Here is a 71,042-nt window from a genome sequence, read left to right on the forward strand (position 1 = left end):
CCGACTGCTGGTACTCCCGCCGGTCGCCCACACGCTCGCTGAGGTCGCGCAGCTCCTCCTTGATCGCCTCGCACGTCGGGTCGTCGCCGGCCGCCCCTGGCGCCGACCTCTCCACCTCCCGCAGCCGCGCGTTCAGGATCCGCGCGGCCCCCGCGTGCTGCCCGCCGTCGGCGGCCACCCGCGCCGCCGCGATGCCTTCGGCCGCTGCGAGGCGGACGCGCTCCCGCTCCGCCTCCATGGACGGAGCAGGCATGTCCGTCAGCTCCAGCGGCCCCTGATCGCCGCGGCGGGGGCGGCGGCGTGCGCCGCCTGCCCCGTCGCGGCGCATTTGTAGGCGCAGCTCACCTTGACGAGGCGGGTGACCTCCTCCGTCGCCCGCGCCCTCGGAACGTACACGAGCACCAGGAAGCGCCGGCGCTCGTCGTCGTAGAGCTCGCCGGCGTCGATGGAGGCGGCGCGGCCGTCAGCGGCGACGTGGCTGCCGTAGCTGCCGGACTTGACCTCCTGGACGCGCACGCCGCGGTGCAGGCACGCGACGGCGATGCGCGCCTCCTGCACGGCGACGGAGAGGAGCCCGCCGACGCAGCGCGCGAACGAGTCCTGGATCGCCGCCTGGTCCTGGACGAACGAGAAGGTGCCGCCCGTCGCCTCGGCGATGGCGTGCATCGCGGCGGCGTCGTGGTCGGTGCCCAAGCCGAACGTGTGGATCGGCACAGGGCGGGAGGCGGCGTGCACGAACGCAGGCGGACGAGGCTCGTGTAGTTCCTGGCGCCGCCGCCGATGCGTTGCGGGAGGACCGAGTCTTGGCCGTCGGACAGGAGGATCACGGCGGCGGCCGACGAGCACCTCGGCGCCCGCGCGGAGGCCCGCAGCGATGTTGGTGCCCCCCTCGGCGGCGCGGGCCTCCACGGCCCGCTTCGCCGCGGCCTTCCCCGCGCCCGACATGCGCGCGAGGCGGGTCAGGCGCCGAGCGACGTCGGAGAAGGTGAGGACGGAGAGGCGGTCGGCGGGGCCGAGCTGGTCGACAACGAAGCACACGGCCTGCTTGAGCAGCGCCAGCTTCGGGCCCTTCATGCTCCCGCTGACGTCGAGCACGAGCACGAGGTCGAGCGGCGCGCGCGGCGCGCCGGCCGGCGCCTTGGCGTCCACGAGCACCGCGAACCTGTCGCGGGACGCGCCCGTCCCGAGCGCCGGGAACTCGCACTGCGCCTTGAGGACCAGACCGCCGTTGGCCGCCGCCCCGCCGGCGATCTGGCGCGGCTCCAACGGTTCGTCGTCGTAGAACGCCCAACCGCAGCCGGCGGCGGGTTGACGACTAAAATTGGCATTAGACAATACACCGGTGTGACCGGTACGCCCTAGCGGTCTGACCGGCGCTGTAGTCGGTCCGGCAGCAGCCGACCGGTCTGACTGGTCCAAGTGTAATCCGAGTACAACTAGGGATTTTAATAGATTTAGATCTTTTTACTTTCTTTTTGCCCTAGTCTTTTCCCATCTACTATCTGTTGTTCCTCCTTCGTCTCTACGTCGATTGAGGGTGTTCTAGGTGGCATGCCGACCCTAGAACAACCCTTCGTGCGCCTGCCCCGACGGGTCCTTCCCGGGCGACGTTCGTTGGTCTCGCCGCCGGCCTGGCCGGCGACAACCGGTCGGACCGGTGTAACCGACCTGTCTGAGCATCGGCGCTGCATCGTGCCGTCGCTCGCTGCGCGTTCAAGCGTTTTCGTGTGTTGGCCCTAGTTCTGCGCCAACATATTTTGGCGACTCCGCTGGGAAAAGAAGAAATTAATCGGTTGCCATGGCCGGTATTCCTAAACCTGGTGAAGTTGATTCTGCCAATATCCGGAGGCCGAATGTTCAACAACTTTCGGTCGAGCATTAGAAGATTCTTGATGGCGTCCAGAAGAAGATCAGAGAAGATAAGGAAAAGGAGATCCAGAAAATTAGAGAAGAGAAGGAGAAAGAGATCCAAAAGCCATGAACCAGTACATCTCGCACTTCTCCATCGACCGGCAAGGGAAGGTCACGACGGATGACGCCATCGACGCTTCATAGTTTGAGGTAAAATTCAATGAGAATGAACAGCCTATCCTTAATTCCGAAATAACTAATGCTATAGATGATGTTGTTTCTTCTCATGTGAATAATAAGTTAGAATTTATTGGCCAAAATATACATGATATGTTTGACGATCGCTTTAGCCGAATTAAAACACATCTTGGTATGAAATCTGTCGGTAATAATGCATCTACATCTAATACCGATAAGACAATGTATAGTTCGGTAATTCCAACTAATAATGCTATTGTGACTAATTCGGCTATTCAGCGAAGCCGAAATAATTATAATTCAGCACCTCATGCAAATGTACCACATGGGGCAGCAAGTTCGTTGCGACATTCTACACCGCCGAACTTTTCTCAACCTAATAATACACCGATCACTAATCGGCTTAATGCCGATGATGTTGGATCAGGGAGTATTAAAGATGAGGTGATTAATATATTTCGGCAAACTTTTGGTATAGACCCTAAAGACAAATGCTGATCTTATCAAAGACCATACCCTGAGAATTACGATTATGTTGTATATCCTCAAGGGTTTAAAATTCCTGAATTTGTTAAATTTACTTGTGATGATAGTAGAACTACATTGGAGTATATTGGTCAATTTATTATACAATGTGGTGAAGCTAGCACTAATGACATTTACAAATTGAGATTATTTCCTTTATCTCTATCGGGTGCTGCATTTACTTGGTTTATTTCATTGCCACCCAATTCAGTTTTTACTTTTGCTGAGCTAGAGCAAAAATTCCATGATTATTTCTTTACTGGTGAAACTGAATTGAGATTGTCACATCTTTCATCGGTTAAACAAAAAATACATGAAGGCGTTTCTGAGTATATTAGAAGATTTAGAGATACTAGAAACCGATGCTATAGTTTGACAATTTCTGATAGAGATTTAGCTGATCTAGTTTTTGCTGGTTTACTTGATTTTCATAAAAGCAAAGCTAGAGGGACAAGAATTTTTAGATGTTAGTCAAGTACTACAAAAAACTCTGGCTAATGAAAGCCGAGCTAAAGAAGCTAGAGATTCTCAAAAGTCCAACGAAAAAACATAATCGTCCTGTTTATGTGTTTGGGTGTGATTCCAATTGTTCGGACGATGAATGTAAAGATGTTTATAGCGCTGAATTTGTTTGGCCCCCCAATGATAAACCTTGCGTGTGCGGTTCTCTTAAACCGATTCACAAAGATCGGCAGGAAAGATTTACTTTTGATGTATCCAAATGCGAGAGAATATTTGATGAATTGTATAAGAATGGATACATTAAGATGTCGCATGTCATACCGCCGCTTGAAGAATTAAAGCGGCGAGCTTATTGCAAATTTCATAATACTTTCTCTCATGCGACTAGTGATTGTAATGTGCTTCAGAGACAGATACAATCGGCTATTAAAGAAGGCCGAATAATTGTTCCACAAATGAAAGTGGATCAGAATCCTTTTCCTGCACATACACATGTGCTTGAGTTGAGTAATCACAAAATGTTAATTCGGCCGAATCAAGCCGAGTCAACAAGAGGGAAAAATGTAATTATCAGTGAAGAGAGATTTGAGCCCTCGAAATCTCACCAAGAAGCTCCAGCGAAGAAGATCCCTGAAGATTTATTGAAGGATTCAACGCTAGGGGGGCAAGAACAGAAAAAGGGCGCCAGGTCTGCTCAGACCGGTCTGACCGATCAGGAAACCGGTCTGACAGGTCACTCTGGGAGTTCTGGAAAAAATTCCAGAAATAATAAGGAAAAAGAAAGGACGAGTTTTAAAGAAGTCTTGGCCAAATATGAGAAGAAAGGAGTCGTCCAGAAGCAGAAGGGACGGCTAGATAAGGTTAAGAATACAAAGCCATCATCGTCTCAAGTGCAATTGAGTTTGAACCAAGATTATTTATTTAATGGGCCGATTGCTCCTTGGTATTGTTGGTATCATTGTTATATGGCTTTGGATTATAGTAGGATGCACATGCAGTCATATTATAATTATTATCCTCCTATATATCCAAGTTTTGCTTCGTAAAGACCGATTAACGATAATCTGATCAAAAGGGACACTGATTGCAGCAAGGAGTGTGAGAAAAACATAAAACAAGATTCAAAATATCTACAGCTGAGGTGGTCTCCCTCAGGTTTGTCTCACACTCAAAAGAGGAGGTTGCAACGGATGTGCAAGAAAGAGTCCATGGAACAGCAAGCGGAGGTTGTACCAGCAAAGTCGGCGACCATGAAGCCGGTATGGAGGCCCAAGTAAGTTGTTTCGTTGTCAGCTTGAAGAAGAAGCAAGATATGGTCGATAAATTATTATCGCCCTTAGCACAAAAAATGGCCGATGTATTCATCGCCCTTAGACAATTTTGGTCCAGAAGAGTGTTCTTTGGCACGCAAGCTTTGCCAAAGAACAGGGGGGCATATGTTGACGACCAAAATTGTCATTAGACAATACAGACCGGTCTGACCGGTACTCCCTAGCGGTCTGACCGGTCAGGCGCTGTAGTCGGTCCGGCAGCAGTCGACCGGTCTGACCGGTAGAGTCGACTGGTCTGACCGGTCCAAGTGTAATCCGAGTATAACTAGGGATTTTAATAGATTTAGATCTTGTAATAAAATTTTTTGCGGAATAAGTCCACTCCACTCTATAAATATAAAGGGTCACGGCCGATTAGCGCATCCAATCGATCAAATCAATACAATTTCTATCTTTTTACTTTTTTTTGCCCTAGCCTTTTTCCATCTACTATCTGCTGTTCCTCCGTCTCTACGTCGATTGAGGTCGTTCTAGGTGACCTGCCGACTCTAGAATAACCATGCGTGCGCCTGCCCCGACGGGTCCTTCCTGGGCGACGTTCGTTGGTCTCGCCGTCGGCCTGCCCGGCGACAACCGGTCTGACCGGTTTAACCGACCGGTCTGACCGGTCTGAACATCAGTGCTGTATCGTGCCGTCGCTCGCTGCACGTTCAAGCGTTTTCGTGTGTTGACCCTGCGCCAACACTTCGTGTCTGTCATCGCGCGGTGTACTGGATGGATTGATATCCGGCGCGTGGGAGGTATATATAGGAATATAATTGATAAAGGAGAATCCTGTGCCATTTATTTTCAGCGTGGTTTCCAGTTTCCATGCATGCGGGGATATCATTATCTTCCCCCGAAAAGTTACTAGGAATAATGATGGCTGCTACGCTGCTGATTTTTAGGCGTGTCGTCGCGGCGGACCATGGAGGAGCCGGCCGCGACTGTGTTTAGTTCGGGAGAAGTTCGCAAAAAAATTATTATAGTATATTTCGATTTTATTTGGTAACTATTATCTAATTATGGAGTAATTAGTGTCAAAAGATTCGTCTCGTCATTTACAATTAAACTTGCAATTAGTTATATTTTTTAACTATATTTAATACTCCATATATGTATCGTAAGATTCGATGCGATGTGCCTCAGTCAAAAATTTTGGGAAATTTCCACGGATTAAACACAGCCCGGATGGAGGGAGGAGCGCGAGCTAGCCTAGGTCCGGCCGCCGAGCGGACGGCGCGGGACGCCGCCGTCGGCCGTCGCGGCAAGCGGGGCGGGGCATGCGGGCTCCAGGTGAGCAAGGCCGCCGGAGCGTCCGCCGGGCAATCGGGCATGCGGCCGCTGCCTCTCCATCCACCCAATCCATGCTGATGCTGTAGAAGGAGTAGGACAGCAATGGCGGCACATGCCTTTGAACTAAACCTTGACCCTCCCCATTTGGACTTGAACAATCCCATATATAGATCATGAAGACACATTAGGCCATTAGCAATTGGGAGTTGGGACGGTCCTGCATGCGTATGAACTAGAGCTCGACATGGTGTGGAAGATGGAGGTGGAGGAGGTAATGGTCAATTGCATGAACTAGACGCCGGTACCTATTTGTGACCGCTCCCTGATTTGACTTGTTTTAAATTTTGCCGTCATGCCTGAGGAAGAACTAGGTAGGAGATGGAGCAGCTTCAGGAGGAGGTGATGATGAGAATACTGCCGGCCACAGCAGGGTAAGCGGATTAATTTCTTGACCTGCCTGCACTTCTCTTTGTTTGCAGTTTGCAGAGAGAGCATCTCTCTTCGTTTTCTAGACGATGCAGCTGTGCAAGATGTGGTTGGACCGTAGGACCGTAGGAGGTAGTGCTACTGCAGATCAGGGTATGTAATCTTATTGACGGTTTTGATACACTATTTTCAGATCAAATTTTCTTTTTTTCTTTAAATGCAAAAAAAATTGAGATTGAATATCCTGCTCTTTGTGTAGTCTGTTTTTCTGCTGCTGGTTTTCAGACCAGTCAATTGATGGGTCCTGTGTGTTCAGTTTTCATTTTAGCTCATTTTCCAAATGTCGTACTCCAGGCAGAAGTTGTAGCTCGTATTCGTTTTCAGTTTAGCGATAGGTTCAGTTTCAGGGATAGGTTCAGCTTCATTCTTTTGCATGTTCAGTGGTAGGTTCAGTTTCAGAAGTTGTAGCACGGATTTCAGTTGCAGACAGCTCAAGAAATTCAGAAGTTGCAGACTTTCCGATGTCGTTCAGATTTCAGAACTCTTTTGCATGTTTTAGTTGACCTAAACAATTCTGCATGTTACTTGATGCAAAAATTCAGTACTTGACCTGACGCTTCAAAAGGCAGTACTTGATGCCTAAATATCCAGAAATTAAATTCATACCTAAAGATTTAGTAAGCTCAGAAAGTTGCTTGATGCATAAAAATCATTAAGTTTAGAAAGTTACTTGATGACTAAACTTTGGGGGCGTGCTACAGTAGAATCAGAAGTTGTTGGACTAGCTGCAGTGAAATCAACCTTTTGCATGTTTTAAATTTAACTTATCTTTTCCAAGTTGGAACGAAAGGAAGAGGCTCTATTTAGGTAATTTGAATCTCCATTTACTTGGAATTGTTGGCAAACACAAATCCACCTCAAAGGGATTTGGAATGTTTAAGCAGGTTGTAGTCTTGCACAGAAATTTGGAACAAAAGGAAGAGGCTCTATTCAGGTAACATGGATTGTTTAAGCAGGTTGCAGTCTTGCACAGAAACTTGGTGTGCCTCCCAATGTTGTGTAGAGTGTGTGGCGACACACAAGATTATGGTTGGATAGAAGGTGAAAAAAATTAAGCTGATTAAAACTGTGGTCGCGAAAGAATAGAAATAGACATGGAAGCTATCAAAGGCATGCGCACAAACATCCAGGGTCCTGCCAATGCGCTCGGTGTGAAGACTGAAGAAGAGGACACTTCATAGTTCCTAACCGGATTAAGGAAGGTTATTTTTCTTATATAAAAGAAAGTTATTTTGGTCGGCACACCAATGACATAAAGTTTACCTAAAACAAAAAATTAAACATGTGACTTGAAGTTAAACATGTTACTAGAGTTCAGTTTCCCAAACATGTAACTTGAAAGTTCTTTTTTTTCAAGGGCCTTGTTTGGTTAGAATCCCGCCCCCGTCGCCCCTCCCTGGCGACTCGGGGGCGAACCGCGCCGCTGCCCCACGTCCCTGCCTTGCTGCCGCTGCCTCCAGGGGCCACCACCGGCGGCGGCGGCCGAGACGAAGCCGGCTCTGCCTGCCTCCTCCTTCCCTCCCACTGTCTCTCCTTCCCCAGCCTCCAAACCGTGGTCGTTGTCCGCCCTGCCCCTCGCCGCCGCCGGACGCCAGGGGTCGGATCCGCCCCCCCCTTCGCCGAATCTATGCCCACAAGGCTGGATCTGCTCGTGGCCCCCTCTCTCGGCGGGTAGTGTGGGGTCCCGGCGTGCTCCTATGGGCCGCCGCAGCCTCGGGGCTCGGCCGCGTGCTGCCCTGCGCGCTTGTGGGTCCCGGTTGTCGTCGCCCCTCATCAGAGTTCGCCCAGGGGTGGCCGCTCGTGGCCGGTGCCGCGGTGGTCTCGCCCTTTACGTCGGCGCCGGCGGTGGGCTCGCCGGCTTGCCGTGAGCGAGCTATGGCCACGTCGCGCGTGCCTTTGGCCACCGGCTCCGTCGGTCCTTCGCGGTGTGGCGCTGTGGCCTCCGGGCCTGGGGCATGCTGCCCGCCGCTGGTGGCCCAGGGCTCGCTGTCCGTGGTCGCCGTGGGTCGTGGGCGCCTGTCCCGTTTGGGGTGCCGTCCGTTGGCGCTGCCTACTCGTGGCGTGCGGCCATCACCTCGTTCCCAAGATCTTTGGGTGAAAGCTCTGTCCAGTACTGTGCTGGGCCAACAACGACGGCGCTTGCGGGCGTCGTTCCCCTCTCTGGAAGTGTTGTTGTGTTGTCTTGGGAGTCGTCGTTTCCGTCCTCTTGGCGTTGCTTGTGGTGGGTCGTTGTCGCTGGTGGTGGGTGCTCTGGGGTGGTGCTGAGGCGAAAGCATTTGCCTGTCTGCAGGCTGATGATGGCGACGCCTGCGGGCGCCGTTTTCCTCCTTGGAAGCATCATTCGTTCGTTCCTTCCCCCTTCGTGCCCCCGTGGCTGGTCGCCTGGTCGGTGGTTCATCCTGTGTACCTGCCTTGCTTTATTTTACACACTGTCGTCTTGGAGGCCTAGGCCGTGGCGGTTTGCTTGCAGATGGTGGTTTGTTGGCCCAGGCGGATGCTTTTGCAGCCGTGAATGTGTTGTTTGGTGGATACTTTGCCAGCTGTGGTTACTTTGAGTTTGGCGGATGCTTTGCCGCTATTCCTCTACTCTGGCGGATGCTTTGCCGCCATTGTCGTGCTATTCGGACGATGCTTCGCCAGCATCTTGTGCTTCGTGCTTGCTCTCCCTTGGCATCTTTGGCGACAGTATTTTGTGTAGGTCCTACTCTTCGGGTGGCCTTTGTCTGGGTGGCTTGTTTGGAGTGTCCTCTCCCTCCGTGCTTCTTCTGCTGTCCGCCTGTTGTGTTAGTGGCTACGGTTGTTTCGTGTGTTCGTTTATACGCTTTCTTCAGTGTTTCTTTATCTTTAGTCCTTTGTGCTCTTGTGTTAGTCTGTTTGGCCGCAATAAATTTGTATCTGTAACTGTTTTCTTCTTAATGAAAAACGTGCTCAGGCATGGTCGCAAAAAAAAAATCTTTTTCGAGAACGCTGAAGCCAAGAGTTCAGACTTCAGACTCACAGAGGGCGCTCTAATTTGGTTGCTGGACCAAATATGTTCAATTTCATACATATTTCTAGCCTAGACAAGCTTAGTACGTAGCAACTGGCAGAGCTCTTTAGCCTTGGTTTTGGTTACTGACACATGGAAATTTACTTTTACGTTTTTAGCACTGCTGCTAAACTAAATGGCTGTTTCAACAGCAATCTCATACTCAGTTCCCATCAAGGGATCAATACCTCTTCCAAGCAACTCAGCTTGAGCTCCTCGGTTTCCAACAAATGCATCCTGATGGATACGCAGTTTGTATCACAAACAAGGAGAATGCCATTCTAATAAGATTATCAGATATGACTTAATGGCATAAATGAGAGAGAGAGAGAGAGAGAGAGAGAGAGAGAGAGAGAGAGAGAGAGAGAGAGAGAGATGAAACTCGAAATTTTCATGGAGAAAGTACCTTATTTGACACCTAGTAAAATCTTAATTCCTTCATTGCCCAGAAAAGATTCCCCTCCCTTATATGACACTGGCCCTAACTTTCATTCCTTATTTAATATTTCCGTCCCTCATTTAAGTTAGAAGAACAATAGCTGATTTATTTTTTCCTTTTTCACTGATAAAAATAACCACCTAATCACCTCCAAAGCTCTTGAAACTTTTTCTTAAAACACACATGTACCTTTATGGTTTCCAAACTAAAATTCACCAAATTAGGCTACTTTTGAAAATTATCTGAATTCAAAACTTAAATAATTTCAAATACTTACGAGAAAATAGCTAAAATTCTTACATATGTAATTTGTAAAATTATTTTTCCATAATTAAGTTGTACTGAGAATTGTGAAGAATACTAACTTATGACGAATTTTTTTTGAAGAACTTCGCAATTCTCAATCTAAACTATAATTAAAATGATATAGCTATTTTTTCATAATTTTTGGGATTTTTTTGTGCTATAAAAATTAGATAGTTTTATAAGTAGCCTAATTTCATGAATTTTATTTTTAAAGTTGTACATGTATGTGTTTTTTAAGAAAAATAAGTTCATATCTAATTGATCTATCACTAGAAAATTTTTCATTAATTTAAAGTGATTTGAAGGGTGCTTTGGTCAAGAAAAAAGTATAGATCGGTTACTATCCCCCCACATTACTAACGAATTGAGGTAGATGTATTTGGTCAGTAAAGAGGAATGAAAATTAGTGTCATATAGTGGAGGAAAAATTTTCAGGGCCAAGGAAGGAATTGAGATTTTCCCGGTGTAAAATAGGGAATTTTATTAATTAGTATGTCTGGTTGTGGATAGTGAACATTTTTATAGATATGCCACCTTAATGTCAATGAGTTTGAGACTGGCCTATCACAATCGCAGACAATATAATTGTTGGAGCATTTGCATTTGTGCCCATACTTTTAGCGGCTAATGGTGAATTTTCCCTTATTTGATAAAATTATGACACATTTGTATTTGGTTCTCTCCTCTTTACCATCCCTACCTTCTTCGTTCTTCCCCTTTTTCTGTACTAAATGCTCAGTACTCAGCTGGTGTTGGAAATAGCATAATTGGGCAGCAAATCGAGCGGGCGCCAAAATTTTAGCATGGGAAGGAACTTGTTACCACATCATGTGGCTAGAGTAGGGATGTGTGAGCTCGTGTTGAATAAAGCTTGAGCGTGTTTCGGTAGCTTGTTAGCATGTCTATGTTTTTTGTTCGAGTTGTGTGCTGAGGTAAGACCCATTGGTCAGCCGCGTCAGGCCACGCCTGACTTGACGTGGATGGGGTATGACACCTTCAAGTAGTGGATCATTCAGCATAGATCCAGGAGGTTCAAGCTCCGTGTCTTTAAATTCTGTAATGTTTGATAGAAGACGCTTCCCACTACTACAAAACATAAATATTGTAATTGAAACACATTCATCAATATGTTATAAAGAAGTTTAATAGGAACACAAAACTAAGTGTTACTAAGTTGTGTTAATATGAGCACAAAACTAAGTGTTACTGAGTGTTACTAGCTTTATAACATATTAATAGGAACACAAAACTAAGTGTTACTAAGTTATGTTATAAAGAAGTTTAATAGGAACACAAAACATATAGAAGTTTTATCTAACTTTCTGAAGTTGTGTTATAGACGAAGATCACAATAACACAAAATTAATGTTGCAGCTAAAGTGTTATAAAATATAAAGTGTTACAAAATAGTATATTATGCTGTAACCCAAAACTAAAAGGCGTAAAATGTGTACATATCCAATAGTAACACAAAATAATGATATAGGTAAAGTGTTACAAGAAAATATGCATATCTTGCATGTCGCTTTCTAGTTAATGTCACAGGAGTAAACACATATGGAAATATTTTTAAAATAATAAGACTAGCTACTGCTGGAACCTTGATCAGTGTCACCAACTCTTATGGATGATTTGGTTCTTGTGGGCCCATCTATATATCTGTGCCAACTGCTCAATCACACCAAAAAAAAATTGGCCAAAAAAAATTACACATGCCATTTCTAGGATTAAACCAGCAACCTCTCCCTCACATCATGCATCTTTGCCATCCTACCTACACTTTTGAGCATGAGTTGAAGTTGGTTGTTCATAGAGCAAAACCAACATTAGCTGCCAAATTGACTATTTTTTTGAGTAGTCTCATTTGAGTCTGTCTGATCTCTCTTTGGGCCACAGGCCTTTGTAACCTGTCACTACTGGAAAAAAGACTATAGGCACCGGTTAGTATGGGCCTTAGGTACCGGTTTTTGAACCGGTACCCGGTAACGGAGACCAATAGTCGTGTTCATCAGCACAGGGTAAAAGAACCGGTGCCTAAGGCTATATTTTTTGGCAAAAATAGTTGGCCGGGAATCTAACTCAAGATCACTTGCCTCGCTTGTGCCTTTCTGACCATCTCGCCTACACATCACATCTGATGGGAAGATAGATATTTTTCTTTTGAAGTAACCCATGAACGAGCCTAAGGTATCGGTTGGTAACACCAACCGGTACCTAAGGCTCTTAAGGTACCGGTTGGTGTTACCAACCGGTACCTAAGGCTCATCCATAGGCACCGGTTGGTGGTAACACCCGGTACTAATGTAAAAGTTACCACCCGATACCTATGGAGAGCCTTGGGTACCGGTTGGTGTTACCAACCGGTACCTAAGGCTCATCCATAAGTCTCATCCACCCCAAAAGTACCGGTACCAAGATGAACCGGTACCAATACTAGCATTGGTACCGGTTCATGTTCATTCTGGTACTTTTGGGGTGGACCTTTGACGTATTTTCTACTAGTGTGTACATACTTTTTATTCATAGAGTGGGAGAGAGGATCACCCTACCTAACACCTCTTTTGTAGAAATGCTTTACCAGAGAGTCCATTTAGCAATACAATAGAAGTGCAAAAATCTTAGTAATGACTTGAAACACTTTTACACCATCATCAAAGGCTAGTGATTTTATTTCATTTAACTCCTCTAATCCTATGCATCACAATTAATGCTTCGACAAACCCAAAACAATAAGATGACACCATGCATTGGAAGAGGTGTTTCATTCATTAATAACACAAAGCATTCTACTCCCTCCGTCACGCAAAGAGTGTAGTTTTAGAAAATTTCAGACGCATTACTTATCCAGAGAAATGACTTTGTTACCCCTAATTACTTCGTTCTATCAATTGTGATTGAAAACCATGTTTATTTGGTTTTCTGGATCATCAATGAATGCATATGAATTGGAACTAGAAAAGTAATATCTACTAAATATTTGATTGGCCCTATGTGTTTTTCTATGCAATACTATCTTGGTACTTGGTATTATTTTAATTAGATGGATCTTATTACAAGCTAAAACTACACTCTCTGTGGGACAAAATTTAAATGCTAAAACTACGCTCTTTATGGGATGGAGGAAGTAGATGATAAAGACTTTTAAGTTACCATGTACGGTTTATGATACTAAATCTCTGTGAGCTTTTATTGCTTACAAGTCTTAATGAATCTTAAATGATCACTCATGGATAAGGGTGGCGCAGCCCCGCATTACTAGTGGAAGTGAAGCTTGTCCAACTTAGAATGTGTCACCTTCATTCACTAATCACTAGTCTGGGTGAGAGAGGAACACATAAGTGTGTTTATTTGCATCGCCTCACTTGTCTTGAGCACGAGAAACATGATGTCCAATGGCTTGCACACCGTTATGTTAAGATTGTCTTAGTGTGCACAGGTAATCCGAAATATATTGCACCGAAGTAATGACTAATTTCTCTGTAAGGGCGTTCGCAATGGTAATAGCTAGTACTAGCTACGTAGTCTGCTGATGTGGAGGTGAGAGATAAAAGAAAAAAAAACTATTTTATACTATTGGACCCACACGTTCCTCTCACATGTTTTTGGGTTACGTGAAATAGATCAGCTATTTGCTCGTCGCTAGTGACTACTCTCTCTCCTACTTTTTCATTGCCACATCAGATCTAGCTAACTAAATAGCTAACTATTGTGGACGCCCTAAGGTCTTGGGTTGCGAATGTCATGAAGGCATGAGTTCATTTGTCAGTTTGCGTTAATTCTTATCTATGGATCAAAACCTTACCTGGTTGACAAAACATCCTCTGCTACTGAGACTTGAAGAATTTAATCCAAGAGTGCTAATTTATCCCACAGTTTCAACTTTATGCTTTGCCAAATGTCACCAACAAAACAAGTATGTTGCTCGGTAACAGTTACCGGAAAATTTACTAGTATTTTGTAGCACAAATGAGTCAGCAAAAAACACATGCATGTCGATAGAGTAGAAACCTATGGGATTAAAATACTTGTCATGGAGGACGGTGCATGTGGTGTTCATGTGGAGGGGGAGGAAACAATAAGAATCAATGGAAGCTAGAAACCTGCCCTAGCTTCTTATGGGGGTGGGGACAATGACAATGAGAACACTCCTAGGGAATAATTGGGGTGGTTGCTCATGGTCTCAGGACAAATTCATAATGAGCAGAGAATAAACCAGGCATTGCTAATCATTCAGCACGGTCTTTCAGGAACAAAGGAGCCTTAACCTTTTTGACCTCTGCTTCTATTCTCTTGCAATGTTTGCACCCCCAGCTCCTCAGTCCTCACCAGTCAAATTACTACCAACACTGCATAGCATCATCATATTTGAAAGAGAAGCAGTGTGCATTACAGGTATTTTTCAGTTCTCCCTTCTTGTAACTTATCAAGCTTACATTAAACTTTGGTTTCGAAGATACTTGTTCTTGTTTAACATAGCAACTGACAGCCAAAATCTAGCAAACAGACGAAAGATAGAAATATAATAAGAACAGATACGGACATATAGATTGGGTGATCATTTTCTTCATTGTCAATCATAACCCAACACCCAAACCATAAAGTTAAAATTAAAAGTATTACACCTAGCAGTATAAAGTATAATAGAGATTATCATTGGACAACCAATCAGTGCCTAATCCTTCCAATCGGTCCAGTTAGTCTGACCAACCCTAGCCGCCGTGCAGCTGAGAATACAAAAACTGCCCAAACTGACGTGGAAGAATGCATGCGCATCAACTGCAACTGCTAGCTAGAAATGAGAAATCCAAGCAGGCAGCAACAACTTTTGAGGCGGCCAATAATAAACAGGCCCAGCATCCATCCATCCATACATCTGCCAAGCAGCAAACTTTAAGGCTTGTCAATTGCCATGTCTTGCAATGGAGGAACTGCAGCTGCCCCCAACATTCATGTGCCGCGGCACTTGGCACGGATGGTAGGGCCCAGTGTCAACTTAATCTGGGGATCAATGCTAATGCATGGAGCACTAGCAAACAATCTTGGGGCTGGTCCCTCTCTGATCGTGAACTGTTAACAAGGTTATCAGGCTACTAGAAGCTGGAGGCAGTTGGGAGCATCACGCCATAATCTTGGGTTTATGCCTGGCTAAAAGCGTCGGAAGTCGTGCCGCGGTTAGTCCGGGGAAGGATTATTCAACTGATCTTGCTTGGTCGTGAGCTAGACGACATTTAGGAGGGATCCAATCCAAACCAGGTGGCTGATTTGATTGATCTAGAACAGAATTATATAGAGAGTGACCATGTTCAGTGTTGCTCACAAGTCATTCTCATGGGTGTTCAGTTGAGACACTGCCAGACCTACTAAGCTCATCAGGATGTAAAAGTATTTTTTGCTTGTGATGACTGATGAGTTGGACAGTGGCAGGAATTGGTCTACCTAGCTGGAGTTGTCTTCATCAGACAGATAAAAAGGATTTGAGGCAGCCGAAAGGAGAAAAGTGCAGGAAAATTAAAAGGAACGTTTGTCTGGTGGGTCCTCGACGATAAACAAACTTCAGTATAACAAGATTCTTGCTGAAGCTTTGCGAGGCATGGCGAGGGCAATAACAGTAAAAGGTACAGGCACCATGATGAGCACGGCCGACTTAGTGCTAAACCCACTTGGATTTCCTCCTCCCCGAGCTTTTCAAATTTTGAATTAAAAAACAGGTTGCCCTGTTTCTTTTCTCCCTTGTTTTTTTTAAAAAAAAGAAGTCTCTCCTTTAGACTGATGGAGCTGCAACGATGCCCTAGAGCTTGTCTGAACGCAGGAAATTTCAGAGGAAACTGTTCAATTCTCATGTCCTTCAATGGGACAAGATGAAATTGTTTCACAAGCACACAGTATATGTGAATGAGACGCCGGCCGGGTTCAATCAGTGGGTGCAGTTGGGGGCCAAGACAAGCTAGGTTAGGTGAGGTGCGACTTGGTAGTGTGTGTGTGGCTCCATGCATAGACCTCTGGTTAGAGAGTCAACTAACGCTCCATGACCATGAGCCTAATTCCAAGCCATAATCGACGACACAGTCCTATATAGAATCGCAAGTCACAGGGCAATGCGAGCCCAGCCGCTCCTGTATATAAAGCAGCCTCAGGTTGCTGTGTCAGAGAGAGAGAGAGAGAGAGAGAGAGAGAGAGAGAGAGAGAGAGAGAGAGTCTCCCATCTGCATTGGTCTGAAACTCTGAATAATCATATGGAGATCGAGTCGGCCAAGTGCGAGTGCTGCGGCCTCCGGGAGGACTGCACCGGGGAGTACATCGCCGGCGTGAAGGCGGACTTCGGCGGGCGGTGGCTCTGCGGGCTGTGCTCGGAGGCGGTGCGGGAGGAGGTGGCCGCCAAGAAGCGGGGCGACCTGGAGGGCGCCGTCAGGGACCACATGTCCTTCTGCGCCAAGTTCGGCAAGAAGGGCCCGGCCTTCCGCGTCGCCGACGGCATGCGCCAGATGCTGCGCAGGCGCTCCAGCGACATCTCGGCCGCCTCCTCCGCCGCCTCATGATCGCTCTACCCCTGCGATGCGTACCCCCTGATCGAGGGGCGGAGGAAGAAGAAGGGTTGGCTGTGAAGAAGAAGAAGAAGAAAGCAGCTGCCACTGATATGATCAAGCTAGCTAGCGGTGGCGCGGCGAAGCAAGCTTCTGCTGCTGCGCCGGTGATCCTTGACAATGGCAGGTTCTAGGATCGGTTGGTAGTTTATTAATGAATCTTGTCACTGCACTAGCAAGTTGCAAGTCAGTGTCCGTCATTGGCTTGGTTGTCCTCTAGCTCCATTAGCTAGAGGGGTGCCAAGCGAAGCCTTCTTAGGCCTAGAAGAAGGCGGCGCTTATTCTTGAACGTTCGAGTTTTGGTACGAGGACTCAAGGAGAGGTTGTACAGCTCGAACCGCAATCACAGTGTACCATTAATCGCTTCATATCATGAATTGAATTTATTTTTTTCTGCGTATATCGTTCTTTACATTCTCTGCACCCAGATCATTGATCATCGTGGAGCATTTCTTTTCTCATATATAACTTTGGGTTTAAACCCCTTTTGGTGAAAGAAACAAGATCAACAAAGGATGTTTGATCTGGGGCTTAAATTGGTAGATTCTTATGACATTGTGCTTCATTTCTAAATTTTGATACGCATGCGCACAAAAATGGGATGAACACACCACATAAAAAGAGAAGTGCTGCAGCAATTTGGATCACAAACTTGAGTCAATTACAGCTTTCAAGCTGTAGTCTTGCGAGAGGTGCTCTCTCACCCAAATAGAGATCTGTCTCCGGAAGCGATCTAGATAGAACAACCGGCCGGATATCAAAATGACACTCGTCCTAAAGGTAAGTAAACACAAAACAATTACTGCATTATTTCAGTAGATGTAATTCTTGACAGCCAAATACCTGTCCTTTTATAAAGAAAGAAAGAAAAAAGGTCATGTACTTCAGATGTGGATCAACTGTTGTAGATTCTTAGCCTGGAGTAGTACCTCCTGTCCAGCATCTTCACTGTCGTCTGTACTGAGCATAATTGTGTTTCCGCTGAACATGCAAGGCCCCAACGGCAATCATGAAATGAAGATGCTCGCTCCAAATTAAATCAGCAAAAAACAATAAAATGTGCCAAGGGAGAGATGCTGACTAGGACACGATCAGGTGTGCAATAATCTGGCACCGTACTGCGAATTAAGGCATAGCTTATGAGAAAGATGCATTTTTTTTTATAAGGGAAATTTTATTGATTTCAAGCACAATACATCAAGGTGATACATCGTCTTGAAAATTTCCCGACCTCTGCCTAAACGACACACAGCCTAAAAAGAGTTTGATAAAGATCCTTCCACACTAATGACTGTCAATCCGAAGACTAGACCGCCACCCATGTGCCCGGGCAAAACAAACCTTGGCCACCTGTGCCAAGAAATGAGAGGCCGCTACAAGCTTGTCCTGCAAAGTATACTTCTGAAGGATAGCCCATGTACGGAGCCAGTGCGTAGTTGAGTAGATAACCTGCAAAAAGGAAGATTTTTTGTTATCGAACACCACCGCATTTCTGCATAGCCAAACAGACCAACACAAGGCTGTCGCGCCCAGAAGTACTAGTGGCTTATATTCTTTAGAAATTCCATTGAGCCAACTCCCACACATACTAGGCATATTATGAGGTTTTGGTATGCCCCAGGCCGCATAGACCGAAGCCCATACCATTCTCGTGAATCGGCAATCAAAAAACAGATGTTGTATCATTTCATTCTCATGACAGAAACAGCACTGTTGGTTCCCCTGCCAATTCCGTTTTGCAAGATTATCCTTTGTAAGAATGACGCCTCGTCTAAGATACCAGAGGAATATCTTTATCTTGAGTGGGGCTTTTAATTTCCATATTCTCTTATTTAGATTAGGAGTGTTCTGATTGATTAAACCCAGATAATGTGACTTTACCGAAAAAACACCTGTCTGGTCTAGGTTCCATTTAAATTCATCCTTTTCTTGGCTGAGAACTATAGTTGATAGACGTGAGACAAGATTATTCCACATCACTAACTTATTGCCAATTAGATCTCTATGCCAGGAGAGGTTCGGGATCTATGTACTTAGTACATCAGCCACCGTATCCTGTTTCTTCCTTACTATATTATAAAGTTGTGGGTATTGATCGCGTAAAGGACTATTTTCTAACCAAGTGTCTTCCCAGAATCTTACTTGAGACCCATCCTTTATCACGAATGTTCCGAATCTTAAAAAATCTCGTGTTACCTTCATCAGGCTTGCCCAAAAATGTGAATCTCCGCTCTTCCATTGGGCCTGTACCAACGGTTTAGACCCTAGGTATTTATTGCGTAAGATCTGCTGCCATGTACCATCTGTTGTTAACAGGCGGTACAGCCACTTACTGAGCAAAGCTATATTTTTTAATTCCAAATTATGAATCCCTAGTCCCCCTTGATCCTTGGGTTGACACAAGATGTCCCACTTTGCTAGCCGATACTTTTTTTTATGCTCGTCACTTTGCCAAAAAAAATCTAGATCGAAAATAGTCCAACTTCTTACGAACCCCTTTTGGGATTTCAAAGAAGGACATCATGTACATAGGCAAGCTGCTAAGAATAGAATTAATGAGTGTTAAACGACCTCCAGTTGAAAGGTGTTTACCTTTCCAACTACTGAGACGTTTTTCAAACCGTTCTTGGATCTTCAGCCAATCGCTATTAGACAATTTTCTATAATGAATCGGAATGCCTAAGTATCGGATTGGGAAAGATCCTGGATTGCAACCAAACAGCTCCATGTACTGACTTTCGCAATTCTTCGCTTCTCCAAAGCAGAAGATTTCACTCTTATGGAAATTAATTTTGAGGCCCGATAGCTGCTCAAAAGCACAAAGAATAGTCCTCATGTTATGAGCTTGCTCCAGGTTATGGTCCATAAAGAGAATTGTATCATCAGCATATTGTAGTATTGATAGCCCGTCATCTATCAAATGGGGCACCACACCACTCAGCAAACCCTCTGCTTTTGCTCTCTTAATGAAAAGTGTGAGCATGTCGGCTACTAAATTAAAAAGGATGGGTGAGAGTGGGTCTCCTTGCCTAAGTCCTTTCTTTGTTTGAAAATATGGACCCACCTCATCGTTGACATTTATTGCAACACTTCCACCTGAGATGAAAGACTTAATCCAATCAATCCACTTGTTTGAAAAGCCTTTCAGCCGAAGCGTCTGAATCAGGAAGTTCCACCTCACTTTATCATAGGCTTTTTCAAAATCTATTTTGAAAATTACCCCACTCTGGTTCTTGCGATGTAATTCGTGAACCGTTTCATGCAAGATCACAACACCTTCTAAAATATTTCGGCCACGCATAAATGCAAGGGCTAATTATGTTATCTGCAACCGAATTGACACGGATTGTCGCCACTTTCGTGAAGATTTTAAAACTCACGTTCAGGAGGCATATCGGCCTGTATTGCTGGATTTTACTGGCTTCTTGTGTTTTTGGCAATAACGTTATGACACCAAAATTTAGACTGAAAAGGGGAAGATCACCATTATGCAGGTCATGAAACATTTGCATGAGGTCCCCTTTGATGACATCCCAAAACTGCTGATAGAATTCAGCTGGGAAACCGTCTGGTCCTGGCGCTTTGTTATGATCCATATCAAAGATTGCATCCCGAATCTCCTTTTCAGTGAAAGGAGCTACGAGGAATGCATTTTCTAGTGAACTGACTTGAGGGATATCATCCGTCCTATCGCCTAAAGTAAAATTATTCTCTTCAGGAGGACCGAATAATTCTTTGTAAAATTGGGTGATATAACCTTTTAGGTTATATTGACCCTCAATTTTTCCACCCTCGTGTTCTAGGGAGAAGATACGTTTCTTACGATGTTTGCCATTAGCAACCATCTGAAAGTATCGAGTGTTATTATCCCCCAAAAGAACGTCAGTCACTTTGGCCCGTTGATAATACTTGAGTTCCTCCTCACGCAGGAGTTTTATCAAGTCATCCCGGGCGGATTCCAGTTGATTCCTCTCAACGTTCGTGAGTGTTCTAAATTCAGCTTGGGTGTCTAGGTCCGTTACTATCGATTGGAGGTTTTCCTTTTGTGCTTTATACACCCCATGGTGGTGACGAGCCCACCCCCGCAAGTGCTTTCTGAGTGCCCCCAGTTTTCTATTCCAGCGTTGCACTGAATTTTGTCCACCAACCGGTTGATTCCAAATTTTTGTGACTCGCTCTTGAAAATCCTCATGAGATAGCCAACTGAGTTCCATTTTGAACTGCTTTGCATGTCCCGTAAAGGATGGGTCACCCGTTTCCAAAAGTAATGGGGTATGATCTGAGATGCCTCTATCTAGTGCTCGCACTGTTACCATCGGGTATTTGAACTCCCATTTAGTTGTCATTAGAGCTCTATCGAGCTTCTCATAGGTCGGATCCGGAAGAGAGTTTGCAAAGGTGTATTGTCTCCCTGTCAAATCTATCTCCCGAAGATCAAAGCTATCAATGACAGCATTGAACAGGAACGGCCAGCGAGGGTTAAAATTATTTTTATTCTTTTCCTTACTATGCCTCATGATGTTAAAATCTCCCCCGATTAAGGTGGGCAACGGATTCTGTTGACATGTACGTACGAGTTCCGACAGAAAAGCTGATTTGAATTCATCCTGTGCCGGACCATATACTGCCATCAAAATCCATTTGAAGTCATCGTTTCTGTTTCGGAGATGGAACTTAATAAAAAATTCCCCTTCCACAATAATAGATAGATCAAGGACTGTTGAGTTAATTCCTAGTAGAATACCGCCCGACCGTCCCCTGGGTGGGAGGCAATGCCAGATAAAATCCGCGTCACCAGAAAGACGGTTAAGATTTGATCTAGACATGTCCTGTTTCCCGGTCTCCATGACGGCAACAAAGTCTAGTTTGTGATCTCTAATTGCATCTGAGATGTATCTATATTTAGCCAAGTCTGAAAGACCTCTGCTATTCCAGTAGAATCCTTTCATGGGGAAACACTTTTGTTTAGTTTTTGAGTCTTTTTCCGCGCCTTGGCTTTTTTAGCTGTTGATTTCGACTTACGCTCGGTCACCTTAAGGTCACAAATTCTCATGCCTAGGTCCAGGCCATCCAAATCCACATCAGTTATGTCCTTGATTAAGTGGGAAAGGAGCCTGTTTTCATTTTCAGGATCCTCCTCATCACTTAAATCAAAAGGATTTAAATTGGTATCCGCTCTTTTATTTTTTGGCTGAACCTTAACTTTGTCCACTTCAATTCGTTTTAGTGCATTAGAAGAAACAATAATCTCTTTGGAGCTGCTACCCATAGATATCCCAATAGACTTTAATTTTGCAACACTATTGTCCATAGGTAACTTTAAAGATATGTTACCTGGTGGGTATGTCCCTGCCGGGTTATCCAGGTTCCTAATAGCAGCACGCCTCTTGGCTTTGTCCAGAACTAGCTCATCTGCTGCAGGATTACCATCCACAGAAAAAGAAAAGTTAGCGCGAGCACTTCTGCGTTTACCATCAAGGAAAACTGATCCAACCCCTGAAATATCATCACATTCCGTACCTGCGATACTGTTGGTAGGTGTCTTGAAAGCTGCCGGTGTGAACACCTCTGGCTGCCCTGACGCCAACACAACTTGTTGCTTACTCGGTGTTGTCACCCCCCGCCTTAGCAGATACCACCGTATCTGTACCAGATAGATCGAGTGATGATCTGAAATTATCGCAACAATTATCTGACAAAGGTGAAGGAGTACCTGTATTTGACTCCGGAATTATCGGCGATGCCATCACAGATGGCCCACTAGATGGCGAATTAGCATAATCTGCTACACAAAAGGGTGAGACTGTATGCAATTCCTCAGAAGCTGACCCAAAGAAGCGCGAACACTGACCATTATTTCTTGGTGGAGTAACATTAGCCTGACTACTATAAGTAACAGACTCAGAGCCTGTTTGTACTTGCAGTGCAGGTTTAAGCTCCTGAGGATTTTTATCCATCACCATGCTGGAATCGCCCATTGGCCCTGCCATCTGGGCGCCCATGCCAGTCGAAAGCGCATCTACACCCAAAGGTGCGTCGATCACCTCTCCCTGCTGCTTAACTGCATCAGATAGAAGGCATTGTGAAAAATCAGATTTAACACAGCCATATTCTGATGTAAAAAAAGGATGATATTTACCAAAAGTATTCCCAGGAATCGGCCTGAAACCACCTCTTGGTACAGTAACCGCAATCTTGGTCGATTTTGTAGTTCCTTCAGACAAAACCGGCCTCCTCGGTGGACATGAGCGACGGTTTCCCATAGGAGTGACCGCAATCCGACACTGCATTGGGGCAGGTCCAGATCCAACATTTTTTGTCTGAGGTAAGCTGCTCTCAGGTTGACTCGTCCTCTTCAATTTTTTTGAAGAATCATCCCTATCCTTATCCTCAGCACTACCATTACCATCCCGGAAATTATCAAAATCCATGGGATCATCATCTTCTGGCGGAAGCGTTGCTGGCAAGAAAAGTTCATCTTCCTGTGCAAAGGTCACATGATAACCTTGAGTACCAAAAACCAGGTCTGTAGTATGTGGCAGCTGACGCTTATCCATCATCCCAACCTTGATTCTGATCACGCCCTTCATCCTATAAGTTAGCATATCAACTTCCAGAGTTGCACCAATCACTGTCCCAACAGCCCAGAAAACCAAGTAATGCCTGTAAGCATGTGGCACCCCCGTAACATGGACCCAGACTTCCTCTAACTCATACGTAGGTGCAATATCTTGATCATTTTGCCAGACTGACACCGTGAGTGTGACGCCATGATTTTTCAACTGAAAGCCAATGTCAACCATTCTCTGCAGCGAATCGTCACTAGGAAAAGCCACCAAAAAAGAATTTTCATCATGAACTAAAGCTTCCCACTTCTAGTCTGTTCTGATGATACGAGCAAGTTCAGACTGAACTACTTCCGCTGTGATGCGTCCCCCAGAGACGGTGACTAGTCCCGTGGGCGACGGATCTGGTGTCTCAAGCTTGTAGTCGACGTCTGTAATTCTGATAAAAGCAAACTCCTTCTTGCCTGACCCAAAGAAAGATGCATTTGGTTTAGGCATCTTCAGAATCGGGCACTTGGCCGACAAATGGGAATTTTTCTTGTTGCAGATAACGCAGTCGAGATTTGCCTTGCAATTTTCGTTAACATGTCCGCCGCACTTGCAACGAAAACAGAAGGGTTTCCTCTTCTTATGTGCAAGAGAAAGATGCATGCTTAATCATTTCCTCCCTACGGATCAACTGGATAATTGTTCTCCCGCTTGTTCTGTGTAAGATTCTCCATCATATGCCAAGCAGAAGCATGGAGCCAAGAGGCTGAGTCATGTCCACGTTTGAACATAATTTTAAGCGGAGCCTTAAAATATGCGCGATAAGTTCATACGCTTTTTGTCACAACCGGTGGTTCAAAATGTTTCTTTGAATTTGTATCGTAATTTGGACTCTAGGGTCTGTTATCCACATATACGAGATCAAAGCTTCTAGAATTCAATTCCCCACTCACAAATAAAAGAAATTACCTTAATTTAAGTGCAAGTCTTGCAATGAATCCCCCCCCCCCCTGAATTTCTATATTCATAAGTTAGTTGCAATTGTAATAAACCCGTTACAAAGCACATAATCCATGTAGATCCTTATGCTAATGTTTAATCAACACCTTACCCTTTTCCTTTTGAGTGGATTCCGTTTAGGCACCTCAGAATGCTTCGTTGGTTGCAATGATGAAGGCTCATCCTGGTACTGACATGGCATAAAAAATTCCAGATCCATGGAACAGTATTCAGTACTCAGTACCATGACAAGGCACTGATTGCATATTTGTTTTGACTTGCATTTCTTTCCCGGCCGTATGAGTAAACTGTAAAATCCTTCGTCATCTCTGGAAAAGCCTGCACTGTAAAGTTTCGTCATCTCCTCTAGAAAAGCCTGCACTGTAAAGTTTGACACTTGTGGACCCAGGCCGTTCCCACCTCATAAATCTCGTAATCGCAAAAAAAAAATGTCACATCGAATGTTTCGACACATGCATGGAGTACTAAATGAAGTCTATTTATAAATTTTTTGCATGGATGGGCTGTAAATTGCGATGCGAATCTAATGAGCTACATAATCCATGATTTGCAATAGTGATGCTACAGTGACCATCCGCTAATTATTGATTAATCATGGATTAATTAGCATCATTAGATTCGTCTCGCGATTTACAACCCATCTATGCAAAAAGTTTTGTAAATAGACTTCATTTAGTACTTCAAATTAGCACGATTCCATCACAATTTTTTTTGCAAAACATCTAAACACGGCCCTAATTTAGTTGGTGAAAAGTTGTTAGTTTTGGTACTGTAGCAAATTTTGTTGTTAGTTGACAAATAATATTCAATTATAGACTAATTAGGTTTAAAAAATTTATCTCGTGCTAATCAATTAGACTGTGTAATTAGTTATTTTTTCAACTACATTTAATGCTCTATGCATGTGTCCGAACATTCGATGTAACGAATACTATAGAAAATTTTTTTAGCTGTATTTAATGCTCCATAGATATATATCTGAACTAACGTACCGTAGAAATTGTTTTACCACAATCACGTCTGTCTGACCCAGGCTGTGAACTCAGACCTACTACAACTTGCACCTTCACATCCATGCCGCGCACGTTCATGAACGCATTCTGTTAAGATTAACCCTGTTTCGTGTAACTGCACGATTGCTCAGAGTTTTTACAGAAATTATTATCAATGCGTTTCCATTGGGAAGCGAGCAAACCACTCCCTTGCACTGCAGGTGAGGCAAGGAATAAACAGCACCCGTAGCTAGCTTTTCTGCCGTGGCAGTGGCGGATGCCAAGGCATCAGAAAATCTTTTTTTTTTTTTTGAAAAGCTTGGCATCAGAAAATCTCAAGTGACAACATACCAGGAGATGGCACCAGAACCAAATGCATCAACACAGTAGTTGCTACAACCGAGAGCTTCGCATCAAACACCACATGGGCAACATACATTTAATTGTTAGACTAACTCCAACAGCTTATGTAAATAAATAGTTCAATTTAGCTAATATGAGACTTTGTAAATATGTGAAAAGCTCTATAAAACATAGGGGAATCCAACAGCCTCTCTATCACTATATGCAAAACTGTCCACGTCATCGGTTTCTCCCTATTCATGTGAGTCTACGGCTTTGCAAAAATACCCCCGGTATTCCTTCTTCTAAGGAGAGGTCCCTGGCGACCTATACGTCGCCGGTGGCGGCGGAGAGTGGCGCTAAAGAGACGAGCAAGTTGCCGAGACTCCGTTTCGTGTCTTTTGCGGCTGGCCGTGGCGTGGAGCTTGGGTCAGTGTGAGAGAGCAGTGGTGCGGCGGCCATGGCTGGCTTACTGGAAGCTCCGCAGAGGAAAATCCGGCTCGGCTCCCTTTGCGGCGACGTGCGGTGGGCGCATGCAGGCACGAACGCGCTCGTCCGTGTACACACGGCGGCGCGGCTTCGCAGGGCGCGCAGAGCGGCGATGCTGCAGCGAGCACGCGGGAAGAGGAGAGGGAGGGCGCGGAAAGAGGAGGGGAGGGCGCGGGAGGATGGCGCGCGCACGCGGGAGCCGAGATGCCGAATGGAGCTCGATCGGGATAAATGCCGAAGGAGCACCCAGGTTTTCCGAACAGGATTGCGAAGCGAGCTCGTTGCCGAATCTGTTGGAAACTAATTTTCAGAAGTTGTTCGCTTCTTTTACCTATGCCGAGCTCGATACCAAACCTGTTGGAGATGCTCTTAGACGTCAAGTAAAATTGCAGTCGAGGCATGCACCAATGCTCAGTTTACTAGACGTGGAACTGAAAACAACACCTCACGGGTGTTTTTGAACCGCAGTAACAAACACCTTCTGATAAATTTAATAACAAAATATACTTGATATAATTTGCCTCAGAGCAACAGAATTTCTAGTTCCAACCAGGGTTAACCATTTCGTTTTCCGGTCAAATCCCGGTGTTTAGCGGAAACGGAATTCCGTTCCGAAATTTCGGTAAATTTCGGCGAATTTCGTTGAATTTCGATCGAAATTTGTTAAATTTTGAATTTGAAAACGAAATATACCAAAAAATACCGAAATTTCGGATCCCGGTAACTAGCGGAAACGAAAAATTTTCCGAAATTTCGGCGAAATTTCGCCGAAATTGTTAACCCTGGTTCCAACATGATGAACTAGTCATCAGCAAAGAACCGCTATCACATAAACTAACACAAAACACAAGTATATGTTGACAACACCATAACATGAGACAATCAACCAAACTCGGCATTTCAGACAACTGATAGTCTAGATCCAGCAACTACTAGTTCTAACATGATGAACTAGTTCTTGGCACAGAACCATTATCACATAAACTAACACAAAACATAAGTATCTGCAGATAACACCAAAACATGAGACAACCAACCAAACTTGGCATTTCAGATAACTAATAGTCTAGATCCAGCAAATACTGCTTCTTCACTGCTAGTGCTAAACCTACAAGGCTCTCCAGAGCATGCATGCGACACTAGCAGGAACTAGGGCATTATGTAACAGCGGAACAGGGTAGAACATTGCACACAACCAAACCTGCATCAGGACACCAGTTAAACATCAGTATCAAACAGTGGTACCAGTATCCTCTATTTCTCCTAGAGAAATGCAAAACATAAGTGTGCAATTACCTCATCAGGTGTTGTATGCAGTGCAGGGCTTCAGAGTCTAACTTTCCCTCAGGATCATTCGAGGCTTCAAGAAAATCAGAACTCCTAAAGTGGTCCATGAACTTATAGTGGGAATGAATGAGCATGCGGCTAACTGAAGGATTGATGTTGGATGCAATGCAGGGACGACTAGGTGAGCCTACGATGTATGAAGATGCATGGTATGCCAGATACGCAACAGGAATGCATAGGGAAGTTAGTATTGGAATAGGAGGAAGGGAGAACAAGGGCTTCATGCATCTTCCACCCAGCTTCTTCCTTATAAAAAAAACAGAAGAGCTGGTGAGGAGATAGTGTTCTTTGCAGAGCACCAGGAAGCCAGGATAGTTAAGAGTGGAATGAGTTGGCTAAAGGATAGAAGGAAACAAGCATGCAAGGACATGCAGGATGCACTAAATGCAGGTATACCCTACAAATATTTGACATCTGATTAGGATGTATGCCATTCTCCCATGCACGAACTAACTGCAGCAGAAGACACTGCTACTTTGGCAGACTGCCACTGTCAGTTCAGAACATATACTGTGGATGCAAACAATGCAGAGGGCTCAAATTCTATAACTAAGAAATGAAGGAAGCATTTAAGTGAATACTATCAACTGCCGTCCACCCCATCCTTATTAATCTAGAATCCACCTCCATAACACCCAATACGGCAGTGTCACTTTCAGCTATCCTAGGAAGTCGGAACTACACCACCATGATACTGACCATATCTTACAACCACCAGGTATCTCTATACACTACTATGCAGGTAGAAAAGATGTCAGTGGAAGATAACCTATGTACACAGGAACCACCCTTCCATCCTCCCAGTATTCAATGATCTGTGATATCCAACTGGAGAATCCTCCTCAGATTCTCTGTTGCTATAGCAGTAGCAGTTTCATTGTCATTGAAGAAATCATACCCTGATCCCCCAACCGGGGATGAAGGAGCTGATTTAGCATGCAGTCTGACCTCCACATCATCAGAGCGCTCAACAGGTGGTAGCTCAAGAGAGATGCTGCGCTTCTGGCGGAGGGAGAACTTGGGGATGGGCAGTGAACTGGGAGGTGGAGAGTTGGAGAACGCCGGGCCCGCCCACAGCTCAGATCGGGACGGAGATGTGGAGGGGCTTAAGGAAATGGGTCGAGTGCGCTTGCCACCATGACGAGGCAGCTGCTGCTGCTTAGGTGCCTTGGGCTCTGGGGATGAGTAGGTGCGGGCAGGTGAGGGTGGTGGGGAAGGGAGGACACTCATGCAGCCACCAGAGTAGAACGACCGGCAGTTCATTCCACGGAAGCTACGAGATGGTGGTGGTGAAGTGAAGTGTGGTCCTGATGGCTTGCTACGGGGACCAGGGTGGCGGTGATGGTTGTGCTGCTCTGGTATAACCACAAGAGCCTCCATGTCAGGCTATGCTTGCGACGATGATGCTTCGGTGAAGTGGTGACTCTCCAATACACCTGAGGCAGCTTGCAGCAGCCGATCACCCAGAGTCCTAATGAAAAAAAAAGCACGAGGGGATCAGAAGTTGCACTTTTAATCATATGGTCAGTATATACTACCACAGCTCAACAGTACAGAGTTGTACTTTTACCATCAGAAAAAAAGTTGTACTTTTAATCATATTGTCATTATATACTACCACAGCTAAACAAGAACACCATTGATCAACAGCATAAGGTAGCGCGCATGTGAGGTCGGTGAAACCCTGTTGTGATTCAGAGTTCTAAAATATGGGAACTAAAAGGCATATAAACACAAACAAGTATAAAAAATGAATACCCTGGCTATAACTATCGGCAAGACAAGAGCCCAGCAAGAACAGATGGTGAAGTGACACTATTTCTGACATTACACTGCGCGCTTATGAGAAATCTCACTGTAGTTCGGAGTAAGTAAAGAACAGCGCGCAGTGTATATGAAAGTTACGGTTTTGATGACCGAGTAAACAAACCGAGAAGGTAATCAAAAAAGGGGAAGAGAAGAAAAAAGTTTCGGGGTGTATACCTTCCAGATCTATAGCCGAGGAGCCGAACGGAGCCAGCACAGAGGGCGTCGTCTCCTCCACGCTAATCCCGTCCGTGGCAATGTAGATCCGGCAGCGAACACACTGCACGCGCGCACATCACAACCAGTTCAGGAAACGAAAACCCCCCAAACACCACCACCGGAGCCGAGACGCCCATCAGCTACGCGGACCCCCGAAGCCCAACCAACCTGCTTCTGAGAGCGGACCACCACCAGATCTGCGCCGGCAAATCTCTCCACTTCCGGCGCCGTAAATCCCGGGGAAAACCACCGTCCCGAGCGCGAGGAGGCGGCGCGTCGATCCACGGGACCCGAAGCCGGATCAGGGGGCAGCCGACGGGGAGGAAATTCGCGGAAAGGCGGGGGCTTTGGAGTTGGGCGACCAGCGAGAGCCCGGAGGGGGGAGCGGAGTGGGGGGTGGGCAGGTAGTAGGAGAAGGACGGCACGAAGCGGCGACGGACGGCGACGGACCCGAGACGGGGTTTCGCAACGGCAGTTGAGAGAAATCCGTTTTGCGTCCGGGCGGTGCCGGTTGGGGTAACCCCGTACCCGGCGGCGGGGCGATTCCACTTGTGAACTGCCCACAAAGAAAAAAGGGTTAATTGCAATGATGCCGTTACAATTCTACAACTTCTCTGATGTACCGTTATAATTCTGCAACTTCTCTGATGTACCATTACAATTCAGCTATTTGCAACCGTGCCATTACAATTCGCTCTCTACCTGCCTCATGCCATTTTCTGCGGCCGCGGCGACGTCGGGCCCACCTGCAAGCCGGCGTACCCATACGATTCTTCCGTATGGACGCCTTTGCCCCTCCCCAACTCGAATAGAGCCCGAGCCGAGCCGAGGGTGTCTCGCCCGTCCCCACACCCAGCTCGCATCCCCTTTTCTTCCCCGCCGTCGCCATCGCCGTCGCCGTCGAGCTCCCCACGTGCTCCTCCTGCGCCGGTTTGAAGCCATCGATGAGGGGCAACGGGATCTCCATTAGGGCGTCGTCAGGGTCGACCTCGGCCGGTGTCGTCAGTAAGGGGAATCATGTTCGCCTGGAAAATTGTCCTTTCTGCCGTTGCCGCCTGATCTGTATCCGGAGCAAGCAATCGGACACCTACAACGAGCTGTTCTACAAGTGCCCGAACAACGTGAAGGTTAGTTTGCTTCGATTTTGTTGCGTCTGTGCCGATTTTGGTGAATCGTGACAATGCTAGGGTTTGGGTACTGTGGCAGGGGGATCCCACAAACCTGTGGATTCATACGGTCGGAGCTTCAGTACGAGATCTACTTGCGCAAGCTGGATGCACAAAGGGCACGGTGGAAGCGTGATTGTGGTGAAGTTGAGGCTGCTGCGGCTGCTGCTGAAGAGAGCAAAGATGGTGAAGAGATAGATGGCCAATCTGGCGAGGTGAATGCCCAGATTGAACAGATGAAGCTTCAAATTGACAGTGCTCTGGGAGAGATTGCGAAGCTGCAGATGCAGATGGGTGAACTGAAGACAAGCATCATGGGAGCTTTAGTGGTACCTGTTGTATGTGTTTGTGTTGGCATTGTGCTTGTGCTGACAATGTTGTGGAAGTGATTCCACTGTCATTGTTAGCTAGAAGTGATGGTAGTGTAGTTAGTCAGCCTTAGATGGTAGTGCAGTTAGTCAGGTTTTAGTGTAGTTGTGTCTCGGTGAAGCACCTCATTTTGCAGGTTTGAGTGTGTGCCCTCCTTTTGCTCACTTTGCTGGGACATTTGTGACATGCCATAACAATTTGTGAAGCTGAATGTCATAACTTATTGTGGTGCTGAAATGAAATGGATGACTTATCTACCTATCTGAATTCTGTCATGGCACATTTGAATTCTGTCATAACTTATTTTGGTGCTCAAATAAAATGGATGGATGGAAACATGGTGAAATATTCTGCCATAACAGGCTGATCTACATAACAGGTTCAATAGCCATATCAGGCTGACCATACAAGACAGGTTCTACAGCCATATCAGACTGACCATACAAGACAGGTTCAACAGCCATATCAGGCTGACCATACAAGATAGGTTTCACAACTGAAGCTACATAGCAGATTCACAGCTGGAGCATTACAAAAGCTAGACAGTTTACAAAAGCCAGATGCACAGCTGAAACATTCAAGATCCTCCAGCTGACATGTTCAACCAAGCTTTCAGGCTCCTAACAACACTTGGGACTGGAGTAGCTTCAGCTTGCTTCTGTTTTTTCTTGGCTGGGGTCTTCTTCTTCTTGGGGGTCTTCTTCTTCTTTGGTGTCTTCTTCCTTTTTGGAGACTTCTTCTTCTTGGGTGGCTGCTGTGATGGTCCAGCAGTGTCTTCAGTAAGTTGCCTTTTTCTACATTCCAAAGAATTGCAACGTGAGTGATAGGCCCAGAAACAAAATAAAACTGAAAAGGACAGATTACTACCTCTTCTTTGGAGTTGCTGTTTCTCCATCTTCTCCAACCACAGGCATCTGGCAAGTCTTGGTGAAGTGCCCAAAGTCTTTGCACCTGCTGCATCTGACCTTCTTTTTTGTTGCCTTCTTCTCTAGACAACCCCTAATCCTCTGTTTTCTTGGCCTTTCTGCTGATCTTCCCAATAGAGGAGGGTACACCTTAAAGCCAAGATCCACAGTTGGCCATTGAGATGTGTCAGGCATTGCTTCCACTCTTCCTTCATATGCAGCCCTGAACTTAGCAACTGAATAATACTGATGCACATAGTCCCCAATATTCATCCCTCTGTTGGACAAAATCCATGCCAAGGCATGTCTACATGGTTTGCCAGTTAGTTGCCACTCTCTACATGAACACTTGTGGTTTGCCAAGTCCACAGAGTGTCTACACCTATATATGGTCTACACCCTGCTAAGAACCCATCTACACATGGCTTCAATGCTACAAAAATCCTCTTGAAGCGCATCTTCTTATTTTTCCTCTCTAAATCAATCTCAATCAGACTACCAGGTGAACTGACCTCCATCTATGCTTTCCAATTGAACAATAACTGAAAACTCTCTTCATATTTACCATGAACTTGCTCTAGTGCAAGTTTCAAACCAGACCAAGCCTTTGAATACTTCAACTTGATGCCATAATCCCCCTCTACTTTTTCTTTGGCATCCTTTGCACCCTTCCCAGGATTCTTCTTCACCCAGTCAGACAGTCTGTCAGCAACCCACCCTTGTGTAGTCATTTTGCTTTCCCTCAGTTTGGTAGTAGGGCAATTGTGCTCAGCAGGAAGGACTTTTATCTGCACAACATTAGTTAATGGGTTAGTCAATTATCAGCAAACACTACAACCAAGAGCAACAGTCTTAACAAAGCATATTTACCTCAGTTGTCTTGGTACCATTAACTCTAGAAGCATGTATTCTTCATGGACATCTTGTATGGGCACACTTGGCAATGAACCTGGTCTTATCTGTCTTCATGTTAGTGAACTCAAAGCCCCTCTTCACTGCATAATGCCTGACTGCTTTTCTGAATGTCACAATATCAGGAAATAATGAACCCTTCTCAATATTTGGGTGGTCAGGATCATGTATCACATTGAACTCCTGGGGATCTGCATCATTTACCTCTACCTCAACTGGTCCTCCACCTCCTTCACCTCTTTTCCCTCCTTCACCTCCTTCAGCTCCTTCCTCTCCTTCAGCACCAGGGATATTTTCATGAGATTCAGTTTGTTGTGCATGAGATTCAGGCTCTGATGCTGCTGCAGTTGATGGTGGCACAGGCATATAGATGTGCTCATCATCCGCACCAACATATTCCTCCTCATTATCAAATAAGTCAGTGAAGAGAACATCTGCCTCCTTAGCTGCAGGCTCTTCTGAATCTGCCACTTTGGATGCAGACACTCCAGTTGGGTTAGCAGGCACCTCATCAGTAGGTGGCACCACACACAAAGGCTCTAACTCATCAGTTAGCACAACCTCTGAAATTTTGGTATTATCTAGGATAGCTACAACCACATGGCAACACATCTCTGACTCATACATCTCAAACATTTGATGCAATTGAAATTCTTCAGTTAACCTAATGTCCTCACCCAACCTCTTGTGATAGAACCAGACTATGGCAGACTGGGTTGGTGCCCATTTCACTTCATTTTGTAGACTTGTCATCAACAATTCAAGCGAAAACGAGCCCATCTCCACATCCCACTTAATCACCCGACCCTTAGAGTAAACTTTCCTACCCATCGGATCCACTGTGAGGAGCCCTTCCACCAGAATCTCTAACGAGAACAAATCAACCCTATACAGACGAAGCAAATCAACATGACCTACGATTCCACACGTCCTCAAGTCAGATGCGGGGAGATTTTGGTGTACCTGGACTCCACACCGTCGACCTCCATCTCCGCCGCCCCCGTTGGGGGGGGGGGGGGTCCATGGAAGGGGAACTCACCATCCGCTTCAGGCCCCCTTCATTGGCACTCCCTTCGTGACTTCCTCTCCCGCCGTCACCTGCAGGTCGCCGCCGCCGGCCAGTCGCCTCCTCAGCTTCTAGGGTTAGGGTTCGTCGGGAGGGGGAACGTGAGGTGAGCGAGTGAGAGCCAGGGAGTGAGAGTGACGGAGTCAACGGGCTCTATCCGAGTCGGGGAGGGGCAAAGGCGTCCATACGGAAGAATCGTATGGGTACGCCGGCCTGCAGGTGGGCCCGACGTCGCCGCGGCTGCAGAAAATGGCATGAGGCAGGTAGAGAGCGAATTGTAATGGCACGGTTGCAAATAGCTGAATTGTAATGGTACATCAGAGAAGTCGCAGAATTGTAATGGCATCATTCCAATTAACCCAAGAAAAAAAGACAGGAATGAAGGGATAATCTTTGAACCGAATAAAACACAAGGAATGTGCCACCTAGTATATGGGACTGCATTCTTTTCTTGTTCAAGTCATGCTTGCACCAGCCGACCCTAAAAAAAAAGACCCTAAAAAATGCTTGCACCAGGAGCAGAATCTCCCACACAGTATATCTATTTTGTGCTATAAATTTTTAGTGCCGCACGTATTGAAAAAATTATTGATCATCAAATTCATTAATCATTATTGGACCACTCATTCACTCACTCTGATGACAAGTTCGAGAGAGAGAAATCACTTTGCATAGCGAATGATGGAATCATGTAGTAACTTTCTCATTTTCCATCGAATCGCAATTTGCAAAACATTATAAAATATTTCTTACCACATGCTCACATCATAATAATCATCGAAAACAGAACAATAACTGTAGTTATAAAAGAAAGAAATTCATAGTGACGCATAAGCAAAACTTCTACACTAATATTGCAGGCAAGATTATCGTCAACCCTACCGTGCAAGTGAATTCACACTATAATACACAAGAATGAAGTGCAATTAGCGTCCGTGAAAGAAATATTCAAATATTTGTTCACAACACTGTATCTCATCCGCATCATCATAGCCACCTTGTTACTTACATGGATTTGTGCCTTTATCTACAAGATCGTCCAAATTATATCTATTTATTCTCTACGAGACAAACAGAAGGCATTTCTATAGCCTACACGTATCTTACCATCGTACTACTTACAAGTTTTAAGATAATGTTCAAAGGTTCTAATAATAAATAACTCGTACTCGTATAAAAATATGATATACAAGCTAATCGTAGTAGTAGTATTATTTCTCCAAATGGTAGTCGTACTCTTACTCCTATACACCGTGGAGATGGAGGGCTTGGAGCAGCCGGCCGCTCCCCAAACATTCATGGGACGACACGTGCCTCGGAGAGATGGCTCGACGCGGGCCGTCCGATCCGTTGCGGGAGGTCGATCCACACCACTCCTTATTTTTTAGGAAATAGACCCTTCAATTTTTTATGCAAACCCGCCGTACACATTTTTTTCAAACAATCCCCACCGCGCCACCCTCCCAACATCCCCATTCCTCGCCACACCTCCGCCCACCCCACCCCACCCCCACGCCCCCTCCCCTAACCGTAACCCTAGCGTGCCTGAAAGGACCTCGGATGTCGCCTAGAGGGGGGAGTGAATAGGCGTTTCAACAAATTCTATAAATTTCAACACTTAAAACAAACTGTCAGCCACTGACCGGCCAGATCGGTCCCCCAGACCGGTCTGTTCAAATCAACTAGCCGTTATACCCAGACCGGTCAGACCGGTCCCGGTCTGGGCCAGAGAAGCCCAAACCCTGGTTTAAGTGCTCCACTCGGTCCACCAAGTCAACACTTGATAATTCAAGTAGCAGAAAGTTAGTTTTCAGGGGTTTTCTCTCAGGATTCTAACTTGGGGTGACCTATGAGCACTTTTGACCATGTCAATTATTCAATATTGCATCCCTCTTGATAGTACGGCGTACATATACTCAAGATTAAATATAAAACACATTTCAACCACTTGACCCTTGAATTTCTTCAGCTTTGCCATACTTTGATTTTCTTCAACTTTGGAATTCCAACATTGCACATCATTCTTTTGAGCAAATCCATACTTGAGCTAGTGACTTTGAGTTCCAAATTATCTTGCAAAACTATCCTTGAATACTCAAGTCACTCCAATAAGATATTTGATGCATTGCATTGCTTCTCTCAATCAAGACTTGGATATGATACTTCGAACACCCCACAGATACTAGCACTTCACCTTAGCACATGCACACATGGTAAGCCGTCGCTTCACCAAAGCTCGCTTAGTCCCTCGCACTAGTCATCTCGGTTGGTTTCTTCATCACTTACCCTGGCCATGTTGAGCTAAACTTTGCACGTCAATAATGAATTCCATATTTCATTCTTGTATCTTCATTTTTTTGTCTTGTTTTATAAACATGAACCTTTGACCCTTTAAACAAGACATACTTCACTTTGACAAGCCATATTTAGAAATCATCAAATAAATCATGAGCACTCGCTTCTATCTTTTCTTCATAATGTGCTTGTCTTGCTTTGTAACCATGATTTGATAACAATATTTCAAGCATTGCAAGCTTCAAAATATAAGACCAATATGTAGCACATAAGTACATGTCTTCTCTCCTTGTTTAACTCCATGAAGCCTTGCAATGATACTTTCAACAATTTTATATCTCAAATATTCTTCAAATATGTCAAGCCTTGAATAGAAACCATATATTGTTATTGCATGAATACTTGTTTCTCATTTCTCATCACAACATGTTTGACTTTGTTCAATAAGCTCTCTTTTATTTGATTCCTTGATTCATGAGTCAATACATAAATTGATACACAAATAAATCCCTGCTCATGATATCTCAAATAAAGCGTTAGTCCTTTAATCGTGTTGTCATTCAATTCACCAAAACCCATTAGGGGCTTAGATGCACTTTCAATCTCCCTTTTTTTGGTGATTGATGATAACCCTGATTAAAGCTTACAAATGAATCGAATAAAAGTTTTAAATTCTCAAATATAATCATGAGCTCCCCCTAAATATGTGCCTTGAGTTGAATTCATGAAACAAGGCCTCAAATGCCATTTGCACATATTTAAAACAAATAGGAGCTCCCCCTATATCTCAGAATTCATGGGGTGCAAAAAGTGTATGTGTGCCTGCAAAAATACTACACGTGATGCATATGACAAGATAGATCAAATCAAACAAAACAGAAGAATATGGCTTTGTCTGGGGCCGACCGGTCAGACCGGTCCAAGAGACCGGTCAGACCGGTCTGTCCCAGACAGTCGGCCAAAAACACATTTCTTCACCCAAATATATGCATCACACTAACACAAGTCACTTAGATAACATAAATAAGGTTCATTACACACTGTAGCACACATTACAAGTTCTCAAGGCCACAAGCGATAGATAAAGAATTTATTACAGGTTTCAGAGTTACAGAAAATGGGAACCGGACAGACCGGTCCACCAGACCGGTCAGATCGGTCAGACTAAAACTGAAGCTCCAACTCTGAAATCTGCTCCCCTTCTCTCACTTTGAAGCTTTAATCCATATTCTCTCCCCCTTTGTCATCTATCACCATAAAGGGCCTGGGAGAAGAGCTTCAACTCATCTTCTACTGTCCATTGCTGCCACCACTTCCATTGCCACCCGACGGAGATTGTCTATTCCAATCATGAGTGTCTAACCAAAGATTTGAAACCAGATAAGCATTTTCAGGCAGAGCAGTGGCTTCAAGAGAATTCGGACTTATGTCTAGCGAAGAATTAGAGAAAGATGATATAGAGCTAGACATACCAAAATGTGGTGCAAAGAGTGCATCAGATAGACGTGCAGCGGCTAACTCTCCTGCAGAAAGACCATGAGTCGCAGCCTGAGTACCGTGCAACGGTGCCATCATTGAGGAAGAGGCTGATCCAAAGCTACTACTGCCAAATAATGGTGGAGGAGGTGGAGCATAGAATGGTGCAGCTGCTGATGATGCTCCTGGTCCGTAAGAATCTGGCGGTGGAGGCGGAGGAGCATATGAAGAGCCACCAACATCCGGATAGAAGATATGGCCAAATTGCTCAAAGTACCCAGAATCAGCATATCCCTGCATCCTCTCTTCCACAGATGGAATTACAGTTTCTGGTGGTGAGGGAGAGATAGGTGAGCGAGGTGGCTGAATGTTCGTTGCACTATGCATCCTTTTGATTGAGTCTCTCTTTCTTGCTAGCCCTCCATTACCTCTGCTGCTCAACCTCAATGCCCCTTTGACTCTTGCATATCCCCACAAACAAATTTATGAGTTTCTTGATGGGAGAGGATGAGCGGCGCCTGTGACTGTGCTGCCTCAGGGGTGACCGGTCAGACCGGTCCTGGGAACCGGTCAGACCAGCCCTAGTCTGGGCAGTAGGGAAATGCTACTAGTGATGATCTTCTTCTCTAATCTCATTCTCCTCTTGTCCTGGGGCTTCTGGAGATGGTAATCTAGGTGTCCTATTCACAGGTAGCCGCAGAGATTTATGCTTTACATTATTTGGAAATTTTATCCCTGTCACTTTCCAGATCATAAACATAATGTAAGGACTATAGCTGCATATTTTTTGAGAATTTTCGGATACATTCTTGATCTCTTGCCAGATAAAATCCCCCACACTGAACTGAGGTGCCGCTGGTCTCATTGCAGCCGTCAAGTTTCTCTGGAAAAGTGTAACATCAGAGGTGTTTCCATCTCTGGGGGTCAAGGTCTTTCTGAACAGTCTATTCAGCACTCCATAATATGTATATAGGCCTGAAACCTTTCCCCAACTGCCTCTTATGTTCCTAGGATACATAAAATGCATATCCTTTATCTCCAGGACACCCTCATCATGCAGCTTGGGAAGATCAATATCAGTAGCACCAAGGCGAAGTAGAGACACAAATTTTGGGAAGATGATGTGATATTTTTGTTCCTCTGTCATCCAGAACATTACCCTCTCGCTCTCATGGTACCCAAAGAAAACCTTAGCATATAGAACTGAGCAATGATCTCTTTGTTCCAACCATGCTTGAAATCCATAAGGTGTCTAATTCTCTTCTCCTCGCATTCAGCTAGGACTTCATTGAATATGACATTGTTCTTCCTTCTGATGTACTCCTAATCAACAAACTGAGCCTCATGTGTGATTTTAGACTTCTTCATAATGATAGTGGTGTAGAAATCCTGCTAGACTTGACTCTAGAATCTGAGATCCCTGGCAGTCCTCTCCTCAGCATATGGATTCTCTCCCCTAAGCCTCTTCACTGTCTCCGTCATCCCATCACCAAAATAATTTGTCGGTGTTGTGCCATAAGCATATCGGGGCCTGAAAACCACGGGCACAGCCGCTTTGGCTGATTTCTCCTCATTTCCATCATCCTCTTCCTCATCACCTTCATCTTCTTCTTCTTCCTCTTCACTTTCTTCCTGAGCTAGGCCCTTCCCATGCCTCCGCTCAATCCTATATGCCTCATCCTCAACATCATCATCACTACTAGTGCTGTCGTTGCCCACTTCCACAAGGTCATCCGCTGCTGTCCTCTTCTGCCCTTTGGGCCTCAAAATTCTACCACCAGTCACATTTGGATTACTAAATCCACCATCATCAGCATCGGCCATGTGAACATCCGCAGGATCCTGCCGATGCTTGGTTCTCCTCTCATGACCCTCTGTCATCTTGCTGCTTGTCCTGGGTCCAAGAAAAGGTACAATATGTGTATAAGAATACAGGAAATGATTGGCTTTGGATAGAGATTGTTGGGAACAAAATTAAGATAATTGGGTTTATTCTGGGCATACCGGTCAGACCGGTCTGGGAAACCGGTCAGACCGATCACCCCCAGAACAAAGCCAATGGCCTCAATCCAATCTCACAGTAAGATTTTGATCAAGAAAAATTTGCATGAGGTCTAGAACAATCCTAGGATAAGATTTGTTGAGCATTTTGCACAGAACTACGACCTAGGGTTCCACTAGACAGACCGGTCAGACTGGTCGGGCATACCGGTCAGACCGGTCATGCCAGTCCAACCCTAGGTTGTGAGATCTTCCAAAATATCCAACAAAAGTGAATGGCCATCTCGGAACAGGTTCTAGGATGTTGCAGGAGGTGTTCTACCAGAGGGATTTTGAATCTATGGCCTAGATAAGTAGATCGAGACAAAACGAGCCATCAGGTACCTTTTGAATGGGATTTCGAAGGGGAAATCGAAGGACCGGCTTGGGAAAGCAGTTAGGCCGGTGGAGTGATCCAAATCCCCAAAGGAATCGCCTTCTCCTTGGTTGAATCCTCAAGTCATCAATGGGGGCGCCTTGTGCGCGAGGGAGAGAGAGCTGGTGAAAGGGTGTCGGTGGAGGGGTGAATGGGATAAGATTTTTATTGTGTGGCCCATGAGGGAGGGTAAATGGTAACTGCCAGTGTTGACTGGTCAGACCGGTCGGGCAGACCGGTCAGACCGGTCGGCCCTGGCAGTGGAGAAGTGAAGTCTAGAAGCTGTTTTCTCTTAGAGGAAATTTGAGATGAGTCCTAGGCTATGAAACTTGATAGATATTGAAGATAAATCCATTGTTCCAAGTTTTTCTTGATACTTCCAAGAGAATGAGAGAGATAGATTTTAAAATTTTATGAACTTGAGAAAATTGCTCCACTTGTGACTAGCCAACAAGCAATCAAGTATAACAATCGTCACAAGTGGCTCAATTGGGTCACAAAGATCAAAATCCAAATTCTATCTTACACACTCACACTTCCTATCATGCTAGTGGAAATTTTAAAAGAAACTATCCTATGCCACACAAGGCATAAAAATGCACACACTAGCAAGATAGAATGGCCTAGATGTACAAAGGTAAAACATATATTCAAGAAAACATACATTTGTCATTTAGCCAAGAGTCATGTGCAACTTTAAATATTAAATCCAACTTTCCCTATCTTATGATTTTCGATATGATCACCACACAAGAAAGCAAACATGGTTAGTTGCACAAGCCCCTAGTTTCACTTTAGTGATTCTTTTGATGTAGGAAGAATTAGGATCATTAAAGACAAAACCTCACAATATATGCAAAATTCCTCAATTCTTAGTGCACAGGCATGGTTATATGGAAGGCAAGCTCACATGCACCAATTTGGTCAATTAAGTCCAACTCAAGGAATTTAAACTATATTATGGAGAGTAACTATGCAAGAGTTAGTAACAAGCCAAACAACAAACTAGGAGTGTTACCACTTTCTTTTTTGATCATATCATAGCATACTCCAAGTTGAGAGTTTTCTAACTCTTTAGATTGAGACTACAAATTTACTAGAAGAAAGTGTTAGTCCCTAGATGACACAAATTTAAGAATAAGCTCCCCCTCAATTAGTGCTTAAGATTGAATATCTTTAAAAACAAGGCACCTTATCCAATTAAGGACATGAGAAGGCTTATTCACTAATTTGGTCAAGGCACACAGAAATAATATTCAATAATAGAAATTGTGCTTGAGATGCCTACTGTCGCTTTGAATGTTCCCAAAAATATGACAAGGGTGAGAATACACTTCAATATATTCTTGATAAGCAATTTCCTCACCATCACAGCACCATTGAACTGCTCTGGGCCAGACCGATCTGTCAGACCGGTCAGACCGGTCTATCCAGAGACAGTTTTTCTAAGTCCCCAATGCCGAATCATCCGACATGAGACCAGATTATCCGACTTGTTCCAGAGACAAACCGGTAGATGAACCGGATTATCTGACCTAGGATCAGATCATCTGACCCTGTACAGTATCATCTTCAAAAATGTGTTGTTTCCAATATTTTGTCTTGGTGAATCTCATGATATGATCTTTATTTCCTGTATACCCAAGACAAATTCTCTACTAGAGAGACATTAAAAGCATCATATGGCAAATAGGGATTTAACAATAATGGAAATGAACCTAAGTCACTTTCAAATATCTCACAACTACTAAAATTTGGAACACACTTGTTTACTAAGAATTGATAGTGACAAAGGTGTGACAGTTAGCACATGGTACCGAGATGTCATTGGACAAGGAATATTATCAATTTTGCTTTACACTTGGTTGTGTCTTGAGTCTTGTCATTTCTTTCCTCAACCAAGTCTCCAATGCATCTCCATTTCCCTACAAGCTCAGCAAGTACCTTTTGGTACCCAAACTTTGTTGGGTCCGTCCAAGTTAGTTAAGAGATGCTTAGGAACCCAAATAGCCCTTATGCTAGTTCGAGGGGATTTAATCACTCTAATAGCACAAGTACCTGCTTGGTCATTCCTAAGCTTAGTGAAATTATAATGGACAAGACTTGAGGTTTGTGGGTTACCTTTTGGACAATCCTTACCTAGATGCCCCTTTTCTCTACATGTGTAGCAAGTGCGATGTTTTGCTTTTCTTGACTCAACATCATCTTTAGAAATTTGCACTTGCTTCCATTTTGGTATCACAATTGTATCCTTGACTTGCTTGCTGTTGAAGGAGTGAGGTTGGGCTGCCAGGACACCAACCGGTCTGACCGATCTAGGGTGACCGGTCTGGACAGACCTGACCTCACCTTCTAGAATGGGACATGCTGCAATGAGATGACCTTTTTCTTTGCATTTAAAGCATGCCCTTGTTCTTGCACGTTGCTTTTCTTTTCTTGAAGGCTTTGTCTTGTTCTTGGATTGCATGGGACATGTGGACCTCTTTTGTTCCATGTTTGACTTCTTGATTTGTACAAGTCTTTTCCTTTTAGATTGACCTTGTTGAGGAGCAGAGTTAGTGAGGTTTGAACCTGTAACACCCTAAATTAAATTTCAGTATTTATTAATAAATTAATTGACTTTATTTAATTTTCTAAGGTTTATTGTGTTTAGTTGGCATTTAATTTAATTTTGTTTCACAAGTAATTAAAATTTATCATAAGTTTAAATTTTTTTTTTGTTGCATTCATGCTGGTGCATAATTTTATTTGAGTGTGGTTTGAATTCAAATTCAAATTTGAATTCAAACTTTGTTTGAATTAGATTAAGAAATGAGAAGAATAGGAAATAGAAAAAGGAAAACCCAACCCAAAACAACCCGGCCCACTTCCCTCTCCCTTCCCGGGCGGTCCAGCCCACGCGCCTCAGCCCTTCTCCACGCAGGCCCGCAGGCCAGACCCCAGCCCAGCCCGCTCCCCGGCCTGGCTCACCGCGAGCGGCCCAACCGCTCCCCACCCTCTCACCCGCCTGCACCCGGGCCCCGCTCGTCAGTCGCCCGCAGTTCAGCCCGTGCGCGTCGCCCTCCCCCCTCACTGCCCGGCCGGACCCACGGGTCAGGATCATCTCCTTCCCCGGGTCGGGCTCCCCTGTTCCGCGCTCGCCGCGTTTCCTCACTGCCCGTGGCCCCGCTCCGCCGTGCACGCGTCCTAGACCCACTGGTCGGCCATCCAGAGCCCTCCTCCTTCTAGAAGCCCCTCCCTAGGACCGGATCGCGCCCAGCGGTTAGGGCGATCCGCTATCCCCGCGCAGCGCCAATCCCGGCCGCGTATCTCGCTCGCTTTCCGGTTGTGGCACGCACGCCCAAATCCCCGGGCAGGTCCTTTAAACGCACCCCACGGCCCCCCTGCCCTCCACCTTCCTTCCCACACCGTCCCGAGCCCAAGAACCACCAGCGCCGCCGCATCTCTCCGCCAGGACCGTCGCCGCCGGTAAGTGCCTTTGCCGTCGATTACCCTCACCCCGGTGCTGATTCCGCCCCCTGACCCCTTGCGCTACTTCGCAGCACCACCCAGCGTCAATTCGTGGGGATCAGGAGTCCGAAGGAGTGCCCCACCACCCGGACCGAGGAGCTCCGCCTGCGATCGCCGCCGAACTTCGACGCTAACGACCCTGCGCCGCTTCCAACCCGATCCCGACCCGCTGTAAGCACCCCAGTGCATCTCTCGCTATTTTGCGCTAAGTATCCCAGCACGTAGGCCGTTCACGGCATTGGAACACCGCACGGCCGGCGCTCCGCCGCCGCGCAGCCGCGATCCGCCGTGGCGGGCACCCCGCCGCGCAGCGCAGCCCCGCGCAGGCCTTGCCTACACTTGCTCTTGCACTGCGCACGCGGCCACAGCCTTTTGCCCCCGTCCTCGAGCCCAGAGCACCGCACGAACGCGCACGCCGGCGAGTCATGCCGTGCAGACCCGCCGCCGCCCTTGCGCTCGCCACCTAACGCCTCGGAGAGCCCCTCTGTAACCCTAGGTGGGCTACGCATGTTGCGCCGAACCCGCCTGACCCAAGCACGGGTCGATTTGACCCCCGGAGCATTGTTTTCAACGAACTCCGGTGAGATTTGACTTAGCGCCGCCGCGGGAACTCGCCCTCCGGCGACCAGCGCCGCTGATCTCCCGCCCAGACGCATCGTCACCATTCAATCCAGATCGAACGGCCTAAAACAGGTCTACCCCAAGTCAACTTAACCAGATAACGGTCAGCCCTGGCATTTTTGCTTAAGAGCCCCTGCTCTTTACTCGAATCAACCCGCAGTCCACCTTTAGTTAAAAGAAATTACAGTTTGGTCCAAATATTAGCACGCAGCCCCCTGAGCTTCCTAGAATTTGAACCCGCAGTCCAGACCTGTCCTTTTTGCGAGTTAGACCCTGAAGCTTTGGTTTAATTACGTTTTAGTCCTCGGTTTTAGCAGAAAAGCCCCTGGAACCCTGTTTTTATTACAAATAAGCCCCTAGGACTTGTTTTTGGCCTAGTTTACGCGTTTTAGCTCCGTTTTTAGCGTTCTTTATATCCACGCGATCGTTGTAACGCGTAGAATAGTTCTAGAGTAGTTTTGTGCGCTGTTTTCATGTATTGTTGTTCTGTTTCTTAGTTTTTGTTAATGTTTGCCTGTATGCTTATTTGTGCATTGTTTTGGCCATGTGTTCGTGAGTAGACGCTGATCCATCTGAGGAGCCTCAGTACCAGTACCCGGAGCAGCCGTCTTCGGATCAGTTTGAGCAGCAGCAGGAGCAGTACGAGGAAGGCAAGTATAACATGAACAACCTATCACTTTAATTACAATTTCATACTGCATTTTAATACTGTACGCCTTTAAGGATTTCCTAGCCAGTTTATATCCTTTAAATATACCTTTGGGTTGCATTTTGGTTAGTTGTGCTAGGTTGCTGCGCTATAACACACTTTGGTCCTTTTTAATTAAATTGATTAATGGTTTACTTGAACTTAATTCTGAGAGTGGCACTCTGTGTGGCTTGAGTGGCTCACTTCTCGTTAAAAGATGTTTTTTTTAGAAACATGGTTTAGGGGGCCAGCACGGTGCTTACTGCCTGGTTGGCCACTCTCCATAAGGACCGGTTCATAGAGCGACAACCTGGGACAACAGCGCTACCACAAGGCTAGAATGGGATAGACTTGGCGTAATAACTAGATCTTTTTGGTTTGGAGTAACTTACCTGCGGGGCAAGAGTAGTAAGCTTCAATGGTCCCTGCTCCTCCGGCTTGGTCTGTGCTTGGATTGCGCTCCTGTGCTTGTACCCCCGGAGGTGGGCCCCATCGTCGCCGACCTAACTCTCGCGGTTACGCCTTACCAACGAGATTCTTTTTAAAGGCCTCGTAGTGAGTCGCTGGCCATCTCACCTAAGGAAGTGTGATGAACAACTGGCGTAGCTCACGACTTGTGGGTAAAGATGTGCAACCTCTGCAGAGTGTAAAAACTGGTATACTAGCCGTGCTCACGGTTATGAGCGGCCCAGATCCTCCTTTTGATTAGTGAAGTTATCTCCTTCCGACGAGGGAGGTGCTTCTCGGGGTTTACCTTGGTGGCTTGGTTTGGGTTTGGTTTCTCATTAGTGATATGATTAAACTTGATTAATTACTATGTAACTGGGTTAATGGTAATTCATCAACTCGTAGTAAATAGTTTTAATAAAATTTTGCCAGCACTTAAAAGCTAATGCAGTTGAGTCAGCCAGCCTAGAGCCTCATAGTTTGTGTTATACTTGTTGAGTACAAGTTGTGTACTCACTCTTGCCTCTTCTCTACTTTTTCCTCTTGGCTACGCTACTGCTGCTCAGTTCCTGCCGACACGAGGGAGTTCGTCCAGCGCTACCAGGACTACGAGGACTTCTAGGTGCTTCGTCTCCCAGTCGACGTCCCTGTGGCGCCCTGCTTCAGCTTCGGAGAGCTTTATCGTATTTTGTATTTCGCTTCCGCTGTATCAGACATTTTCGTCATTATTGTAATAAATAACATTCGTATTCGCTTTATTATATCTTTTTACGTGATATGTGCTATGATATACTGTTCATTCTGTTGTATATACGTGTGACTTGATCCTGGCACGTATATGATTGCTCGGTTTATGTTCTTATATAAACCGGGTGTTACAGAGTGGTATCAGAGCCATATCGACTGTAGGACGAAGCCTAGATAGAACTGGTCGAGTTTTAGGACTTTTTCTCTCCAATCCTTGCCTGCTGAAATTATTTTACTATTATACCCCTTGACTTCTTTGACTTTTTACCCGTCTTGCCTTGATTTCTCCCTCTGAAGAATAGTTTCGTAGATTTTGGCCTGAATCAGTCATCTGACCACCATGAGTTAGCTAGGTGACCTATTTAATAATAATACGATAGCACGTTCTGCGACGCGTTGTGTTAGTCGAGTCTTTTGCTAAACTCGGCTAAGTTGTGAAAATTGTCTGCTTGTTATTATGCTTCATGGTTGATTTGGATTTTTGACTGATTGCATAGCTTAGTAGCTTAAATTTGTTTAAAGAAAATCACTCGGATGTTAAAGTTAACTAATTAATAAAATGAGTTAGATCGTTGGGGGTAAAACAGTCAACTCTATCCTGTCTACTTTATCATGGCTGAGTCTTTTTCCGCAAAGAGTTATCATATCCATCTGAACTTATTCCTACAATATCCTTACTCGTGAAATCTTTTGTTCCAATCAGATGGTGAACACCAGGAGCACCGGTTCAGGTTCTGGCCAGCAGCAGGGTCAGAACAACCAGGGTACTGGGATCCCGATGCCTCCACCTTTGACTCCGGAGCAGTACTTCCAGCTCCAGATGCAGATGATGGCTACCCTGAACAACACCGTTCAGGCTCTCCAGCACGCTCACACTCAGCCTCCGCCTCCTCCACCGCCGCAGCCTCGCGACAGGCGTGCTGAGTTCCTGAGGGGTCACCCGCCGACGTTCTCTCACACGTCCGACCCTCTTCAGGCTGACGACTGGCTCCGTGCAGTGGAGCGTCAGCTGGACATCGCCCAGTGCGATGATCGTGAGCGCGTCTTGTACGCAGCAGGACAGCTGCGAGGGGCAGCTTTGGACTGGTGGGAGTCCCACCCAGTTCACGACCGCGAGGCTCTCACCTGGCTCCAGTTCAGGGAGCGCTTTCGCAGCCACAACGTCCCCGCGGGCGTTATGAAGATGAAGCAGAAGGAGTTCCTTGCACTGAAGCAGGTAATCTTAAGTATAATCATTCAGCGTTTTCTTTTGAGCTAATGCCCCCTTGTTCTAATCCTTATGAATCTTGAGTTAATCTTCCGATATCTATCTGTCTTTGTGAATTCAGGGGACTATGTCGGTCACGGAGTATCGTGATCGCTTTCTTCAGCTGGCACGCTACGCCCCTGCCGAGGTTGCGGATGACCGCAAGAAGCAGGAGCACTTCATGGAGGGTCTTGAGGACTACCTCCAGTACGCGCTGCTCAACCTCCGCTTCGACGACTTCAACCATCTGGTTGACAGTGCGCTCAACACTGAGCGTAAGCACTTGGAGATGGAGGACAAGAAGAGGAAGGTTGTCCCCGTTGCTTCCGGCAGCAACACTCGTCCTCGACTCCAGCAGCCCCAGCCGTACCAGCAGCAGTACCGGCCTCCTCAGCAGTACCAGCAGAGGCCACCGCAGCAGTACCCGCCTCGACAGCAGCAGGCAGGTCAGGGCCCGAGGTTACCGGCACCTCCGGCTCGTGCTCCACCAGCTCCGCCAGCACCGCAGGCTCCACGTCCGGCAGCTCCTACCGGACAGCAGGCTCAGGGACCTCTTCGCACCTGCTTTCACTGCGGCCAGCCGGGGCACTACGCCAACGCTTGCCCCCGGAAGGCGCAGGCGGGACAGCAGGGACGCCCAGCTCAGCCCAGGGCGCCAGCACAGGGCAGGGTGAACCACGTGACGGCCGAGTCAGCGGCCGAGGCTCCCAACGTGGTTATTGGTACGTTCATGGTTAATTCATATCCAGCTACAGTGCTTTTTGATACTGGTGCTACGCATTCCTTCATTACTCAGTCTTTTGTCGAGCATCATGGTATTCATACTAGCACATTAAAGAGGTGCCTGTTAGTATCTTCACCGGGAGGACAGTTGAGGTCTCATACTTACTGCCCGAGAGTCAGTGTTTCTCTGAGGGGAGTAGAGTTCTGTACTGATCTGATGGTGCTAGACACCAAGGGCATTGATGTCATTCTGGGAATGGAGACTCTGGCCAAATGGGGAGTTCGGATAGATTGTGCTCAGAGGACAGTCTTGCTATCAGCTTCCAGTGGCCAAGAGGTTGTTATCAGTGCAGTAGAGCCTTCTGGATTTCTTCATCAGATGGAGGCTAGACCCACGGACGGTATTCGCGTGGTGTCTGAATTCCCGGATGTCTTTCCGGATGATCTGCCAGGTATGCCGCCTGAACGCGCCATTGAGTTTTGTATTGATCTCTTGCCTGGCACAGCTCCTATTGCAAAGCGGCCCTACCGTATGGCGCCTATAGAGCATGAAGAGGTCAAGAAAACTATTGATGAGTTGCTAGCCAAGGGCTATATCCGTCGCAGCTTCTCTCCTTGGGCTTTTCCATTGTTGCTGGTAGATAAGAAGGATGGCTCGAAGAGGATGTGTGTGGATTATCGTGAGCTGAATGCAGTCACTATCAAGAACAAGCATCCACTGCCCCGTATTGAGGATCTCTTCGATTTGCTTCGAGGTGCTCGGATATTCTCGAAGATTGATCTTCGTTCGGGTTACTTTCAGCTGAGGATCCGTCCTGGGGATATTCCGAAGACGGCATTCACCTGCAAGTACGGGCTATATGAGTATACAGTCATGTCCTTCGGCTTGACTAATGCCCCGGCTTTCTTCATGCATCTGATGAACATGGTCTTCATGGATTATCTGGATGTCTTCGTGGTGATTTTCATTGATGATATTCTGATCTTCTCCAAGACAGAAGAAGAGCATGAGGAGCATTTGAGACTCGTATTGCAGAGGTTGAGAGAGCATCAGCTGTATGCCAAGTTCAGCAAGTGCGAGTTCTGGATTGACGAGGTTCCATTCCTCGGTCATGTCATCTCTCAGGGAGGCATTGCTGTTGATCCGAGTAAGGTGAAGGATGTGCTCGAGTGGGAGACACCACAGACAGTGAAGGAAGTCAGATCTTTCTTGGGCTTAGCTGGATATTATCGGAGGTTCATTGAGAATTTCTCCAAGATCGCGAAGCCTTTGACTTCTTTGCTGGAGAAGAATGTGGCTTTCGTATGGACTGATGAGCGTCAGATGGCCTTTGATGAGCTGAAGAAGAGGTTGACTACGGCGCCAGTCTTGACTCTGCCAGACCAGACGAAGAGGTTCACGGTATATTGTGATGCTTCGAAGGATGGTCTTGGGTGTGTTCTGATGCAGGAGGGCAGAGTGATAGCTTATGCTTCACGGCAGTTACGTCGGCATGAGCTGAACTATCCTACTCATGATCTTGAGTTAGCCGCAGTTGTGCATGCTCTGAAGATTTGGAGGCATTACTTGTATGGGCAGCGGTGTGATATCTACACTGATCACAAGAGCCTCAAGTACATTTTCACGCAGAATGAGCTGAATATGCGGCAGAGAAGATGGCTAGAGTTGGTCAAGGACTATGATCTGGAGATTCACTATCATCCGGGCAAGGCCAATGTTGTAGCAGATGCTTTGAGCAGAAGGAGTTATGTCAACATGGCCGTTGCTTTCCAGATGCCTCCAGAGTTATGCGAGGAGTTTGAGCAGTTGAGTCTGGGTTTCTTGCATCATACCTCCAGTGCAGCATTTGAGGCAGTACCGACTCTAGAGTCAGAGATCAGGCAGCATCAGAAAGATGATGAGAAGCTGCAGGAGATTCGTGAGTTGCTTAAGAAGGGCAAGGCTCCTCATTTCAGAGAGGATGACCAGGGTACCTTGTGGTACAAGAACCGGATCTGCGTGCCTGATGTGCATGATCTTCGGAAGTTGATTCTGAGTGAGGCCCATGATACAGCTTACTCTATTCATCCGGGCAGCACGAAGATGTATTATGATCTGAAGGAACGTTTCTGGTGGTATGGGATGAAGCGTTCAGTGGCAGAGTACGTGGCTATTTGTGACACCTGTCAGCGTGTCAAGGCTGAGCATCAGAGGCCAGCAGGTCTGTTGCAGCCTTTGAAGATTCCAGAGTGGAAATGGGAGGAGATCACGATGGATTTCATTGTTGGATTGCCTCGTACTCAGAAAGGGTACAACTCCATTTGGGTAGTAGTGGATCGATTGACGAAGGTTGCTCACTTCATTCCAGTGAACACTACTTACTCCGGTGCTAGACTTGCAGAGTTGTACATCTCTCGGATTGTCTGCTTGCATGGTGTGCCGAAGAAGATTATATCTGACAGAGGGTCTCAGTTCACTTCTCGGTTCTGGGAGCAGCTCCATGATTCTCTGGATACGAAGCTGCGTTTCAGTACGGCTTATCACCCTCAGACAGATGGGCAGACAGAGAGAACCAACCAAGTGTTGGAGGATATGCTGAGAGCTTGTGCTATCCAGTATGGTACTAGTTGGGATAAGTGCCTGTCATTTGCTGAATTCTCATATAACAACAGCTATCAGGCCAGTCTGAAGAAGTCACCCTTCGAGGCATTGTATGGCAGAAAATGCAGGACTCCTCTCTATTGGGATCAGATTGGTGAAAAGCAGCTCTTCGGCCCTGAGATCATAGATGATGCCGAGCAGATGGTTCAGGCTGTGCGAGAAAATCTGAGGATTGCACAGAGCAGGCAGAAGAGCTATGCTGATGGCAAACGGAGAGACCTGACTTTCAGTGTTGGTGACTATGTATACCTGAAGGTGTCTCCGATGAGAGGAATCCGTAGATTCAATGTCAAAGGGAAGTTAGCACCTCGGTATGTGGGGCCATTCAAGGTGCTAGAGCGGAAAGGCGAAGTTGCTTATCGCCTGGAGTTACCTCTCAGCCTCTCAGGAGTTCATGATGTCTTCCATATATCTCAGCTGAAGAGGTGTTTGCGAGTACCCGAGGAGCAGGCACCACTGGATGGAGTCGATGTGCAGGAAGATCTGACTTATACTGAGCATCCAGTGAAGATTCTGGAGACATCAGAAAGGGTTACTCGGAACAAGCGCATCAGGATGTGCCGAGTTCAGTGGAGTCATCACAGTGAAGCTGAGGCTACATGGGAGCGAGAAGATGAGTTGAAGAAGACATATCCAGATCTCTTTGCTAGCCAGCCCAGCTAAATCTCGGGGACGAGATTTCTTTAAGGGGGTAGGGTATGTAACACCCTAAATTAAATTTCAGTATTTATTAATAAATTAATTGACTTTATTTAATTTTCTAAGGTTTATTGTGTTTAGTTGGCATTTAATTTAATTTTGTTTCACAAGTAATTAAAATTTATCATAAGTTTAAATTTTTTTTTTGTTGCATTCATGCTGGTGCATAATTTTATTTGAGTGTGGTTTGAATTCAAATTCAAATTTGAATTCAAACTTTGTTTGAATTAGATTAAGAAATGAGAAGAATAGGAAATAGAAAAAGGAAAACCCAACCCAAAACAACCCGGCCCACTTCCCTCTCCCTTCCCGGGCGGTCCAGCCCACGCGCCTCAGCCCTTCTCCACGCAGGCCCGCAGGCCAGACCCCAGCCCAGCCCGCTCCCCGGCCTGGCTCACCGCGAGCGGCCCAACCGCTCCCCACCCTCTCACCCGCCTGCACCCGGGCCCCGCTCGTCAGTCGCCCGCAGTTCAGCCCGTGCGCGTCGCCCTCCCCCCTCACTGCCCGGCCGGACCCACGGGTCAGGATCATCTCCTTCCCCGGGTCGGGCTCCCCTGTTCCGCGCTCGCCGCGTTTCCTCACTGCCCGTGGCCCCGCTCCGCCGTGCACGCGTCCTAGACCCACTGGTCGGCCATCCAGAGCCCTCCTCCTTCTAGAAGCCCCTCCCTAGGACCGGATCGCGCCCAGCGGTTAGGGCGATCCGCTATCCCCGCGCAGCGCCAATCCCGGCCGCGTATCTCGCTCGCTTTCCGGTTGTGGCACGCACGCCCAAATCCCCGGGCAGGTCCTTTAAACGCACCCCACGGCCCCCCTGCCCTCCACCTTCCTTCCCACACCGTCCCGAGCCCAAGAACCACCAGCGCCGCCGCATCTCTCCGCCAGGACCGTCGCCGCCGGTAAGTGCCTTTGCCGTCGATTACCCTCACCCCGGTGCTGATTCCGCCCCCTGACCCCTTGCGCTACTTCGCAGCACCACCCAGCGTCAATTCGTGGGGATCAGGAGTCCGAAGGAGTGCCCCACCACCCGGACCGAGGAGCTCCGCCTGCGATCGCCGCCGAACTTCGACGCTAACGACCCTGCGCCGCTTCCAACCCGATCCCGACCCGCTGTAAGCACCCCAGTGCATCTCTCGCTATTTTGCGCTAAGTATCCCAGCACGTAGGCCGTTCACGGCATTGGAACACCGCACGGCCGGCGCTCCGCCGCCGCGCAGCCGCGATCCGCCGTGGCGGGCACCCCGCCGCGCAGCGCAGCCCCGCGCAGGCCTTGCCTACACTTGCTCTTGCACTGCGCACGCGGCCACAGCCTTTTGCCCCCGTCCTCGAGCCCAGAGCACCGCACGAACGCGCACGCCGGCGAGTCATGCCGTGCAGACCCGCCGCCGCCCTTGCGCTCGCCACCTAACGCCTCGGAGAGCCCCTCTGTAACCCTAGGTGGGCTACGCATGTTGCGCCGAACCCGCCTGACCCAAGCACGGGTCGATTTGACCCCCGGAGCATTGTTTTCAACGAACTCCGGTGAGATTTGACTTAGCGCCGCCGCGGGAACTCGCCCTCCGGCGACCAGCGCCGCTGATCTCCCGCCCAGACGCATCGTCACCATTCAATCCAGATCGAACGGCCTAAAACAGGTCTACCCCAAGTCAACTTAACCAGATAACGGTCAGCCCTGGCATTTTTGCTTAAGAGCCCCTGCTCTTTACTCGAATCAACCCGCAGTCCACCTTTAGTTAAAAGAAATTACAGTTTGGTCCAAATATTAGCACGCAGCCCCCTGAGCTTCCTAGAATTTGAACCCGCAGTCCAGACCTGTCCTTTTTGCGAGTTAGACCCTGAAGCTTTGGTTTAATTACGTTTTAGTCCTCGGTTTTAGCAGAAAAGCCCCTGGAACCCTGTTTTTATTACAAATAAGCCCCTAGGACTTGTTTTTGGCCTAGTTTACGCGTTTTAGCTCCGTTTTTAGCGTTCTTTATATCCACGCGATCGTTGTAACGCGTAGAATAGTTCTAGAGTAGTTTTGTGCGCTGTTTTCATGTATTGTTGTTCTGTTTCTTAGTTTTTGTTAATGTTTGCCTGTATGCTTATTTGTGCATTGTTTTGGCCATGTGTTCGTGAGTAGACGCTGATCCATCTGAGGAGCCTCAGTACCAGTACCCGGAGCAGCCGTCTTCGGATCAGTTTGAGCAGCAGCAGGAGCAGTACGAGGAAGGCAAGTATAACATGAACAACCTATCACTTTAATTACAATTTCATACTGCATTTTAATACTGTACGCCTTTAAGGATTTCCTAGCCAGTTTATATCCTTTAAATATACCTTTGGGTTGCATTTTGGTTAGTTGTGCTAGGTTGCTGCGCTATAACACACTTTGGTCCTTTTTAATTAAATTGATTAATGGTTTACTTGAACTTAATTCTGAGAGTGGCACTCTGTGTGGCTTGAGTGGCTCACTTCTCGTTAAAAGATGTTTTTTTTAGAAACATGGTTTAGGGGGCCAGCACGGTGCTTACTGCCTGGTTGGCCACTCTCCATAAGGACCGGTTCATAGAGCGACAACCTGGGACAACAGCGCTACCACAAGGCTAGAATGGGATAGACTTGGCGTAATAACTAGATCTTTTTGGTTTGGAGTAACTTACCTGCGGGGCAAGAGTAGTAAGCTTCAATGGTCCCTGCTCCTCCGGCTTGGTCTGTGCTTGGATTGCGCTCCTGTGCTTGTACCCCCGGAGGTGGGCCCCATCGTCGCCGACCTAACTCTCGCGGTTACGCCTTACCAACGAGATTCTTTTTAAAGGCCTCGTAGTGAGTCGCTGGCCATCTCACCTAAGGAAGTGTGATGAACAACTGGCGTAGCTCACGACTTGTGGGTAAAGATGTGCAACCTCTGCAGAGTGTAAAAACTGGTATACTAGCCGTGCTCACGGTTATGAGCGGCCCAGATCCTCCTTTTGATTAGTGAAGTTATCTCCTTCCGACGAGGGAGGTGCTTCTCGGGGTTTACCTTGGTGGCTTGGTTTGGGTTTGGTTTCTCATTAGTGATATGATTAAACTTGATTAATTACTATGTAACTGGGTTAATGGTAATTCATCAACTCGTAGTAAATAGTTTTAATAAAATTTTGCCAGCACTTAAAAGCTAATGCAGTTGAGTCAGCCAGCCTAGAGCCTCATAGTTTGTGTTATACTTGTTGAGTACAAGTTGTGTACTCACTCTTGCCTCTTCTCTACTTTTTCCTCTTGGCTACGCTACTGCTGCTCAGTTCCTGCCGACACGAGGGAGTTCGTCCAGCGCTACCAGGACTACGAGGACTTCTAGGTGCTTCGTCTCCCAGTCGACGTCCCTGTGGCGCCCTGCTTCAGCTTCGGAGAGCTTTATCGTATTTTGTATTTCGCTTCCGCTGTATCAGACATTTTCGTCATTATTGTAATAAATAACATTCGTATTCGCTTTATTATATCTTTTTACGTGATATGTGCTATGATATACTGTTCATTCTGTTGTATATACGTGTGACTTGATCCTGGCACGTATATGATTGCTCGGTTTATGTTCTTATATAAACCGGGTGTTACAGAACCCTTCTCAAGCTTCTTCACCATGTTATCATGGTTATCTTGAGAAGGTTGCACTTGACCCTTTCTCTTCAACTTGATCATTTCAATCTTTAGCTCTTCGACCTCTCGCTTGAGTTGATCATTTTCTTCTGCGATAAGGTCATCACATGATTCTAAAACAACATGCTCAACACAAGAATTTGTTGCTTGGGAGCAACATGGTTTATCAAAAGATAACATAATTTGAACATGTGAGCATGTGCATGTGTGTGATAGAGGTTGATAGGATTTTACCAATGTTAAAACAACCTCATAAGCAACTTCTAGCATAGCATGTGAATCAGCAAGCTTCTCATAAGAATATTCAAGTTCCTTATGAGTTCCTTGCAAAGTCACACACTTGCTAGTGAGTCTCTCAACTTGAGCCTTGAGCATTTGATTTTCTTTCTCCAATGATGCTACATGAATAACTGAGTTAGTGGTATTGGCATACTCATTGGACAATTCATGATACTTTTGTGCCAAAGAAGCTTGTTCTTGTTTGATCTTTTCAAGCTCTTGATTTAGAGCCTTGATAGCTTCAATTTGAACCTCATCTTCTTTGGTCTTTTCATTGGTTCTAGCCATCAAGCACTTGTGATCAACATCACTAGTAGATGTTGACTCTGCGGAAGCTCGTGCTTGTCTTGATCGCCTTCGTGAGCACTTCTTGCTCTTTTTCTTCTGGTTCCTGGTTAGACCGGTCTGACCGGTTAGGATGATCGGTCTGATCGGTTCCAACTGGGAACCAGCAGACTTGTCTTCTTTTGCTCCTTGATCTTCGGGAGAAGTCATAAGAGGATGAGTGTGTGTTGTTGTTGTAGAACACTCCTCCAATGACTCCTCATCTTCTTCTTGATTCTCATCGTCTCTATCTTCTTAACATATTGACTCAATAAATTTCCAAAGACAATGAGCATCAATTCGTGTCTCTTTCAATTTGTCCTCATTGTTTATGAGATCTGAGAGCTCTCTGTCAATGTTCTTAAACATGAGGTGAATGACACGAAGATTGCAAGTAGAGTTTTTCAACTCCTCAATTGACAATTTGAACAAATTGTCATAGTCATCGGGAAGAATACTCGACTCAACAATCCGCTCAAAGGAAAGACCCATGGTCCTTAAAACATTAAGTATATGAGCTGACCAAGAAGAGTAGTTTGAGCCATCTATAGATAGTGGCTTAAATAGCACCTCACAAGTAGTCGACATCATGATTCTCCAAGCGATGAAGCTTCAATCCGGAGACCAAAGCTCTAATACCAATTGAAAGGACCTCGGATGTCGCCTAGAGGGGGGGAGTGAATAGGCGTTTCAACAAATTCTGCAAATTTCAACACTTAAAACAAACTGTCAGCCACTGACCGGTCAGACCGGTCCCCCAGACCGGTCAGACCGATCAGTTCAAATCAACTAGCCGTTATACCCAGACCGGTCAGATCGGTCCCCGGACCGGTCTGATCGGTCTGGGCCAGAGAAGCCCAAACCCTGGTTTAAGTGCTCCACTCGGTCCACCAAGTCAACACTTGATAATTCAAGTAGCAGAAAGTTAGTTTTCAGGGGTTTTCTCTCAGGATTCTAACTTGGGGTGACCTATGAGCACTTTTGACCATGTCAATTATTCAATATTGCATCCCTCTTGATAGTACGTTGTACCTATACTCAAGATTAAATATAAAACACATTTCAACCACTTGAGCCTTGAATTGCTTTAGCTTTGCCATACTTTGATTTTCTTCAACTTTGGGATTCCAACATTGCACATCATTCTTTTGAGCAAATCCATACTTGAGCTAGTGACTTTGAGTTCCAAATTATCTTGTAAAACTGTCCTTGAATACTCAAGTCACTCCAATAAGATATTTGATGCATTGCATTGCTTCTCTCAATCAAGACTTGGATATGATACTTCGAACACCCCACGGATACTAGCACTTCACCTTAGCACATGCACACATGGTAAGTCGTCGCTTCACCAAAGCTCGCTTAGTCCCTTGCACTAGTCATCTCGGTTGGTTTCTTCATCACTTACCCTTGCCATGTTGAGCTAAACTTTGCCCGTCAACAATGAATTCCATATTTCATTATTGTATCTTCATTTCTTTATCTTGTTTTATAAACATGAACCTTTGACCCTTTAGACAAGACATACTTCACTTTGACAAGCCATATTTAGAAATCATCAAATAAATCATGAACACTCGATTCTATCTTTTCTTCATAATGTACTTGTCTTGCTTTGTAACCATGATTTGATAACAATATTCCAAGCATTGCAAGCTTCAAAATATAAGACTAATATGTAGCATATAAGTATATGTCTTCTCTCCTTGTTTAACTCCATGAAGCCTTGCAATGATACTTTCAGAAATTTTATATCTCAAATATTCTTCAAATATGTCAAGCCTTGAATAGGAACCATATATTGTCATTGCATGAATACTTGTTTCTCATTTCTCCTCACAACATGCTTGACTTTGTTTAATAAGCTCTCTTTTATTGAGTCTTGAGTCAATATGGAGATATGCGTATTTTCAGATCGATCTATGACCTAGTTTCGTAAACTAGCTGCGAAGGTTGTGCAACGACATACTCCTACCGGTCGGTTTTCCGCCATCGGAGTTAAGTGATGCACATAAACCCAGTCGCTGCGGTTAGATATCAATGTGATTGGTCGAATCGAAACTTAGGGCATAAGCCAGATGCATGAGATGCATAGGGCAGTAAATTGGATCTACTACGAATTCCGTTTTGTTGCAAAAGCGTGTTTTACAGTAAAACAATCATAACTTTTGCATACGAACTTGGATTTAGGCGATCTTTATATCGATTTGTATCTACAGAAAAAGTTAGACTTGGTTCAGAACAGAAGGTCTGTTTCCACAAAATTTAGATTTGCGAAGTTCGGCCCAGAAGATAGAGTTTTCAGTGTTTTAAGTTCAGACGTCGGAATCGCATAACTCTGTTTTGCAGGTTTTGTGATCCGTATGGCCTCTCTGTGTATGTGATGCATGTGTGTAATTGTTTCATGACCTGCGTGTCGTGATTATGACAATTCGGCTGGAGCCATATGAATTGTTGCATTTGATGTAATGGCCTGCGTGCCAACCTGTGATGATCCAAGTCGTGAATGTAATTTTATTTACTAGCTATTAGGTGTAATAGCAAGTTCTAGTTCTTGGAGTTTTCATTACATGAAGGATGGTGCACATGTACATGGAGATGGAGATCAACATGGTGAACACGTTCCATGAAGATGGAGATCTACATGGCGAACAAGTTCTATGGAGATGGAGATCACCAAAAGAACAAGGGCTATACTGATTCACAATTATGTGCTTGCCGTTCTTGACGTTTTACTACTACGTGCGTCATAGTAGAAGTAGAACGATCCCTCACAAACATCGAGCTATCATGCCCTACCAACTAAACCTTGCACTGTCACATGTCTTGTACGATTGGTGGTGGGTCTATAAAATTAAGGCGCCATTGGTTTTCCTTGACTAGACAGGCTGTATCGGATACATGCACGCATAAAGGGTTGGTTAGCTTGACAAGGTCATCTTAACGGTTAAGGACCTAGGGGCATAAAGGTTGGGAGCGAGACATGGAGATGTCACCCAACAATAAGAGTCATATTTGATATGATTAGCAAAGAGTTGCTTACCGATCTATCTAGTCTTCTAGTGGTGATGCTAAAGCTTACTAGTCGACTTGATAGTTGTGGGTCTTGAATCGCCAAGAATCAATAGAGGGATATTGATTTTAGTGGGAGTAAATTCTGTTAATTGCTTAATATCATTCACTCCATCATGAATACATTTGTCTTAGTATTTTGCATTATTATTTTGTTGTAGATCATGGTCCGCAATAACACTCAATCCTTTTCATTGCGTTCGGTCCTTGAGAAGGACAAACTGAATGGGACTAACTATGCGGATTGGATCCACAACCTGAGAATTGTTCTCAGGGCAAAGAAAAAGGAAGATGTTCTAGATACCCCATTACCAGAAGAGCCTACTGATGATGCACTTGCTGAGGAAAAGACTGCTTACAGAAAGGCTTGTGACAACAACCTTGAAGTGAGCTGCCTTATGCTCGCTTGCATGGAACCTGACATACAGATGCAGTTCGAGACAAACCATGAGGCACACGATATGATCGTGGCGCTTCAGGACATGTTTCAAACTCAGGCCAGGACTGAAAGGTTCAATGTGTCCAAGGCCTTTGTCGAGAGCAAGCTGGCAGAAGGCGCTGCAGTGGGTCCGCATGTAATCAAGATGGTTGGTTACACACAGAGGTTGGAGAAGCTGGGCTTCCCACTTGGCCAAGAGTTGGCAACTGATTTCATTCTCGCCTCTTTACCGCCAAGCTATGGGAACTTCATCTCGAACTACCATACGCATGGGGCTGAAAAGGGCCTGACTGAACTGTGTGGCACGCTCAAGACAGCAGAGAGTGACATCAAGAAGAGCACAAGCGGCGGTCATGTGATGGTTGTCCAGAACAAGCCTGCTTTCAAGAAGAAAGGTTCTTCTTGGAAGAAGAATGGCAAGGCTAAGGTTGCGAACCCCAAGCCAAACCCTACACCCAAGGCTAAACCTGGACCAGCTGCAGACAAGGAGTGCTTTCATTGTCAACAGCTAGGACACTGGAAGAGGAACTGCAAGCTGTACCTAGCCACAAAGAAGAATCGTTCTTCCACCTCGGGTACACTTGTTGTTCATATTACAGAAATATTTCTCGCTGACTCTTATGTTAATTCTTGGGAATTTGATACCGGATCGGTTGCTCATATAAGCAATTCGATGTAGGGAATGACAAAGAGTAGAAGCGTTGAAACTTGAAAGAGGAGAAGTTGACTTCCGCGTCGGCAATAATGCAAGAGTTGCTGCTGTGGCCGTCGGGACGATGCAACTTCACCTACCGTCAGGATTTGTCTTGGAGCTTAGTAATTAGTATTTTGTTCCTAGTTTGAGTCGAAACATTCTGTCTCCTTCATGTTTGATGAAGGATGGTTATTCTTTTGCGAGTGAAAACAATGGTTGTGCTATCTCTAAGATTAATATGTTTGTGGCTTTTGCGTCCATTGTAAATGGGCTATTTGTTTTAAATCTTGATGATTCACCTATCTGTAATATTAATGCTAAAAGGCCTCGGCTTGCTGATTTGAATCCTACCTACATGTGGCATTGTCGTCTCGGTCATATAAGCGAGAAACGCATGAAGAAGCTCCATTCGGATGGACTTCTAACTTCGTTTGATTTTGAATCATACGAGACATGCGAAGCTTGTTTGCTAGGCAAGATGACCAAGACACCAGTCACAGGTTTTCCAAAGAGAGCATCGGACTTACTGGAACTCATACATACTGATGTATGTGGACCAATGAGCTCGATTGCTAGATGTGGATTCCAATACTTCATAACTTTTACTGATGACTTGAGTAGATATGGCTATGTCTACTTGATGAAGCATAAGTCTGAAACTTTTGAAAAGTTCAAAGAATTTCAGAGTGAAGTTGAAAATCAGTGTGGCAAGAAAATTAAAGCTTTACGATCTGATCGTGGAGGTGAATATCTGAGCCACGAGTTTAGCAATCATCTAAAGAGTTGCAGAATTGTTCCACAACTTACGCCGCCTGGAACACCTCAGAGAAACGGTGAGCCTGAGGGACGTAATCGAACTCTGTTGGACATGGTTCGATCAATGATGAGCCAGTCGGACCTACCGTTATCATTTTGGGGTTACGCTCTAGAAACAGCAGCTTTCACATTAAATAGGGTGCCATCAAAATCCATAGATAAGACACCATATAATATATAGACTGGTAAGACTCACAGTTTGTCTTTTCTAAAGATTTGGGGTTGTGAAGCATATGTCAAACGACTCCAGTCTGACAAGCTTGCACCCAAATTGGATAAGTGCATATTCATGGGATACTCAAAGGAGACCTTAGGGTATTACTTCTATAATCGATCTGATGGCAAAGTGTTTGTCGCTCGGAACGGAGTTTTCCTAGAGAAAGAGTTTCTCAATGGAGAGAAAAGTGGAAGAACGGTGCAACTCGAAGAAGTTCGAGATGAGCCAATAGGACAAAACTCTACAAGTGACACTAATGTAGCTGAACAAGTTGAGATGTCTATGGCAACAGAAGCACCTCCGCAACCACGAAGGTCAGCAAGGCTCTGCGCAGTGCGGGAATTATTATTATTAGACAATGATGAGCCTGCAACATATGCAGAGGTGATGGCAGATCCTGACTCTGAGAAATGGCAAGATGCCATGAAATCCGAAATAGAATCCATGAAGGAAAATCAAGTTTGGAACTTGATAGCGCCTGATGGTGCGAGAACCATAGAGTGCAAATGGATCTATAAGAAGAAGAAAGATATGGATGGAAATGTTCACATCTATAAAGCTCGACTTGTCGCAAAAGGTTTTCGACAAGTTCAAGGAGTTGACTACGACGAGATTTTCTCGCCCGTGGCGATGCTTAAATCTGTTCGGATTATTCTAGCTATTGCTGCATATTTCGATTATGAAATATGGCAGATGGATGTCAAAACAGCTTTCCTTAATGGAAATCTAACCGAGGACGTGTATATGATGCAGCCCGAGGGTTTTGTCGATCCGACCAATGCTGGAAAGATATGCAAACTTCAAAAATCCATTTATGGATTAAAGCAAGCATCTCGGAGTTGGAATATTCGTTTTGATGAAGTAGTCAAAGGGTTTGGCTTCATTAAAAACGAAGAAGCTTGTGTTTATAAGAAGGAAAGTGGGAGCTATGTTGCATTTCTAATCTTGTATGTAGATGACATATTGCTGATTGGAAATAATATTCCTATGCTTGAGTCCGTAAAGACTTCATTGAAAAATAGTTTTTCGATGAAGGATTTAGGAGAAGCAGCATACATACTGGGCATCAAGATCTATAGAGATAGATCAAGGAGGCTTATAGGATTAAGTTAGGATACTTATATTGACAATGTGTTGAAACGGTTCAATACATCTTAGCAAGAGTCAGTGTCCTATGACAACTGATGAGTGGGATCGCATGAGCAACGTTCCATATGCTTCGGCAATTGGATCTATTATGTATGCAATGATAAGTACCCGTCCAGATGTTTCTTATGCTCTAAGCGTTACAAGCAGATACCAGTCTGATCTGGGTGAGAGTCACTGGACAGCTGTGAAGAACATTCTTAAGTACTTAAGAAGAACTAAGAATGTGTTTTTGGACTATGGAGGTGAGGAAGAGCTCGTTGTAATGGGTTACACCGACGCTAGCTTCCAAATTGACAAAGATGATTCAAAGTCACAATCAGGTTACGTGTTCACAATAAATGGTGGTGTTGTTCACTGGAAGAGTTCCAAACAGGAGACGGTGGCCGATTCTACAACAGAAGCCGAGTACATCGCAGCTTCGGAAGCTGCGAAGGAAGGTGTTTGGATAAGGAAGTTCCTTATTGAGCTTGGTGTGTTCCCTAATGCCTCTAGCCCGCTGGATCTCTACTGTGACAACAGTGGAGCCATTGCGCAAGCCAAGGAGCCAAGGAATCACTAGAAGAGTAAACACGTTATGCGGCGATTTCATCTCATTCGAGAGTTCATCGATCGGGGTGAGATTAAGATATGCAAAATACACACGGACCTGAACATTTCAGATCCGTTGACAAAACCCCTTCCACAGCACAAGCATGAGAGGCACACAAGAGCAATGGGTATTAGATACATTCTGGATTGACTCTAGTGCAAGTGGGAGACTGTTGGAAATATGCCCTAGAGGCAATCATATTTCCTTGTATTCATGGTTAATAAAGTGTTCCTTGAATATTCATGGATGACAACTTGCATTGATTAATGCTTATGTGAAGTATTTGTGAAACTCTTTACTTGTATGAATATTCTAAAGTGTTCCTAGTCGGAGTTCATGTGAGGACACACATGAATATTAGACTAGCACATGTATTAGTTGATTGACTACGTTTCACAAGTCATGGACATGGTGATGTCAAACTAATAATGTGGGCTCATGTGAGACATGAGATTGAACTGACCCAACACGAGATGATGACTTCTCATTACACAATATGTACGATGTGTCATAAGACCTGAGATCATCGTATGTACTCAAGATGTGAACCGACTTACTTAGGAGCCATCAAACGCTGCACCGTAACTGGGTAGTTATAAAGGTGGTTTTCGGGTCTGTCAAGAAGCATGCTGTGAGACATAGTCGGTCAAGATGGAATTTGCCCCTCTCTACAAGAGAGAGATATCTCTGGGCCCCTCGAGTGATTCGGATCAGGAAATGCATGGCCATGCTAGGATTAAGAGTTAACCAAGGATTCCGAATCACAGGATCGAGAAAGAGTGGTCGGCTTCAAGCTAGACCAAATATCGTGAGGCAAAAGGAACAGCATGTATAAGACTGTGACGGCTCGACATATATGATTTGCGCGTGCATAGGAGTTGACACGTCTTGTTAGAGACCGCTATCAACTATTGGCCAGTAGGAGTACTGGGCCATGTCTATTCATGCGTGAGCACATAGGGTCACACACTTAAGGGCCAGAAGCCTAATGAGGATGAGATCCAAATTAGACTGGGCTTTGATACACTAATGGGCCTAGAGAGGCCCATAGGGTTGGAATCATGGTGGGGGTTTGGAGCAGCCCACCTGAAGGGGGCGCCCAAGGTGGGGCCCATTAAGGCCCACCTAGAGGGGCGCCCCCAGGCCTATATAAGCAAGGGGAAGGGGGAGGGGCGCCCCCAACCCTAGCCCCCTTGGCTGGCCGCCGCCATCTCTCCCGCGCATCAAGTTCTAGTTCGTTCTCGCGGATCTAGCAATCGGAGAGCAAAGCTTCTTTCCGTATGTGTGGACTTCGTGGAGGTGCTGTGCTTGCTGCACAAGGACGAGCCATTCGTGAGGAGGTTCACGCAACTGCACTGCCGGCTTCTATCTGCACTACACCGACACGCTACAGAAGTTCCGCAAACGCACGTCTAGTGGTAATCCCGTGATCTATAACTGCAGTAATCCTGATTTATGCGGTAGAAAATTTTTGTTTTTGCTACCCCATATTCCTACAGTGCCTACAGATCATAATTCACCAAAACTCATAGAATTTGATTAGCGTTAAGCCCTACAACTAAGTTTGGTGATAAAATATTATGAAAAACTGCAGGAGTTGACGATTGATTTTAGGACTTATGGACCCTCAACTACACCCCCACATTTAACCCTATCCTCGAGTAAAGCTTGAAGGACTAAGGTGGATGCATGTCCTTGAACATAACCTGCATACAAGTTATTCCAAACTTCTTTCAATTTCTGCGAACTTTTGAGTGGCTGCAATGCTTTTATGGGTAATTGAAGAATAGAACAATGCAGACTTTAGGTTCCTAACTCTTCCTGCTCAAAAACTTAGCTTTCTATTTCCAAAAACAAAAGCATAGTCTTGCTCCTCCAATTATTCTCTCAAATCACTCCTTTTGTTTTAGATCCTCACCAAGACAAAGTTGTTGCCTTCTTTTTTTCTACCATCTAATCAGGCTTATGTGGAGCTCAGAGTAAGAATAAAGAAGCATGTTTGATTTGTTTATATTGTTAAGTCAAAAACTAGACCCAAGCAAAAAAATAAGTCATATAATTTTATCAAGAGGTGCAAGTGTGTGGAATTTTTTTTGTGGATAGTGGATGAACTTTTTTGTATGATCTATCTCTCTCCTTGTAATATGTGCGTGAGGGGTACAATGAGGCCCAATTTATGTGAGAAATGTTTTCACTTATTTTCGGTCTTTATAGTAACTAGCATAGACGGCGCACGTGATTAAAAAACATAATTAGGGTTTAACAAAAATGAATTGAATTATATATTAACTTGGTGATTTTTCGCGCGTTGCTGCGGGATTTGAGAGAGCTTTTCGATAGACTATAACAAAAAAATACAATAATTCTTTAAGTAAAATGCTATGGAGAGCATGTAGTAATACAAAATACCACTTAGATTGAATTTGCAAAAAAACAAAAAAATGATAGCTTTTTATTAAAGAAAAGCTCGTATAAATGGTGCATTTGTAGAGATTACGCTGAAATCCATATGAGAGATATATTGCATAAAAAATAATAGATTTTTAAGTTATTCATTGATTAGAGAAGAAAAAACGAATAAGACATGTATTTCATGGATATAAGACGTGCTCGAAGTTGATTGGATAGTTACAATAATGAGGGTGATGTGGCTGATTTAGAGAACAGAGAAATAGTTATAAATTCTTATGGATCCCAATAGTGATGCACGTGTTGTGTGGCTGAATATTGTAATTATATATATATATATTTTAATTACTTTTATAAATAAAACTATTATAAATTAATGTTAGTGGATTGCGTGATCTGTTAACGTGGATAACAAAATGCTAGAGTAGTGGATTTTAATTGTGGTGATAGTGCGTATTGCTATGGTGGACAGCTTGCATGTTGAGAGAAATTTTTAGTAGAGATCAACTACATAGATTTTATAGATTATAAATTAATATTTAAGTTAAATTCTAAAAACATGCACCATGATAAATGTCCCTACTATCTCGAAGCATAGGAGGTGCTGGCCTCCTCCCACGCCGCAAGGTCAGCTATAGCAAGCGATTCTGGATGCGAGCCGGGAGATGGAGGGGGACGAGGACCGGAGGGGGAGAGGGAGGCAGCGTGGAGTGCTGGTGAGACAATGACAGGCAAAGTTTAACAGGCTGTGCCCGAACGCTTTATGGCAATGGAAGAGGAAGTGCTAGCAGCCTGAGTCAACAGAAGAAATCTAAGAGACACCGGTTAAACCGATGGTCAAGAAACAAGCGTCGGTGCATTGATTTTGATATTACTCAAAGAGCATGTTTGGTGTGCTGCAGAAGATTCTTTATAACCGATTGAACCGACGATCGTAGGTGCATTGCATCCATGCAATACATGTTAGCAGCATAACACTGTAGGAAGACAAGGAGGATTTTTTGAAGACTGGTTAAACTGACACAAGGACACCGATTTAACCGACGCTTGGTATGTCAGCAGCAAGGCGTCTATCAGAAGGTCAACGGCTAGTTTGAAGCTCAAGGTGACCCGTTGAACTGACGGTCCCTCACCGTTTAAACCGACGCTACACGCAAAAAAGTCCCAACGGCTACAAACGACTACTTTGAATTTATGGGTTATATATATGACATCCACCGGCCATTTTGGAGTTGTTGGAGTCTAAAGGAATCCCATACACATTGAAAAAACATCCCAAGCCATTCAAGTACCGTGTGTTTGGTTCCAGGGTCGAACTGGGTCGGGACAGATTCGACCCAGTTGGACCCATGTTTGGTTTGGGGGTTCATATGGGTCGAGTTGAACCTGGAGGGGAATATACCCACTAGATGCGGGTCAGGGTGATTCCTTCAAAACCAACGGACCACTTCGACCCACTTCCCTCCCGCGCCGTCACATGCATCGCGCGTGAGCCGTCGGTCACCCCCCAATCCTTATCCTCACCCTCACCCTCCCACGCACACCCCCGCTGGATCTCGCGAGTCGCGATGCCCCTCTCTGGCGGGCGGCGGCGGCGCCCCTCCTCCGTGGCGGCGAAGCTCCGCCTCCCTGCTGGTGCATCCCCGCTCCCTCCCCTCCCAGGTATTGCGCCATGACCCCGGTGCCCTCCCCTTCTCATTTTTCCTGGCTGCGCCTCCCCCTTCCCTCCAAGCTCGCGAGCTAAACCGTGCCGCCCATGTTCTTCCCTGCAGGCGCCGCCCCTCCTCGTCTCCCCTGCCCGCGCCGGCCCGGCGGACCTGTCCCCTCCCCTCCCTCGCCGCGGCGACCTGGTTGCACCGGCCCTCATCATCGTCACCACATCTCTAGCAAGCCGGCCTTCTCCTCCACCACCGGGCATCACTGAGCCGCGCCATCCTTCTTCCGCCCCAAGGTAAGCAAATCCAAACTGATTTGCTGATTCTCGTGTGTGGTGCTTGCTAGATTTGGAACTAATTTTGCTACAACAATGGGTATACATGTATATGTTGCTAGATTTGGAACTATGCCATGCCTATATTATTGTTGTTGTCATTGTTATGTTGTAGATGGATAAGAAAACCAAGGCTGTAATTTGTGTTGCTGCTACACACATGTTGTTATCAATGGTGGCCGTGATTATTCAGTCTAGAAAACGTAAACGGGGTGAAAGGACTGTTGGTATTACCTATGGGCCTATGGAGGAAAGGGATAGGATGAGAATAGAATACCTAAACAATAAAATTTGGAGGGATGACACAGTTTGTGTGAACATGTTAAGACTTAATAGAGACAAGTTCTTTCCGTTGTGAAGTCTTTTTAGAGATCGTGGTTTGCTTAAAGATACCATTCACGTGTGTGTTGAGCAGCAAGTGGGCATGTTTCTAAATACAGTGGGACACAATCTTAGGAATAGGTTAGTTGGAACTAATTTTGATAGATCGGGAGAAACAGTTAGCCATTATTTCAACAAAGTACTCCATGCTATTGGTCAGTTACGGGGGGAATTAATTAAACCCCAATCCTTGGACACTCCAAGCAAAATTGCAGGGAACTACAGATGGGATCCATACTTTAAGGTGTGAGCCTTATTGCTGTTTTGTTTTCAGATTCATACTAATCTGACCTCAGCAATGTCCCTAATCTTTTCTTGATTTATTGGAAAAAATAGGATTGTATTGGAGCAATTGATGGTACACATGTAAGAGCATCTGTTCCTAAGGATATTGAGAATTCATTTCGTGGTAGGAAGTCTCATGCCACACAAAAATGTTATGGCAGCCGTAGATTTTGATCTACGGTTCACTTATGTCTTGGCTGGTTGGGAGGGGGCAGCACACGATGCTCTAGTTTTATGAGATGCTTTAGAACGTGAGAATGGTCTTCGTGTTCCACAAGGTAATAGAGTAGCAGGCTCTAAACTTGTGCATACAAATTTGTCATGTTTATAGAAATTTGACCAACCTGTCCATCACATGATAGGCAAATACTACCTAGTTGATGTTAGATATGGAGCAAAGCCGGGATTCTTGCCCCATTTCCGTGGCGTCCGGTACCACTTGATTGAATGGGGGAGGGGGAGTAATCCGGTGCAAAATGAGAAGGAGTTGTTCAACCTTAGACATTCCTCTCTTCGTGTCACAGTAGAGCGTGCATTTGGGGCACTAAAGAGAAGATTCAAAATTCTTGATGATGCCATCCCATTCTTCCCTTTTCCAACTCAAGTAGATATTGTTGTTGCTTGCTGCATCATTTATAATTGGGTCATACAAGATGGGGTGGATGATTTTTTTTTCGAGGACTATCCAAGCTATGAACAAGCTTCAACAGTCGCTGGACAAGCAAATGACCATGCTGCTATGGTTCATTTCAGGCAACAAATTGCTGATCAAATGTGGTCAGATCGTTAAAACAACAATGTTAACTAATATTGTTTGATGTATTTCATTTGTAAGACATATGTATTGTTCAATTCCATTTGTATTGAACATATTGCTTGTTGTACCATGTGTGTAAGACATTTTTTGTTTGATTCCATTTGTATTGGACATATTGCTTGCTGTACCATGTGTGTAAGACATTTTTTTGTTTGATTCCATTTGTATTGGACATATTGCTTGTTCATGTGATTGTGCTGAAATTCAAGTTCATGTGTATAACAGGGCGCTGCAACTAAAATTAAGTGTGCAGCTGGACATATAGTTTGCTGATTTTGTTTTTAATTATGTGTTTGTATGACAGGCAATGAATGCAGCTGAAGGACTTGGGGGAACTAGCGGGCCTGTCATATGGACTTCAACAATGTCTGCTTTCATGCTCACTCACCTCTGTAATTTGGTGGCTACTGGCTTGAAGACATCGAAGGGCTTTAAGAAGGTCCATCTCAATGCTTGTTCTAGGGCTATCAATGAGAAGTTCAACACTATGCGCACGGGTGAGCAAGTCAAGAACCATTTGAAAACATGGCAGAAAAGGTTGCAGAGCATGCCTGGTTTCAATTCAGCCCACATATCTTATTACTTCCATTATTTGGTTGCGAACCCTAGCATTGGTAGAGCTTTCTACGCCCTGCCATGGGAGAATAAGTTATATTGGGTTTCAATGTACATCGCTGAGAAGTTTCCTGGACAGTAATGGCGATTTGGATGAGATACATGTTTCTTTTGTTGGGCTTTGTACCCTATGATGTGTAAGCCTTGACCTTATATCTTGTAAGGATTGAACTTGACGTATTGCCTTGAACTTTATATACTTAAGTAAGGCTTGAACTTGCTATATCCTATATTAGTTGTGGCAGCTTTGTAATATGATTTAAGGAAGGTTTTCACCGTGAACTAGCTATAGTATTATGACGTATGGTACTGCAATTTCATTACTACTATTTGAATCCTGTTGTGTCTTATGGTTTCAACTATGGTAAACTCACCAAGAAGGTGACCATATTCCCTGATCAACCCTCATCCCTCCATCCAAACAAGAGATGGAGTCACTCCAACCCACTTTGTCCTTGTAACCAAACAAAAAACTAGGTTCGACCCAACCCAGTAACCAAACATGAAACTGGGTCTGACCCAACCCTGAAATCAGGGATGGACCCAACCCATCTCCAAACTAAACACATAAGTACAAATTGATCAAATCCTAGACTTAGCACAAGTTGTGAGTGTCAGTGCTAGGATTAACTCTTGAGAGAGTGTGAGAGCAAGGTGTTGCGCCTTGTGAGCTGGTTTTTTAGTGAACCAACGTGTATCACGGTGCACCGGCCATCCTTGGAGTCTTTATGGCTCGCCGGCAAGTCAACGCCCCTCCGGTTTGGTGTGAAGCAATGTCGACAACTTTGTGTCAGGAGACTCCATCCTTAGTGGAGAAGCTCCTTAGTGAAAAACGGGGCCAAAGTGACCGTAAACTTAGGCATAGTATTATGGTAGGCTATAAACAAACTGAATGATGAGATGGAGGAGAGATAAGAAGAGAGAGGGGAAGTGGGCTATAAATTTACAGCCAGCTTTGACACAAGAATTAAGAAATTTTGTGAGATAGATAAGTGAGCTATGTATTAATGGTGGAGAACTAAATCACTATACAAGTGGACCGAGAGACGAGCTGCGAATAGTTTTGCAGTCAGCATGGGCTAAATTATTAGTTTTGCTCTAAATAAATGATGATTTAGAGGGTAGATTTTAAAAAGACTTAAGGAATACTCACACTTTGCAACTTCGAAGTTCGACCGCCGGTTGGGCAAGTTCAGGGGGATTTAACATTTTACCATTATAACGATGGTCACCTTCTGATATAGCATTTTTATTTTTGGCACTACATAATTAGCACGGGAGAGAGAAAATGTTTATAGATTTACCACTTTGACCCGTGGATGCCAGCGCGATTGTCCAGCTAGGCGGCACGTCACCTCCCACCCCCCTGTGCCCGACCCGAACCTTTTGTCCAGCCCGCGGGCCCGTCTCCAGCCCAATCCACTCCCATTCCCCCTCCCCTCCTCTGCTCCGCGACTGCCTTCCCTCCCGCCGACGCCACGCCGCCCCTGCCGCCGACGCCACGCCACCTTGTCGCCATGTCGCACTACGCCGACGCCATGTTCTCTCGCTCGACTCACGCGCTGGATTCGTCGCGCAGGTCCGAGGTGACCAACCTTGAGAGCGGAGCCAAGCAGGTGTTCCGCTTTGCCGGGACCAAGAACAAGTGAGTTCATCCATCAATTATTCAATTCCTAGCTACCAATTCTTGTTCGTCACGGCAAGCCACACCGCTGAAGAAATTTTGTGGGATTTTGTGTGATTTGGTCCTGAAATAGTAACTCTGACTGATCCGCTTGATTGATTGCCTGAACTGGGAAAAAAATTAAAAAGGGGTGAGGAAGTCAGAGTGAGGGCGGTGGGCAGGAAGGCGCTGCTGGAGGCGCTCGCGGAGCAGCTGCCGCCGGGCACCGTCCGCTTCTCGTCCAAGCTCGTCTCCATCGGCACCGAACGCGCAGCCGGTGACTCGCCGGAGACCGTCATCCTGCGGTTGGACGACGGCACGGTGATCCGAGCCAAGGTACGCCGGCACAGTGTCTGATCACCAAATTATTTCTTGCACTCGCCGTATACGCATGGTTGGTGTTGCCAGGTCCTGATCGGGTGCGACGGCGTGCACTCGCTAGTGGCGCGATGGCTGGGCCTCCCGGAGCCGGCGAGCTCGGGCCGCTCCGCCGTGTGCGGGCTCTCCATC

At 45.7% G+C, this 71,042-nt stretch overlaps 5 protein-coding genes and 2 pseudogenes across 5 annotated transcripts; 2 read left to right on the plus strand and 5 right to left on the minus strand.

The window, feature by feature from the left end:
• The window catches only part of LOC120647892, a 2,278-nt pseudogene extending 236 nt beyond the window's left edge, over positions 1–2,042 (minus strand).
• Positions 2,043–15,914: 13,872 nt separating this feature from the next.
• On the plus strand, positions 15,915–16,882 carry LOC120651022. Its single transcript, XM_039928350.1, has one exon. The coding sequence runs from the start codon at positions 15,997–15,999 to the stop codon at positions 16,435–16,437; it is 441 nt and encodes a 146-aa protein (XP_039784284.1). The 5' UTR covers positions 15,915–15,996; the 3' UTR covers positions 16,438–16,882.
• An 884-nt stretch (positions 16,883–17,766) lies between these two features.
• LOC120647894 lies at positions 17,767–23,632 on the minus strand. The gene is made up of 6 exons (XM_039924705.1): positions 22,334–23,632; positions 22,196–22,264; positions 22,107–22,126; positions 22,003–22,054; positions 21,817–21,897; positions 17,767–17,931 (listed from the first exon to the last, which is right to left on the minus strand). Exons 1-6 carry the CDS (start codon positions 23,283–23,285, stop codon positions 17,789–17,791), a joined length of 1,317 nt encoding a protein of 438 aa, XP_039780639.1. The 5' UTR covers positions 23,286–23,632; the 3' UTR covers positions 17,767–17,788.
• Positions 23,633–26,687: 3,055 nt separating this feature from the next.
• On the minus strand, positions 26,688–29,682 carry LOC120651023 (extensin-like). Its single transcript, XM_039928351.1, has 4 exons — positions 29,420–29,682; positions 29,210–29,312; positions 27,176–28,697; positions 26,688–27,080 (listed from the first exon to the last, which is right to left on the minus strand). Exon 3 carries the CDS (start codon positions 28,604–28,606, stop codon positions 28,034–28,036), a length of 573 nt encoding a protein of 190 aa, XP_039784285.1. The 5' UTR covers positions 28,607–28,697; positions 29,210–29,312; positions 29,420–29,682; the 3' UTR covers positions 26,688–27,080; positions 27,176–28,033.
• A 1,477-nt stretch (positions 29,683–31,159) lies between these two features.
• On the minus strand, positions 31,160–32,059 carry LOC120648640. The gene is made up of 2 exons (XM_039925359.1): positions 31,654–32,059; positions 31,160–31,580 (listed from the first exon to the last, which is right to left on the minus strand). Exons 1-2 carry the CDS (start codon positions 31,962–31,964, stop codon positions 31,364–31,366), a joined length of 528 nt encoding a protein of 175 aa, XP_039781293.1. The 5' UTR covers positions 31,965–32,059; the 3' UTR covers positions 31,160–31,363.
• A 36-nt stretch (positions 32,060–32,095) lies between these two features.
• LOC120647895 lies at positions 32,096–33,383 on the minus strand. Its single transcript, XM_039924706.1, has 2 exons — positions 32,562–33,383; positions 32,096–32,479 (listed from the first exon to the last, which is right to left on the minus strand). The coding sequence occupies exon 1, from the start codon at positions 33,381–33,383 to the stop codon at positions 32,604–32,606; it is 780 nt and encodes a 259-aa protein (XP_039780640.1). The 3' UTR covers positions 32,096–32,479; positions 32,562–32,603.
• A 36,910-nt stretch (positions 33,384–70,293) lies between these two features.
• Positions 70,294–71,042, plus strand: part of LOC120651025 — a 1,548-nt pseudogene continuing 799 nt past the window's right edge.

This window comes from Panicum virgatum, chromosome 9K (assembly GCF_016808335.1).
Source record: "Panicum virgatum strain AP13 chromosome 9K, P.virgatum_v5, whole genome shotgun sequence".
In the NCBI taxonomy this organism is placed as follows: Eukaryota; Viridiplantae; Streptophyta; class Magnoliopsida; order Poales; family Poaceae; genus Panicum; species Panicum virgatum.

Excerpts from the sequence above, each read along its gene's own strand:
- LOC120647894 (XM_039924705.1), bottom strand. The coding sequence starts at position 23,285 with ATGGTTGACATTGGCTTTCAGTTGAAAAATCATGGCGTCACACTCACG. Across the intron at positions 22,055-22,106 it reads ATACGGTGGTATCTGCTAAG|CCAGAGGTGTTCACACCGGC; the intron begins GCGGGGGGTGAC and ends GCGTCAGGGCAG. Across the intron at positions 17,932-21,816 it reads GGCAGGGACATACCCACCAG|GTTATCTACTCAACTACGCA; the intron begins GTAACATATCTT and ends TCCTTTTTGCAG.
- LOC120651023 (XM_039928351.1), bottom strand. The coding sequence starts at position 28,606 with ATGGAGGCTCTTGTGGTTATACCAGAGCAGCACAACCATCACCGCCAC.
- LOC120647895 (XM_039924706.1), bottom strand. The coding sequence starts at position 33,383 with ATGGGCTCGTTTTCGCTTGAATTGTTGATGACAAGTCTACAAAATGAA.
- LOC120648640 (XM_039925359.1), bottom strand. The coding sequence starts at position 31,964 with ATGAATATTGGGGACTATGTGCATCAGTATTATTCAGTTGCTAAGTTC. Across the intron at positions 31,581-31,653 it reads ACAGCAACTCCAAAGAAGAG|AAAAAGGCAACTTACTGAAG; the intron begins GTAGTAATCTGT and ends TTTGGAATGTAG.
- LOC120651022 (XM_039928350.1), top strand. The coding sequence starts at position 15,997 with ATGCGAGCCCAGCCGCTCCTGTATATAAAGCAGCCTCAGGTTGCTGTG.